At 37.4% G+C, this 66063-nt stretch overlaps 2 protein-coding genes across 3 annotated transcripts; one reads left to right on the top strand and one right to left on the bottom strand.

The window, feature by feature from the left end:
• Positions 1-16347: 16347 nt before the first annotated feature.
• LOC129277489 (2-hydroxyacylsphingosine 1-beta-galactosyltransferase-like) lies at positions 16348-27765 on the top strand. Its single transcript, XM_054913659.2, has 5 exons — positions 16348-16656; positions 18424-19458; positions 20795-21023; positions 23231-23450; positions 26349-27765. The coding sequence occupies exons 2-5, from the start codon at positions 18619-18621 to the stop codon at positions 26704-26706; spliced, it is 1647 nt and encodes a 548-aa protein (XP_054769634.2). The 5' UTR covers positions 16348-16656; positions 18424-18618; the 3' UTR covers positions 26707-27765.
• A 7582-nt stretch (positions 27766-35347) lies between these two features.
• LOC129277962 (uncharacterized) lies at positions 35348-65023 on the bottom strand. 2 transcript variants are annotated; one of them, XM_064110293.1, is made up of 18 exons: positions 64702-65023; positions 59896-60070; positions 58916-59036; positions 58062-58222; positions 57265-57394; positions 55671-55810; positions 54145-54274; positions 45675-45873; positions 44886-45031; positions 44358-44567; positions 43521-43738; positions 43076-43307; positions 42623-42896; positions 41348-41610; positions 40469-40700; positions 39903-40003; positions 39166-39342; positions 35348-38046 (listed from the first exon to the last, which is right to left on the bottom strand). In XM_064110293.1, exons 2-18 carry the CDS (start codon positions 60060-60062, stop codon positions 37405-37407), a joined length of 3543 nt encoding a protein of 1180 aa, XP_063966363.1. In that variant the 5' UTR covers positions 60063-60070; positions 64702-65023; the 3' UTR covers positions 35348-37404. The 2 variants fall into 2 exon arrangements, with proteins under 2 accessions (XP_063966363.1, XP_054770128.2); XM_054914153.2 differs by lacking the exon at positions 64702-65023 and adding an exon at positions 60681-60871.
• Between the last annotated feature and the right edge of the window lie 1040 nt (positions 65024-66063).

Here is a 66063-nt window from a genome sequence, read left to right as displayed (position 1 = left end):
GGAGCGCCGAATTGATGTTCAACCGAGGGGGGCGCCGAATCGATATTCGATTTAAGGGGGCGCCGAATTAATGTTCGACCTAGGAGCGCCTAATTAAAGTTCAATATAGGGGGCGCCGAATCTATGTTCTACCTAGGGGGCGCTGAATTGTTGTTCGAACCAGGGGCACCGAATAAATGTTCTACATAGTGGGCCCCGCCGAATTAATGTTCAACCAAGGGGCACCGAATTGATGTCTGACATAAAGGGCGCCGAGTTGATGTTCAACTGAGGGGGGCGTCGCATTGATGTTCGACCTAGGGCGCCAAATTGATGTTTGAAATAGCTAGGGCGCCGAATCGATGTTCGATATAGTGGGCGCCGAATTTATATTCGAACTATAAGGGGCGCCGAATTGTTGTTCAACCTAGGGGCGTCAAATTGATTTTCGACACAGGGGCGCCGATTTGTTGTTCAACCGAGGGGGTGCCGAATTCATGTTTGACCTAGGGGCGCCGAATCGAAGTTCGATTTAAGGGGGCGCCGAATTAATGTTCGACCTAGGAGCGCCTAATTAAAGTTCAATATAGGGGGCGCCGAATCTTTGTTCTACCTAGGGGGCGCCGAAATGTAGTTCGAACCAGGGGCACCGAATAGATTTTCTACATAGTGGGCCCCGCCTAATTAATGTTCAACCAAGGGGCGCCGAATTGATGTTCGACATTGGGGGCGCCGAGTTGATGTTAAACCGAGGGGGTGCCGAATTCATGTTTGACCTAGGGGCGCCAAATCGAAGTTCGATATCGACCTATAAGGGGCAGAGAATTGTTGTTCAACCTAGGGGCGTCAAATTCATGTTCGACCTAGGGAAGGTGCGCCAAATTTATATTCGAACATTTGGGGCTCCAATTTGATGTTTAACCGGGGGTTGCCAAATTCATGTTTCACATGGGGGGGGGTCAAACTTAATTTTGCTTGCATCAAATACTTATAGTTATATGCCAATCCTGTTCATTATTACCAAAGTGCTTAGAAATTCTAAAATTTTAGGTCAGAATATCAAAAAATTTCATCTCGCTCTTCGCGCTTGCATCAGTTGTTTAGTAAGGTGACGATCCTGTTCATGGTTAGATAAAGTGCTTAAAATGTCCATCTTTGGATCGAAAGATCAAACAATTTTAGCTCGCACTTCGCGCTCGCATAAAATGTTTTGTTAGATACTCATTCTGTTCATGATTACCAAAAATGCTTACTCAGATGTCCGAATCGATGTTCGACCTAGGGGCGCTGAATCGAAGTTCGATATACGGAGCGACAGATTTATATTCGACGTATAGGGGGCGCCGTTCAACCTAGGGGCGTCAAGTTGACTTTCGACATAGGGGCGCCGAATTGTTGTTTTACCGAGGGGTGCCGAATTCATGTTCGACGTAAAGGAGTCGCATTAAACTTCGACATAGGGGTCGCCGAGTTAATGTTCGACCTAAGAAGGCACCGAATTAATATTCGAGCTAGGAGCCCCTAATTGAAGTTCAATATAGGGGGGCGCCGAAATTATGTTCGACCGAGGGGGCACCGAATCGTTGATCGACCAAAGGGCGCCGAATTGATGTTCGAGAGAGAGGGCGCCGAATCGATGTTCAACCGAGGGGGGTGCAGAATTTATGTTCGACATAGAGGGGCGCCGAATTATGTTCGACCTAGGGGCGCCGAATTGGTGTTCGGCATAGCTAGGGCGCCGAATTGATGTTCGACCTAGGGGCGCCGAATTGAAGTTCGATATAGGGAGCGCCGAATTTATATTCGACCTATAAGGGGCGCCGAATTGTTGTTCAACCTAGGGGCGTCAAATTGGTGTTCGACATAGGGGGACACCGAATGATTGTTCAACCGAGGGGGGTGCCGAATCGATATTCGATTTAAGGGGGCGCCGAATTAATGTTCGACCTAGGAGCGCCTAATTAAAGTTCAATATAGGGGGTGCCGAATCTTTGTTCTACCTAGGGGGCGCCGAAATGTAGTTCGAACCAGGGGCACCGAATAGATTTTCTACATAGTGGGCCCCGCCGAATTAATGTTCAACCAAGGGGCGCCGAATTGATGTTCGACATGGGGGGCGCCGAGTTGATGTTAACCGAGGGGGGCGTCGAATTGATGTTCGACCTAATGGCGCCGAATCGAAGTTCGATATACGGGGCGCCAAATATATATTCGACGTATAGGGGGCGCCTAATTGTTGTTTATTCTAGGGGCGTCAAATTGATTTTCAACATAGGGGCGCCGATTTGTTGTTCAACCGAGGGGTTGCCGAATTGATGTTCGACCTAGGGGCGCCGAATTGAAGTTCGATTTAAGGGGTCCCGAATTCATGTTTGACCTAGGAGCACCTAATTGAAGTTCAATATAGGGGGCGCCGAATCTTTGTTCGACTTAAGGGGCTCCAAATTGATGCTCGACATTGGGGGCGCAGAATTGATTTTCAACAGAGGGGGGCGCCGAATAGATATTCGACCTAGGGGCGCCGAATTTATATTCGACCTATAAGGGGCGCCGAATTGTTATTTTATTTTTATTTATTTAATATTAAAATATCTTTATACAGGATAACAGGCTCAGATTGACTGTGTTTCAGCCTGGTCCTGTTAACATAAAATAACAATATATACATAATAAATAAAAGAGTAACTTGGGTTCTGTACAGTAATGAGTGAATTCAATGACAGTTAAAATCAGAATTATCACTTGTCTACAGGATATTATTCAACCTAGGGGCGTCAAATTGGTGTTCGGCATAGGGGGCGCCCAATTAATGTTCAACCGAGGGGGCGCCGAATTAATGTTCGACTTAAGGGGGCTCCGAATCAATGTTCGACCTAAGAGCGCCTAATTGAAGTTCAATATAGGGGGAGCCGATTCTATGTTCGACCTGGGGGCGCCGAATTGTTGCTCGACCTAGGGGCACCGAATTGATGTTCGACATAGGGGCGCCTATTTGTTTTTCAACCTGGGAGGGGGGGCACGCTGAATTCATCTTCGACATGGGGGCGCCAATTAGATGTTTGTCCTGGGGCGCCAAATTCATCGATGATTTGGTTCATGCCCTAAAACATTGTAGTATTACCATGTACGCAGACGACACCACATTATATGCTTACAGTACGTCTGCACAAGATATTCAACATAAGCTTCAAGATGATATGAATTCCTTAAAAGAATGGTTAAACGTAAATAAACTAAAACTTAACACGGATAAAACAAAGTGTATGTTGATAGGGACATCACAAAAGCTATCTAATTTTTCTATGGGAAATGTAATTATCAAATTTAATGGAGATGTTATAGAACGATGTACAACGATAAAATGTATTGGAGTCATAATTGATCAACACCTATCTTGGTCATACCAAGTTGATAATGTATGTAAAAAGGTGTATGACAGCCTAGGTATGCTAAGAAGGGTTAGGCCTTATGTTGACCAAAATACCCTCAAGACTCTACATCTATGTTTAGTCCAATCACACCTTGATTATTGCTGTGAAATCTGAGGGTTGCGTTTCAATATGCACACAGATCGTATAATTAAACTTCAAAAAAGAGCGGCTAGGTTAATCCTAAAATGTAATTTTTATACCCCCTCAAAAGAAATGTTTCGTGAACTCCAATGGCTCCCCTTCAACGATTGCGTTATCTAGTTTAAGTGTATTTTTATGTATAGATGTATCAATGGTCTGTCATCGGAATTCTATCGTAATGTGTTTACTTTTGCAAGTGACTCTCATTGTTTTAATACTAGATATACAGCAAAAGATAATTTGATCACCCCAAAAACTCATACCGAAATTTGTAAACACTCTTTATCTTACTCAGCGATTTTACTTTGGAACAACTTGCCATTTAATTTGAAACAGTCAAAATCTTTATCAATCTTTAAACAGAAACTTAGTTTTATTATTGCCTTTTAAATTTGAAATCAACTTTTTATGTGTAATTTTGTTAATTAGTATCATGTTTTTAACGATTCCGTATGTTTGCTACTCTGTTCTCTGTTATGATATGAGTTAAGTTATTTAGAATATTTCTGTATATATTTTGTATGTATTTAAATGTTTTTATACCTGTTTTTATCATGTATTCCAGGGCCCCACAGGAGACAAGTTTATTGCTGAGTGGGCTACCCTGGTTAAATATATTGAAATAAATAAATAAATGTTCAACCTAGGGAGGGGCGCCAAATTCATATTCGACCTTTTGGCCTCCAATTTGATGTTTGACCGGGGGCACACCAATTTCATGTTTCACATTGGGGGGGGGGGGGGGGGGGGGGGTCAAACTCAATTTTGCTCGCATCGAATGCTTATAGTTAGATGCCCATCCTGTTCATGATTACCAAAGTGCTTAGAAAATGTCTCAAATCTTAGGTCAGAATATCAAAATATTTTATCTCGCTCTTCGCGCTAGCATCAATAATTTAGTAAGGTGACGATTCTGTTCATGATTAGATAAAGTGCTTAGAATGTCCAACTTTGGGTCGAAAGATCAAGAATTTTCAGCTCGCACTTCGCGCTCGCATAAAATGTTTTGTTAGATACCCATTCTGTTCATGATTACCAAAAATGCTTACTCGGATGTCCAAATTCGTGCTCGCATCAATTGTTTAAATATAAATGTTATAATAATAATAATATTAATAATAATGATAATGATGATAATAATTGTAATAATAATAATGATAATAATAACATGCACGTATTCGGGGGCGTTCAAGGCCCTGGCCCCCAGGTAGACGAAAAATGGAAGAGGAAGAAAAGAGAGGGAAAGAAGGAAAGAAAAAGAAACAAAGGGGAAAGAAAGAGAGAAGGATGAAAAAAAGAAGAGGGAAGGGGGCGCCAAATTGATGTTTTACTTAGGGACGCCGAATTGATGCTCGACATAAGGGGGGGGGGGGGCACCGAATAAACGTTCGGCATAGGGGGCGCCAAATTGATGTCCGACCTGGTGGGGGGCACCGAATCGATGTTCTACATAATATACAGGGGGCGCCAAATTGAAGTTCGATATAGGGGCGCCGAATCTATATACAACCTATAGCGGCGCCGAATAGATGTTAAACCGAGGGGGGTGCCGAGTTGGTGTTCGACCTAGGGGCGCCAAAATGAACTTTGATATAGGGGGATCCGAATTGATGTTCGACATAGGGGGGACCGAACCGAGGGGGGTGGGGGCGCCGAATTCATGTTTGACCAAGGGGCGCCGAATAGATGTTCGACATACATGACATAGCTAGGGTGCCGAATAGATGTTCGGCCTAGGGGCGCCGAATCGAAGTTCGATATAGTGGGCGCCGAATCCATATTCGACCTAAAGGGGCGCCGAATTGTTGTTCAACCTAGGGGCGTCAAATTGTTGTACGACCTAGGGGCGCCGAATTGAACTTTGATATAGGGGGAGCCAAATTTATGTTCGACTTAGGGGGGCGCCGAATTAAAGTTTGACCTAGGGGCACCGAATAGATGTTCGACATAGGGGGCGCCGAACCGAGGGGGGGGGGGGCGCCGAATTCATGTTTAACCAAGGGGCGCCGAATAGATGTTCGACATACATGACATAGCTAGGTTGCCGAATTGATGTTCGGCCTAGGGGCGCCGAATCCAAGTTCGATATAGTGGGCGCCGAATCTATATTCGACCTATAAGGGGGCGCCGAATTGTTGTTCAACCTAGGGGCGTCAAATTGTTGTTCGACCTAGGGGCACCGAATTGATATTCGACAAAGGGAGTGGGCGGGCACCGAAATTGATGTTCAACCGAGGGGGGGGGGCGCCAAATCTATATTCGACCTAAAGGGGCGCCGAATTGAACTTTGATATAGGGGGAGCCGAATTTATGTTCGACTTAGGGGGGCGCCGAATTAAAGTTTGACCTAGGGGCACCGAATTGATGTTCGACATAGGGGGCGCCGAACCGAGGGGGGGGGGGGGCGCCGAATTCATGTTTGACCAAGGGGCGCCGAATAGATTTTCGACATACATGACATAGCTAGGGTGCCGGATTGATGTTCGACCTAGGGGCGCCGAATTGATATTCGACAAAGGGGGGGGGGGGCGCCAAAATTGATGTTCAACCGAGGGGGGGGGGGGGCACCGAGTTGATATTCGACCTAGGGGGGGGGGGCAGAATAGATGTTCGACAAATATAGGGGGCGCCAAATTGATGTTCGACCAAGGGGCGCCTAACTGAAGTTCGATATACATGTAGGGGGCGCTGATGCCCACCCAGTTCATGATTACCAAAGTGCTTAGAAATTTTTAAATTTTAGGTCAGAATATCAGAAAATTTCATCTCGCTCTTCGCGCTCGCATCGAGTGTTTAGTAAGGTGACGATCCTGTTCATGGTTAGATAAAGTGCTTAGAATGTCCAACTTTGGGTCGAAAGATAAAAAAAATTTCAGCTCACACTTCGCTCTCGAATAAAATGTTTTGTTAGATACTCATTCTGTTCATGATTACTAAAAATGCTTACTCGGATGTCCAAATTCGCGCTCGCCTTAATTGTTTAAATAAATACTTATCCTGTTCATGGTTACAAAAAATGTATAGAATGTCCAGTTTTGGCTCGGAAATTCACAAATTTTCAGTTCACGCTTCATGCTCGCATTGATTAATTAGATGCCCATCCTGTTCATAATTATAGAAAGTGCTTAAGATGTCCAGATTTTAAGGCAGAATCTCGTTTTTTTTCAGCTCGCGCTTTGCGCTCCCATTGCTAAGTTAGATGATCATCCTGTTCATGGTTACGAAAAGTGCTTAGAATGTCCAAATTTTAGGTCAGAACATCATTTTTTCAGCTCGCGTTTCGCACTCGCACAATTGTTTAAATAGATACCCATTCTGTTCATGGTTAAAAAAAAATGTATAAAATGTCCAGTTTTGGCTTGGAAATTCAAAAATTGTCAGCTCGCGCTTCGCGCTCGCATAAAATGTTGAGATAGATAAGGTTCAATCCTGTTCATGGTTAGATAAAGTGCTTAGAATGTCCAACTTTGGGTCGGAATATACACAATTTTAAGCTCGCGCTCGCATAAAACAATTTGTTAGATAATCATCCTGTTCATGATTACCAATAGTCCTTAGAATGCCCAAATTTTACTTTAGGTCAGAATTTCAAAAACTTTCAACTCGCGCTCCACGCTTGCATTAATTATTTAGATAGATACCCATCCTGTTCATAGTTACAAAAAGCGCTTAGAATGTCCAGTTTTGGGTCAGAAATACAAAAATTGTCTGCTCACACTTCGCGCTCGCATAAAATGTTGAGATAGATACCCATCCTATTCTTGATTACCAAAAGTACTTATAGATTTTCCAAAGTTAAGGTCAGAATATCAAAAATTTTCAGCTCGCGCTTCGCGCTCGCATCAATATTGTTTAGATATACGCATACCCATTATGTTCACGGTTGCAAGAAGTGCTTAGAATGTCCGATCGGGAAGTATAAATGAAAATATCCCCCCCCCCTATTGGCGAAAGCTGGATCCACCCCTGGTAAAGAAATCACAGCTCCCGCACACATAATTTTAGTAAGGCCCACCACTCTGATGAGAAGTTAAACTAAATTGAAACCCCAAAGTGCTTAAAATTCTATGCTTTCTGGTCGCATATATTTTTTTCTTCAAAAAGTGTTATTACAACATATTCCTGGATAATTTTTTTCATGAACACATTAAACAAAAATTGGTCTTTGATTGCCTTTTTTTCACGTGATTACGAAATAAGATAATTCAACATGTATTTAAGGCACTTGCCTGGCCAGGTGGGGGGGGGGGGGGGAGGGCATTTTCCGAATAGTTCACAGGGGTGCCAGAATTAGGTCGGGATCCCCGGGTGCAAAATCCTGGATACGCGCCTGTATTACGTTTATAAATGTACCATCATTATATCCGCTCACCTAAGTAACTTGATTGTTCGTTACTTTGTTTACTTTGTTCATGACTTTTGTATGTCTATTTTTTCTTGCTATATATACCAGTGGTAAACAATTTTCTTTGTAATTGTCACATTGCGAAGACAAAATAAAATATCTTGTGTGGGTGGTGGATGTTAGGCGGCTGTAACAGCTAGAGTAAGGTTCGGGTGAAGTTTAGGGAATGTGGAGAGCTACGACACGGGAAAAGATTTCTTTGGAAAATGAAAGGAATGGTGTATAAGAGTTGTGTGAGATCGGTGATGCTGTATGGAAGTGAGTCATGGTGTCTGAGCGAAAATGAGATGGGTATTTTGAGGACAGAAGGAGCAATCAGTGGTGTAATGAGCCAAACATTTTGAGGGGGACTCGATCTGGCGTATCGTATAATATTAAAAAAAAAACAGCGAGCGAAGCGAGCAAGCAAAAATTTCGACATTTTTATCCAAGTTTTTCATCCAATCCAAGTTTTTTTTTTTTTTTTTTTTTTTTTTTTTTTTGGGGGGGGGAGCCCCGCCCCAGGCCCCCTCATCTGTACGCCGGTGGGAGCAACTATGAGAGCGATGTGTGATGTGAAGTTGATGGATAGGAAGAAGACTGAGGACTTGATGCAGATGTTGGGTTTCAAAGCAGAGGACCTGTTGGCAAAGGCGAATGGAGTACGTTGTCATGGGCACGTGCCGAGGAGGGTTGACGGAGGATGTATTAAAAAGAGCCTTTTAGTTCAAGGTGGGTGGTTCGAGGGGGAGGGGTCGACCAAAGAATACATGGAAGCAGTGGCGTTGAAAACTCAATTGTAACCATGAAGAGGATGGATATATTAAACAAACAATAATTTGATGAGCGCGAATCGTGAGCTGAAAATTTTGATTTCCGACATTTAGTAAGCACTTTTTTGTATGAATAATATGCATATAGCATTTCATGCTAGCGTGAGCTGAAAGTTTTAATTTACTATTCTGAGAAAGCACGTGTTAATTATCTGTTTGCTGTGAATCATTGATAGAATACATTTCTCACGAATCAAATAGAGCAAATGCAAAGCGCGAGCTGAAAAAAATTATATTCCGATCTGAGAACTCGATTGTAACCATGAAGAGAGTGGCTATATCAACCAAACAATTGATGCAAGCGCGAAGCGCGAGCTGAATGATTTCCGACCAGAAAACTGGACATTCTAAAGCACTTTGCGCGTGAATAATATGCGTATATATAACAATTCATGAGAGCACGAGCTGATAATTAACCTTTCTTAAAAAGGACATGTTAATTAACTGTTTGCAGTGACTCATTAATAGAATACATTTGTCACTAATCAAATAGAGCGAGCGCAAAGCGCGAGCTACGTATTTTTAAGATATTGGGCCTGAATACTGGACTGGTCAAGCGCATTTTTATAATAGAACACAGTAAAAAAGCAATGTAACCATGAAAAATGTGGGCATAGAACTACGAAATTTTTGCGAGCGTGAACTGATTTTTTCACAACCTGAAAATTGGACTTCCTAACACTTTTTGCAATCATGAACATGATGGGTATCTAATCGAATGAAAAAGAAGGGTATCAATGAATGATGCCAACGAGAAGCTCAAGCTGAAAATTTTGGATATTTTGACTTGAAAACTAAATATTTTTACATGTGTTTACATTAAAACAAACTCAGTTTCTGCATCTGTAATTGAACAAGCTATGTATCTCAATAAACATAATGCGAGCGCATTTTAAACACACGTTTTTGTGTAAAGAACAAACTTAGAGTCCACATATGTAATTGAACAAGCTGTGTATCTCAATAAACATAATGCGAGCGCGAAGCGCGAGCTGAAAATTGTGCATATTTTTTACTTGAAAATTTAACACTTTTACATGTTTTTGCATTAACACAAACTCATGTTCTGCATCTGTAATTGAACAAGCTGTGTATCTCAGTCAACATAATGCGAGCGCGAAGCGCGAGCTGAAAATTTTTGATATTTTGACTTGAAAATTAAACTTTTTCACATGTTTTTACATCAAAACAAACTCAGTTTCTGCATCTATGATTGAACAAGCTATGTATCTCAATAAACATAATGCGAGCGCGAAGGGATCATTTTAAGCACTGTCCAACTTGAAGGAAAATGGTTCACTGTCGGTACAAAAGTGCGAGCTGACAACTCTAGATATTTTGAATTGAAAACTTTACATTTTCACACGTTTTTGTATAAAGAACAAACTTGTAGAGTCCACATATGTAATTGACCAAGCTGTGTATCTCAATAAACATAATTCTAGTGCAAAGCGCGAGTTGAAATTTTTGGTATAGTACTGACCCGAAAGGGAAAATTTAGAGTTAATAGTTACAGATAATATTTATCTCACTAAATATATGATGTGAGCGGGAAGCGCGAGCTGAATTAAAAAAATATAGACTTTAAACTAGGACATTCCTATCACTGTCGGTAGAAGCGCGAGCTGACAACTTTTGATGTTTTGACTTGAAAACATTGTGCGCTTTGCGCTCGCATTAAATGACTTTATAGTGAGATATATATGTTCTTCATTAATTCCTTAAAAAAAATCCTCAACTTAGTTGGGGTCAATATATACACAAATTTCAGCTCGCGATTCGCGCTCGCATTGATTGTTTGGTGAGACAGACAAGTACCACGATAAAAAAATGCTTATGATGTCCCTTTTTTAGGTAAAAAAATATCAAACATTTTTCAGCTCGCGCTTCGCATTATGTTATCAGTGAGATACATATCCGTTTAGTGGCACAGTCCTTAAAATGACTATATTAGGTCAGTATACCTGGCAATTGAGCGCGCTTCGCGCGTCCACTAAGTAACTTTATTTTTTTGCTGGTGCCCCCATGCCTTGACCCACGGTACACCACTGTATGGAAGAAAAGAAGATCCTCAAAATATCGTTAGCAGACTATTGAAACTATGAATTGTAGGCTTGTGAAAGTGAGTTTGCCAGAAGATATAAAAAGTTTGTTTGTAAATAATGTCCTTGTTCTAGGTAAATGGAAAAGTCCAGCAGATCTTGTAGGGTAGTGATGAATAATGACATTTCTTGTAAACATATAGAGTAAAATGCACGTGGTAGTTCATCTTTATTTAGGTTATACATAAATGATCCAAGATTATAATGTTAAAGATCATGTATCTTAAGAATACCGTGAGTTTTAAAAAGAACATTATTTCGTGTGTGCTCGATAACGAGAATGACAAATTGCGTATAATGCTTTCTTTCCTGTGTAGTAAAAGTCTATTCAAATGAAAGTCAGCACCCCCCATGCAATAATACCATAGTTCAAGTACTGGAGGATCAGCGTAGAGTACAAATTGAATAATATACGAGTGGGGAAGGTGAATTTGATTTTATTTATAATTCCAACATTCCGTGAAATTATTTTACATGTATTATCTTCTTTCCATAAGAGGCTGTCTTCGACAGTTATCCCTGGAAATTTCGTATCTAATACTCTTTGAATATTGATATTATCAAAAATAATGTTACCTGTGAGTTCATCAATGATATTGCTACAGAGCATGTGATTATTTTATTCTATTTTTTAATATTTAAGCGATAATTTATTGGCTTTGATCCATTCCGAGACTATTAGGGTCCTTATTGGAAAAGAATATATTTGAATCATCGGCAAAAAGAATAAATGATGAAGTATTTGAAGATTTATAATAGTCATAAATGTAAGCAAAAAAAAAGAAAAGAAGAAGCGGACCCAAAATTGAGCCTTGAGGGACTCCACATGAAATAGATTTGGTAGAAGAATTGACATTTGCTATGAAAACATTCTGCTGCCTGCTGCTGATGTAGTTCCTGAACCGCTCCAAGGCTATCCCTCTGATTCCATGATAATCAAGCTTGTACAATAGGATATCATGATTAATTGTGCCGAAAGCCTTGGAGAAGTCCAGGAACACCCCCAACATTGTGCTCATATGCGCCAATACCATGAGTAATCTTATTGATCATTGTTAACAGGGCATGAGTAGTACTATATTTTTTCGCGAAAACCAAACTGCAGGGGATAACACAATTTTATGCAAATTAAGAAACCTTGTCGTACGTATAAAAACTACTTTTTCCAAAACCTTCGAAAGACAAGTCAGTAATGATATGGGGTGATAATTAACCAACACGATGTTGTCACCATTAAAAAAAAAGGATTACTCAGGCTTGTTCTAATGATGATGATACAACTCCTGTAGAAAGAGACAAATTGAAAATGTAAGTCAAAGGTTTGACAATGTCTGTCAAAGTCCTTTTTAAGAGAATGTTAATATCATCACACCCTGAACTCATTTTATTCTTCAGTCCAGAAATTATATCAGCTAGTTCATTTTCGTCTGTTGGTGTAAAATATATCGATTTTGGTTTAGGATCAATAAGAAAAGATGTGAAGTGTTTAGATGAGACAGGGATGGTACTGGTAATAATCACATATTTACCAAATTTGAATGATTAAAAATAAGTACAAAATAAAAAAAATAGTAATGAAAAAAGGCAAAGCATATAGATTATCAATAAACAGTATTGAGGTACTGAGAATTCCGGTTCTTTCCGATTCCAACGGTACATAAGGCATAAAGAAGATTAACATTCTGAAACCAAGTTTTGACAAAGTTTATTATTTCAGAAGAATTGTGAGAAGAAACGCCGAGGCCCCCAAACATTATTATCGTTATTATCGTTTAGTCTTTAATTTTGATTGGTGGTAAGACCATGCATATATTATGTGCTTTGGATCCATATGTATATATGTGTAGTTGATATGAGGCTATATCGTGTTAATCACTTTGGGACTTTATTGATGATACATAAATGCAAGGTTTTCGTTTTTTATTTAAAGAGTGACTAAGTTCAGTGGAGACTACAAGGGATATAATTAAGAACCAGGGTGGTAAATTATATATAATTATATTATTTGTCTTAATACGAGGGCCCTTTTCCCTTCTACATCCAAATTGTTTGTTTTTTATTTGTAGTTTGGAAAGTTCCAATTCCCAGTATGGTTTAATGTCTACGTAATGGCTTGTGCCTCGCCTGCATAGATCAGAGCGAGACTATTGGCGCCGCTTTTGCGGCGGCTGCCGCGGTTGTCAACATTGAAATCTTAACCAATTAGGTTAAGCTTTTGAAATATCATCATAAAAGAAAGAAAGAAAGTATATGGACATTTTTCATGAAACTTCGACATAAGGATAATAAAGTATCACTGAACCTGAGTTTCAGATCAAATTACTTAGGTCAAATGTCATTTAGGGTAAAGGAACTTAGACCATGTTTGGGGAATCAGCATCGAAATCTTCACTAACTGTAAGTTTTCAAAGTGTCATCATAACTTTGAAAGTACTTGGAGCTATATAGTTCATGAGTCTTGGAAATAAGAGTAATCAAGTATCACTGATAGCCTTATATGATCGAGTTTCAGGTCACATGATCAAGTTCAAAGGTCATTTATTGTCAGTTAAATGAGTATTTTATTATCATACATTAAGTGTTTTTGTGAATGATATACTTGTTCAGGGCCCTGGGAACGATTTTTTGACCGTACGAGTTTTCACTACAAAATGAAAGGTGAAATTGGTTCAGAGAAATTGAAAAGCAAAAAAAAAAGGTTTCACTACAAAATGAGGGTCATTTTGGTTACATTTTTTTTAATTTTTACACATCTTCCAAAATACCTGGGGGTGCTGCCTATGGAGAATAATACACGCAGCACCCCAAAGAAAATTGTTTGGGGTGGCCCAGTGGCGTACCTAGGATTTTCCACAGGGGGGGCAAAATCGGCCGCCAAAAAATTTGACAAGCAAAAAAAAAAAAAAAAAAAAAAGGTCTTCAATAAAAAAAAAAGGTTTTCGTACCAGAAAGATTATTTCTCCTTCACGCATGAGTGAGCAAAAACAATTTGAAGAGGGGATACCAAAAACTCATTTGGCGGGTTGTATCTGGCTTTCTAAAGGAAACCCACATTTTTGAAAAGTTCAATATCTGCTCTTTAATTTGATACCTCAATTACAGAAAATGGTCAAGAAATAACAAAGTTCTGGTTATTTGAAATAAGGCTTGAATTTCAATAATTTCATAAAATGAAGAGGTTTTACAGGCTAGCGTTCAAACTCACTCGACACTCCGTTTAGTTTACGATCAGCCATGCATTAAGTCTTTTGTTAACCATGCGATAGCTTCTGTGGGAAACTGGTGAAAACAGTTTATTTAATGAAATTATGGAAATTCAAGCCTTATTTCAAATAACCAGAACTTTGTTATTTCTTGACCATTTTCTGTAATTGAGGTATCAAATTAAAGAGCAGATATTGAACTTTTAAGACATGTGATTTTCTTTTTGAAATTCAGATACCCCCCGCCAAATGAGTTTTTGGTATCCTTTCTTCAAATTGTTTTTGCTCGCTCATGCGTGAATGAGGAATAATTTAAGTAATATCAGATGAAAGAGGAGATTCTAAGCTTTACATTGGTAGGTCATTTGTCTATTGTATTTGTGATTAAGTTATGATAAATCATCGCTAAATCTCGGTTTCGTTTTTTCTGGGACGCACTGTATATCATAAGGCTTTAAAGCTATAGTCAATTAAGGATCGTATTTAGACTTTGTAGACCATTAAAAAGATTATATTTGTTTACATTTCCCATGCATGTAGTTCCTGTTAGATTGCGAATGATATTTAGTTTTCTTTTGCGTCTAGTTATCTATATGCTGCTGCTAAATAGGCTTCTGATTAAAAATCGTTCCAAAAATACCAAGAACTTAGAAGGTAATATCCTTTCCATTCAATTGCTAGGCTTGATTTATTTTGAGAAAGAGGCAAACCCCATTTTTTAAAACCAGTCACTTAAAGTGGAAGTTCACCCTGAAGAAAAGTTTGTTGTGGAAAAAAAATTATTGGTGAAGGTTTGAGGAAAATCCATTAAATGTTAAGAAAGTTATTCGAATTCAAGTTGTGGATTTGTGACGTCATAAACGAGCAGCCACCCTATACGTCATGTAATATAAAATACATTAATTTCAATTATTTGTTGGTTTTTTGTTTATGAACGGATGTGAAATGATTTGTTTGTATGATTTGTACTGAAGGTACAGTAATAACCATGTTCAATTGTCTGAGAAAATGACATGTCATTGATTTATTACCATCCGATTGTGTACACTCTAAAAGATATAGGCCCGTATTCGGAAGTCAGGTTTAACTGAGACCAAGGTCTAACTCTGCATGTGCTAAAATTATGGGGAGCCAAATGTAAATAAAAATATATATTTTATATTTCTTATGTTTAAATTTTGTTTCATGTTGCTTTTATAAGGGAGGAAAATACGTCAGTTATCATTCCCAGTCAATTATGAACAATTTGGGTGTCATATGAGTTAATAAATTGAATGTGTACTGTTAGGGAATTGTGCCCCGATTGACTCTCCATAATTAAACCACAACTTTAAACCAGGGTTTGATTTAAACCTGACTTCAGAATACGGGCCATTGGGTAAAAATGCTCCATGGTGGTATTTATGTGTCCAACCAACATTGGGCATTTCTTTTGGGCATTTTTATTTATCCAGTGTGATGAAAATTTTACCCATTCTAAAGTAATTGCTGGTTATTTTTCACTTTACTGGTCAATATGCTACACGCATTTGGTAAAATTCTGCCCCAAATTGGGTGGACACATAATTACCCTCGTGCTGGTTAAAAATTTTCCCAATATTTTTTACAGTGTAGGAAAGCTGCTCGCATATGAAGTCACAAATCATAATTAACTTTTTTATTCTTTGATGGATTTTTCTCAAACCTTCGGCAATATATTTTAGTATTTTTTCTGCTATTTTTATGATCAACTTTTTGTCGGGGTGAACTTCCCCTTTAATCTGCTTACATATTTCTGCAATTTTCTGTGATAATTAGATATAATGATCTTCCCGACCTTTCGCTGTTAGTCCTTTCTCAATTGCTATACGACACGAACGGATCCCTGTCTACACTCTAAAATATATTGGGTAAAAGTGCTCCATGAGGGTAATTATGTGTCCAACCGACATTGGGCATTTCTTTTGGGCAATTTTATTTATCCAGAGGGATGAAAATTTTGCCCATTCTAAAGTAATTACTGCTTAATTTTTTAACCTCACTGGACAATATGCTTCCCTCATTGGGTAAAATACTGCCCCAAATTGGTTGGACACAAATTACCCTCGAGCTGGTTAAAATGTTACCCCACATTTTTACAGTGTAAAGGCTAATTACCAATGCGCTGTTTAAAGTTCCATTTTAACGCATGATCGAACCTCCATTCAATTTTGCCTTTTTCTGTGACCTAGATGCTATTTTACCGCTGAAATATTCCAATTCAATACTACAGTCATTTCATACAGCGCTTTTTCATTTCGGTTACAAAGCGCTGCACGCACACTATACTCCAAGTAGTAAAGTACAGAATTAATTTCGATACGATCATCCGTAAATTTCCATACAATTAATTTCCATATATGGATGAGTGATCACGTGCAATTAGTATAGTTAGACGACACACGCGTCATTCTATCATGTATGCCTACTAACTAAGAAGTGGTGCCACTAAAGTAGTATAACCTGAAATATAACTTTTATCTACCAAGGTACCAGTCATATTTTGACACGAAGATTATCATGATGGAGCCTATCCCATCTGGTCGAGAGCCACTACAGTGAACGGTGAGTATAAAGGCCTCTATGACTGCATTTGAGAATACGCTAGGAATATTTTGGTTCAAGTTCATCAAAAAGAACAAAAAATGGCTGCAATGTAAACCCTTATGAATCCAAAATTTTTGCTAGAATTCTAATTTCAAATGAATAGATCGAAATTCAGTACAACAATACCGCTTATCACGATGGCTAGATAGGGAAAAAATAAGATTTCGATGTTTTAATTTGTTTTGAGTAGGTATCCATTTATAGTAGCCCATTGGTAAAATACAAAATAATGGCCGCATAAAATCCTGTCAAGAACAGGAACAATTCATCCTGTTGATAAGATGGTTAAAAGCAGAAAAAATTGAGAAATATATCATATTGAAGGTTGATATCTGTCAAAATGTAAGGGAGACTTTTAAGGTTTGATTTTGTTACGTCATATATATATGAGTAGTAGTAGTAGAAGTAGTAGTAATATCAGTAGCAGTATTAGGAGGAGGAGTAGCAGCATGCTGCAGCAGCAGTGTAGTAGAAGTAGTAGTCACTGGTATCGATCCGTGACGTCATTCTATTCAATGTGGGGGGGGGGTGAAACAATAGATCACCCCCTTGAACAATAGATTCTAAATACAAATCGACACCCGTGGTGGTGGTAGTAGTAGTAGTAGCAGTAGAAGTAGTAGTAGAAGGAGGAGGAGGAGGAAAAGTAGTAGCATTATACTACTACTAGTAGTTGTAGTAATAGTAGATAGTAGTAGTAGTAGAAGTAGTAGTGGTAATTGTAGTAGTAGTTGTTGTTGTAGTAGTAGTAATAGTAGTAGTAGTAACAGTAGTAGCAGCAGCAGCAGTAGCAGCAGCAGCATCAGTAGTAGTAGTAGTAGTAGTAGTAGTAGCAGCAGTAGTAGCAGTAGAAGTAGTAGTAGTGGTGGTGGTGGTGGTATAGTAGTAGAAGTAGTCGTAGTAGCAGCAGCAGCAGCAGCAGCAGTAGTAGTAGTAATTATTGTCGTCGTCGTCGTCGTAGTAGTAGTAGTAGTAGCAATAGTAGGAGTATAAGTAGAAGTAGTGATGGTGGTAGAATTAGAAGTAGTAGTAGTAGTAGCAGTAGTAGTAGGAGTGGAAGTAGTAGTAGTAGTGGTAGTAGTAGTAGTAGTGGTAGTAGTGGAAGTAGTAGTAGTAGTAGTAGTAGTAGTAGTAGTAGTAGTAGTAGTAGTAGTAGTAGTAGAAGTAATAGTAATAGTAGTAGTAATAGTAGCAGCCGTAGTAGTAGTAGTGGTAGTAGTGGTAGTAGTAGTAGTAGTAGTAGTAGAAGTAATAGTAGTAATAGTAGTAATAGTAGCAGCAGTAGTAGTAGTAGTGGTAGTAGTAGTGGTGGTGGTAGTAGTAGTAGTAGTAGTAGTAGTAGTAGTAGTAGTAGTAGTAGTAGTAGTGGTATGTTAGTAGTAGTAGTAGTCGTGGTCATAGTAGTATAGTAGTACGGTAGTAAATCTAATAGATTGTGGTCAGGGACCAATCCAAAATTGGATCGAATAAAATTGAATTTCAAATCTATTAGATTGAAAATTTAAATCTTTTCCCCGTGATTTTTCCCTGATGGCAGTCTATCTCAATCTAAGGAATTATAGGAGTCGGAGTCGTACACGTAATAGTAATAGTAGTAATACGTTGTAGGAATAGCAACAACATTAGCACGTGCGATACCCGAGCCCGAGGGTTAAGGACCCTCAAACCACTATACCAGGGGTTGCTACAAAAATTATATGATTAATATTACTTTTACTTTTTCAGATTGGCCGCAGGCCTAACTGCTAGAAGAAGACTTTGAAAAACGAACGTAGAGGGGGCGTAGAGGACGTCAACAAACATTCGACTTGCAGTAAAGGAACTCTGATTATCTGTATTGTTGCCGATGTTTGAGGTTTGGAAACAGTTCGGTGGCTTATCTAGGAAACCGATAGTAATTCGTTCATTGGTACCAGGAGTATGTCTCGCATAGATTACCGTGTATTCATTTTGATATGCTTGGTCGTTTGGATCATCAGGTCCAGTGATGGTGCCCGTATTCTCCTCAGCTCTGAGGAAGGATCTGGAAGTCACTTCTCAGTTTTGTCTACCATCGGTCACGCTCTAATTGACAAGGGACATCACGTCACAGCCCTCATCAGCGAAGCCAACAAGGATATGGCTACGGATGATAAATTCCGTCATCTAAAATTCGATATCTTTCCCGACTCCACGATGGCCTATACGAAAGATTGGATGGCATTTGTAGTAAGTAATGAAATGAAAAAAACCATCCCTTTGCCATCACCCCGAGCCATTTATGGCATCTTCAAACGTTGTCAAGAGCAGGTTGACCACGCAATCGAGAACAAACGAAAAGGAATTAAATACGACTTACTCATCCTCGATTTTCACAAACCATGTTCTGTAGTTCTTGCAGGAGCCTTAGACACACCCTATGTCTTTGTGGTCCCAAGTGGGATCAAGCCATCACAAGCCCGTCGGTATGGTACGTCAAGTACAACCGCTTATTATCCGGAAATGTCTTCAGGCTTGCAATCTGAAATGGGGTTCTTTAACCGTTTCTCAAATACGTTAACAAGCATCCGAGAAGACCTGAGTATCTTCTTTATGTACGATGTCTACTTCTTCTTGCTCTCTTTCCATTTCTCGCTCTCACCTCGTGTATCGCACATTATGTCTGGTTCAGAGTTGATCTTAATCAATTCTGACTTTGCAGTGGATTTTCCATTCCCTCTCCATCCCAATGTCATTACTATTGGAGGATTATCAGCCAGAACTCCAAACGCCCTTAACGAGGTATGTGCAATAATTTTCTCCCATAGAGGTGTTGTTGCTCAGTGTATTAGTCTCCGGTCCATGAACCGCAAGGTCCGGGATTCGAATCACACCACAGCACTCGCGTCCTTTGGCCAGAAGGCATTTATCTACATTTTTCACTCTCTACTAGGTGTAGTACAATCCTTGAATGATTGAGCGTTCGGTCAGGGTAGCCGTACTATATAGATATTGTTATATATTGTTATTATTATTCATCATCATGGATATTCTTTCCGCCGCTGTTTCGTCGTCAAATCATCTAACCTTACATTAATATTGGTTGGGTAAGGATATTGATTTTGAACTGGTTTACATAAAAGTAGAAATACTTATATGCATGATGAAAAATATAAGTTCTAGGCCTAATTCGGGGTCCCTTTACGTGCTCAATAACCTCTAATGGTTTTTTTAAAGAACCTAAAAAAATGCCCGGTAAAAGGATTCCAAAGTGACTAATTAAAGGGGTACTCTAGGCTGAAGAAAATATGACTTGAACAGATGAAGAAAAATCAGACAAACAAATCACTGAAAATTTGATCAAAATTGGACAAGGAATAATGAAGTTATGACATTTTAAAGTTTTAAAGTTTCTAGGCATGTCTTCATGAATATTCAATGAGCAAAGTGATGATGTCACATCCCACTTGTTCTTATGTATTTTATTATATGAAATTAGGTTTATTCAAAAAATTTCTTCAAGAACAAAAAAAATGGATTGACAACTGATTTTGTGCATTAGATATTCATTAGTGCAACTTATTTCATTATAAGGGAGACAGATCATTCACACATGTATGAATTAATGAAACCACTTTGATTTCATGTAATAACATAAGAAAAATGAAAGTGGGGATGTGACATCATCAGCCCACCTAATGAATATTCATGACGATGTACATATAACTGCTTTCACAAAATATTGCTAAATTTTAAAATTCAATAAATTTGTTACTTGTTATCCGATTTTGATGAAATTTTCGGCACTTTGCTCTGTGAATTTTCTCTATTTATTCAGATATAAATATTTTCAGCCCGGAGCATCCCTTTAAGGTAAATTATAACCTTTTAGGAAACTTTTAAAGGTTCTATGGGACAAGCATAAAACCTTCTAAGAACCATTTTTATAGTGTATTGGAATAGTGGTGGAAGCATTAGGGCATTACCAAAGCTAAAAACAGGATATGATATGTTGATATAATAATAAATCATCACTAGATTTTATCTCGTGGAAGAATATACATGTATTCAAAGATTATCGTTACATATGACCTATGATCATGACGATAACATTGTTATACTTTCATGTCATGTCAAGGAATGGATGAAGTTAATGTCTGCATCTCAAGAGCACGGGGTGGTCATCTTTTCCTTGGGCACCTACGCCGATGGTACCTTGACGATGGATGATATCAAGACGATTGCTCGTGTCTTTTCTTTACTCAAACAGACGGTCGTTTGGCAATCCAAACAAGACATACATTCAGATGTTTCACTTAGTCCTAATATAAAGGTCTTCCCGTGGATTCCGCAAAATGACTTACTCGGTAACTCTTAGGCTTAATTCGCACATGTTAATAAATGCATTTTTTGTTGAAAGTTGTACATTGTAGTTGAGGGTGTGTATATTAAGAATCTGATAGGTGCCGGTACTTTGGCACGTGGCACCTTATGACAACTTTATTAGTATTATTACATCATAAGCCACGCCCACCTTTTAGCTAATGAAAAAGCTAACAAAAAATCTAATTCAAATATGGATCACAAGGCATTTAAGACATGTACAGGTTAATGAAAGGTCGTGTAAGGTCATATAAGATCGAATAATGCAGAAAATATACCGTCTTTTAAAATGCAAAAAGACGAGTATTATCATGTTGAAAGTTGTAGTCGAGGGTGTTTAACAATCCGATGGGTGCTACCTTAGCACCCTTGGGCATCTTTTTTTTTCTTACGTCATGAACCACGCCCACTTTTCACATATATAGGCATATACTGTATATTAAAGGTCCCCTGACATGCAAATGTATATTATTTTCTGTTAATGTGTATGAGTCTGAACTTCACCAAATCATTTATTGTTAGGCTTTTGTACATCATACAATTTCAATATTTTGCATTTCATTTTTCTTGTATTTGTCTGCAGTGTTTTAAGCCCTGCCTCCTTAAAATCCGTTAAATCACCTTTTGCCTCTCTGTGATGTCACAGGAGGCAGAAATAACAATGACACTACACAATGCCATGCAACTTGCTGTAACCATTGTCATCACATTTCTTCATACCCTATCGCCTCTCATACAACCTTTTCTTCTAAAAACATGATTTGACAAATCAGTAACTATGACAGTTTGAATGGTTGTGATGGGAGATAGTTATGGCAAGTTGCATATAGCATTGCGTATTGTAATGCTCATTATGTCTGCCTCCTGTGACAAGAGACAAAACTGATATAATGGATTTTAAAGAGACGGGGCTTAGCATAATGCAGGTATCATGCTAGAAAAATGAGATAAAATATTGAAATTATATGATACATATTTAATAGTGGGCATGGCTTATGACGTAAAAAAAATGCCCAAAGATGCCCAGGTGGCACCTGTCGGATCCTCGGATCATTGAAGTAGACATCTTATACTTGCCACTTTCAGATAAAAAAAATGCTTGTGTACCCGATTTGAGGGTTATGCCATAATTTTGATATTTACCCGAAGAACTCTTTTTCCAGTTCACTGCATATATCAAAACAATTTTCAGCTCGCGCTTCGCGCTGGACGACTTATTGTTTACTGCGATACTTATTTTGTTCATAATTTCTAAAAGTGTTTAAAATCTTCCGTTTCAGATAAATATATGAAATATCCGTACAATATCAGTTCGCGTTTCGCGCTGTTTAGGTCTCATAAGATAATTCATATTGTTTAAAAAATATATACTTCAGTCTTTCAGACTACCCCCCTCCCCCGGTCCCCGGTTAGAGCTTTTTCTAGCTGTCGAATGTTGATCAGTATGAATGCTGAATTAATTTTGCCCTTTGTGTGAAAGAAAATTCTTCCTTTTTTATTTTCATTTTTTTTTTACTTCGAGTGGCTCCTCGTTATTAAAAGTCAAGTCCTCCCCAGCAAAATGTTGATTTTAATCAATAGAGAAAAATCAAACAAGCATAACTCTGAAAACTTTATCAAAATCGGATGTAAAATAAGAAAGTTACGACAATTTAAAGTTTCGCTTATTTTTCACAAAACAGTTATATGTATACCTCAGTAACATGCAAATGAGAAAGTCGATGACGTCCCTCGCTATTTGTTTTGTTTTTCATTGTTTGAATTATACACTATTTCAATTTTTACAGATTTGACAAGAAGAACCAACTTGACTGAACCATAAGATGTTAAAACAATGATAATACTAATACCATACGTAATATCACATGTCATGTCCAGGGAGGAATAAAACTTTGTTCACAGAACAAGGGGGAGAAAATGAGAATACTTCATATTTCATATATCATGAAACACAAAAGAAATAGTGAGTGAGTGATGTCACCAGCCCCCTCATTTGTACACCGACCAGGATGTGAATATAACTGTTTTGTGAAATTAAGCAAATCTTAAAATGTCATAACCTTCTTTTTTTTTACATCCGATTTTGATGACATTTTCAGTGTCATGCTTGTTAGATTCTTCTCTTTTTATTCAAATCAACTTTTTGTTGGGGTGGGCTTAATTTGACATTAATTGTTTAATTTACTTTCAGGTCATCCGTCCGTTCGTCTTCTTATCTTCCATGGAGGTAACAATGGAATGCATGAAGCTGTTTATCACGGTACACCTATGGTTGTCATCCCATTAGGTTTAGATCATTTTGATGTTGCTGCTAGAGTAGTTCAACGTGGTATTGGGTTGCCTCTTGACTTCTCGAGACTGACGCAAGAACACATGCTAAAAGCCATCAACACCGTTTTACATGACTCGAGGTTAGTATTAGACCTGGGTCCCGTCTTACAAAGAGTTACAATTGATCCGATCAATCGCAATTCTATATGGAAATCCATCATTGTCATAATATTTTCTACAAGAAATTTAAACAATGTCGTATGTAAACAAAGAGAAGCACGCTGAATTTTCTAGAAAACAATGAATGTATGAATATACATCATAGTTAAAAAAATATTTAGAACAAACATGCATTTCAGATGTTGACGTTGCTGGCTTTCCATAGTTTGGATCAATCGTAACTCTTTGTAAGACGGGACCCAGGACACCATTACATGGTGTGGAGGTGCCATGGCTGATTGGTCTAATGGGGTATTGCAAGAAACTTGCCATCAATTACAAATCTTATTTGTGGGTCCCTAAATTAATCATATGTCTTGCAAATCATTTGCAAATTCGCTATTGATTGCTAATATGCTCCTTGAAACAAGGAGCGTAATCTGATTTGCTAAAGCTGAAATTGATCTCTAAAAATTACAACAAAATGTTTGCAATTGATTGCAAATATTTTCTTGCAACGCCCCTTTAGGTGCCTTACTAGACACCTGAAAGTCAGGGGCTCGATCCCCGGCCCTCGACACTCATGCCCTTGAGCAGTTATCAACAGTGCTTTTTTCAGTCAAATACATGGAAATGCGAATATATTCTTGGCAGCTATGTGTGCACTTTTTCTTCTTCTTTTTTAATTCATGTAAATAGCCCATTTACAAAACTAGCAATCGATTGTGAGGTTTCATTGACTACAGTGGCCTAACTGCGTATAACTATATATACACACTATTTCATCAGCCTAGTAGTAGCGCAACGAGTTAAGAAATTTGAGGAGCCAGATATAGAGTATGGGGCATTTTCTTAAAAAAGCTGCGAGCGAGCGAATATTTCAATGTTATGTTTTCAATAGAAAAATCTAATCTTGAATAGATTTTGACATAATGTTTAGAAAATGGCATTATATTACCCTTTTCCGTAATAGTTTGCTTTTGGGTCTACCGTTTCGTCTAACTCAAGGACACTAGCGTACCTACGGGGGGGGGGGGCAGGGGGAGGGGGGAGCAGTCTGCCCCCTGACGAGCCACAACCCATGCAAAGGACGTATCCTTACCCCCCCCCTGACTAGCTTGAAAGACCATTTTTGCCCCCCCTGACGAGCTTGAAGACCTTTATTGCACCCCCCCTGACGATGTGGAAGACCTTTTTTTTTTCTTTTTTTTTTTTTTTTTTTTTTTTGCTTGTCAATTTTTTTTCTAGTACGAAACCCTTTATTTGTGATTGAAAACCTTTTTTTTTTTTTTTTTTTTTTTTTTTTTGCTTGTCAAATTTTTGGGCCGACGGTTTTGCCCCCCCTGTGAAAAATCCTAGGTACGCCACTGCTCAAGGATTACAGCTAGTTCAAATTTCAGCAGCACAGCTCCTAACAATAACAAAGATACATGAACATATCCCACCAGTCTCAAAAAATTACATTGGTTCCCCATCCATTCCCGCATACTTTACAAAGAGGTACTTTTATTAGCCTACCAATGGATTTTAATAATATTGGATTTTAGCCTACCAATTTATAGTTTGCTCCATTGTATCTCACTTAATTGTTAATACCGCATAAACCAGAAAGAATGCTTCGTTCAAGTAAAATTCACTAGTACAAGTCACACATACACACATACGTGGAGCGTTGTGGCCCAGTGGATTAGTCTTCGGACTTTGAAACAGAGGGTCGTGGGTTCGAATCCCAGCCATGGCGTAATTTCCTTCAGCAAGAAACTGATCCACAGTGTGCTGCACTCAACCCAGGTGAGGTAAATGGGTACCGGTAGGAAGTAATTCCTTAAAAAGCTGTGTGCGCTATGAACGCCTAGCTTAGCCGGGTAATATAGGAGCGCCTTGAGCACCTAACAAGGTGGATATGTGCGCAATATAAATACCCTATATTATATTATTATTATACAGTGACAAAGTCATATGGGGAAAGATCATTTTCGTTTATGAGCAGCTGTTTCATGGAATAATCGGCTGGAATATCTTTATAATATACCAACATATGAAAAGTTTAGAAAAGGTTTGAAAACACATTTATTTAGCATTCTGTAAACAATTAAGAACCCAGTGCTCTCCACTCCATCTCCACTTGTAAAAAGCGCTTATTAGAGATATGTAAGTTCGTCTATGAATATTTTGCGCTATATACATTTTATTTCATTATTATTATTCATTTCTTTTCCTCCCCTTTTTCTTAGTCGTGAAAATTTTGAGAGGGTCTATCATGACCCCCCAGGACCCCAGTCCTTACTCCATGTTTTATGCAAACACGTTCAAATGCGGGCTTGTGACTAGAGAAGATAAAACGTCTTCTTTCTCTAACATCTTCATATTCGGAGACAGATAAAGAACGAAATGACAAAAACTTAAGGAAAAAAATGGATCATAATGATAGCAAAAATTTACCGAATAAAAAATTAAACCTGCGCTTCGCATTCGCGTTACCCATAAAATGAGATACATTTCTCTTGTTCACAGGTAAGCTTAAAATTTACGGTTTTCAAATCATTCACAATATTTTAGCTCGCTATAAGGAAATACACATTCTTTTTCATGATTACAAAGAAATTATGATGTGATACATTTCTTCATAATACAAATCTTTCTTCTCCAGACCTGTGTACCAAAAGAGATCAATTTCTTTGGAGGACCACTAATGTCCCCATCAGTCAACATACAGACTTGCTAGTCGTTGGTGCCAATCTACCAAATTGCAAGTAATTCTTTTATCTGTATTTTTCTTCACAGTATTGTCAAACCAAATAAAAGTGTTTGATATTCTTATTCAGGTAAGCTATATTAATAAGTTATTTACATCTTGTCTTTTCATTTTTTTTTTTCAGTTTTAAAGCCAGTGCCCAGAGGGCTTCAGAAATAATGAGGGGAAGACTGGACCACCCGCTTAACCGCTCTGTTCACTGGATCGAACACGTCCTGAAATACAAAGGAAGCTACTTACGACCTTCTAGCTCGAAAATGTACTTCTGGCAATTATACCTTCTTGACATCTACATCGCGATGGCAATTATGTCCTTTATTGCTTATAAGTTACTTAAGTTAGTTTTAAGGCTATCCATACGACTTTGGAATGATCCTTATATGCGAGACCGTACAAGGCGCTGTAAACTAATCAGTATCAAACACATGATGGTGATCTGTGTTTTATTCGTACTCCTTTTTATTTTTCTAGCACGTGTATAACTAATGTATTAGATGATAAAAACAAGGAAATTAGATTTGTCCAAAGTACATATACATGCTCTTTCTGTCCAAACACCAAGGGAATAATCCATCATATTCTGACTTATTATGTAACTCTGTTAGAAAGATACACATGGCGTCGAAATGGAATCCTTAACTCAATATATAGTGAATCTTCCAAACCGTGAAGAAAGGGTCAGGGGTATTAGCAGTATATAGAGGGCCAGTTGATATAGCGAGAAGTCGAGGAGGAACAATCCCCCGCCGAATATCCTGGTTACAAACCAACGTCCAGATCTCGTTATAGTTTGGGAACATACAGAGTAAATCATGCTAATATACAGTATATCCAGCTTATCGTACTTTTTCAAAGGAACATTGACGCCGCGCAAAGACATATATGAAAAACTCATTGCAGACCTAAATCATGAATAATCTATCCCCAAAATATTTAAGAAACGAATTCGAGTTAGTATCACATACGTATCAGTCCCGGAACAAAATTTTAATCACCCAAACCAAGAACAAATTACCTCAAAAGATCCTTCAAATATAAAAGCGCCATGGCTTATAATTCCCTTCCTCCTCGCATTAAATCATCTCATAGTATTGAAATCAAAGATTGTTGATCTGTAGCACATGGACTCCGGTAGCCCCTCCCGCTCCCCCTTAATTCCCTGTTAGGTTTATACACCCCTTCATTTTTTTTCTGCTTGCTGTTTTTTTTTACATCTACATATGTTTTCTGTTGATTACTTGTATTTTTTATGTTCGTTACAGTTTCCATTTATCTTCTGTACATGTTTGTTTAGAATCTGTTATTTCAATCTGGTTTGATTGTGTCCAACTTAAACATGTATATGTCAATGTTTAAATGTTTTTGGACCCCACGGAAGACCAGCATGACTGTGCTACTCAAGCTGAGTGTGGAGAATCCTCCTTAATTTATTGTGTGCTTTTTAATTTAATAAATTTATCTTTAGGGACCCCGGGGAAAAACAGCTTGGCTATTAATAGCCAATCTGAAACGGGCCTATCCCTGCGATACAAAATTTTGTATTACTTGCATTGTTAAGTTTCATTATTGCTACATTGTTATATGGTTACACTTCGTAATTCCGAAGGTTCGTAATTCCGAAACACGTAAATTGCCTATACCTCGATGTTCGTTAATCCGAAAACGTAAAAGGGCTCGTTAATCCGAACATTTGTGGCGTTATTCCGAAGGTTCGTTTTTCCGAAGGTTCGATAATCCGAAAACGAAATAAGGTTCGTTGTTCCGAAGGTTCGTTAATCCGAAAACGAAATAAGGTTCGTTAGTCCGAAAACGAAATAAGGTTCGTTAATCATTTCGTTTTCGGACTAATGAACCTTCGGAATTACGAACCTCATTTCGTTTTCGGATTAACGAACCTTCGGAATTACGAACCTCATTTCGTTTTCGGACTAACGAACCTTCGGAATTACGAACCTAATTTCGTTTTCGGATTAACGAACCTTCGGAATTACGAACCTTCGGAATTACGAACCTTCGGAAATACGAACCTTCGGAATAACCGAACCTTCGGAATAACGAAGCTTCTGAATTACGGTTGTATGCGTTGTTATGGTTTATAATTATTTGATCATGTAATGTTAATTGTGTTTATATTTATGTATTTTCAAGTCGTGAATAAAACCAATCAAACCTCCTCCTCCTCCTTCTCCTACTACTACTACTACTAAACCTACTACTACTACTACTACTACTACTACTACTACTTCTACTACTATTACTTCTGCTGCTACTACTACTACTACTACTACTACTACTACTACTACTACTACTACTACTACTACTACTACTATTGCTACTACTACTACTACTACTACTACTACTACTACTATTGCTACTACTACTACTGCTGCTACTACTACTACTACTACTACTACTACAACTACTACTACTACTACTACTACTACTACTACTACTACTACTACTACTACTACTACTACTGCTGCTGCTACTACTAAGGTTTCAGTGTAGTATTTCAAGCAGTGGAGGTAGGGCAGACGAGTGTTGCTACACTTCGAGTCTCGAGTTTCCAAAATTAAATTGGAATTAGTCATTAAAAGACCCTTTCTAAATTGCTTTTCAACCGCTCTTATCTGACGTATTATCGAAATCTTTCTGTCACGTACTTAAAACTCTAGTACTCTGATGCCGCTAAAATCATCCAATGAAATAAAAGGAAATGAAGTGCCAATTTAGCACTTACAGTACTTGTATAGTGACTGCACTACGAGTACTGATTTTCTAGTTTAAATTTGAACTAAAAAATCAGCACTCGTAGTGCAGTCACTATACAAGCACTGTAAGTGCTAAATTAGCACTTCATTTTTTACAGTGTATGTTGCGAGCTTGTTATTCCTTTGTAAGAAATTGATGAGGGCAAATATGCTTACCCTTTTCTCAGATAATCGAAGCCAGCTTTGCAGTATAAAAAAATATCAAACTTCTCGATTGGACGATTATACAAAAAGATATGCAGTTAAAGGCTGGAGAGTAGGAATAAAAAATATCTTGCCTCCCGCGATTAAAGGGATAGTCCATGCTGGATATTTTTATATCCCAATAAATTATGTAAAATAAAGAAAGCAAAATGGTGAAAGTTTGATCAGAATTGGATAACAAATAACGAAGTTATTGAATTTCAAAGATTTTGCATCATTTCGGTGAAACAGTCTTTATGAATATTCATTAGCTGGGCTGATGATGCCATATCCCCCTTGTTCCTTTGTATTTCATTATAGGAAATTAGGTTCATTCAAAAATTTTCTACCAAGAACTAAAACAATAGGATTGACGATTATCTGAGAAAAGGGTAGGCATATTTGCCCCCATCAATTTCTTACAAAGGAATAACAAGCTCGCAACATATCAATTTCAACTGCATTAGTTATTTATTGCCACAACTTATTTCATCATAATGAAGACATCATTTACACATGTATGAAATAATGAAACACTTATTATTTCATGTAATAACATAAGAAAAAGAAAAGTGGGGATGTGACATCATCAGCCCACCTGATGAATATTCATGACGATGTGCATGTAACTGTTTTCACAAAATATTGATAATATCTTTGTTATTTGTTATCTGATTTTGATGAAATTTTCAGCATTTCGCTCTGTGAATTTTACAATATTTATTTAGATATAAATATTTTCAGCCCGGACCACCCCTTTAATATAGAAATTATGACTAAAGCATTATGAATGAATTGAATAAAAAATATAAAGCTCTATAATAACATTTTAAAAATCGTTAAATACACGTTTCCGCCGATAGTAGGAGAAATAATTTTGATTGATTTGTAAATAGGATGTCAAGGTCTATCTACTGCTCTAAACAAAGTATCAGAAATTGGACGAGAAAGTATCAAAGAACAGCACTTTTAACTCGAATTATGTAAAAATTCTAGTCTCGTCTTTCTCATCCGGTTTCTGATACTTTAGACATTCACGTTCTATATCACAAATTGATCAAATTTATTGCTCCTATTAGTATCAAAGGACGACGCTTTTCGTCTTTCTTATCCGATTTCTGATACTTTTACCCTTTTTACACACGCTAAAATTTCCTTAACCCCGTACTATAGGTGGAGCCCCACCTATAGTACGGGGTTAAGCTTAGCCCACTTTCTTTTTACACAGCATTTTTGCAAAGTGGGCTAACCCCACCTTTAGTACGGGATTATTTGGCCCTGCAAAAAAGCAGGGTTATCCCAGCAATTGCGGTGCTAAGAGCGATAGTACGGGGTTAAGATCGCTAGTGTAAAACGAAAGTGGGCTAAGCTTAACCCCGTACTATAGGTGGGGCTAAATGGCAATTTGACCCCACCTATAGTACGGGGTTAAGGAAATTGTAGCGTGCATGGTAAAATACCCTTTTTACACAGGATTTTCTTAACCCCGGACTATCGCTAACCCCGTACTATCCTTAACCCCGTACTATTTTTTTTTCATTTTTACACATGCCAAATTGTTATTGCTAACCCCGGATAAGGAATGCTTGCTTTTTACACACGAAACTCGCTAACCCCGGACTAGTGGTTTTTGTCGATCATTCGTAGTACAAGTACTTCACTCGTACCATTTTACACACGCTACAATTTCCTTAACCCCGTACTATAGGTGGGGCCAAATTGCCATTTAGCCCCACCTATAGTACGGGGTTAAGCTTAGCCCACTTTCGTTTTACACTAGCGATCTTAACCCCGTACTATCGCTCTTAGCACCGCAATTGCTGGGATAACCCTGCTTTTTTGCAGGGCCAAATAATCCCGTACTAAAGGTGGGGTTAGCCCACTTTGCAAAAATGCTGTGTAAAAAGCAAGTGGGCTAAGCTTAACCCCGTACTATAGGTGGGGCTAAATGGCAATTTAGCCCCACCTATAGTACGGGGTTAAGGAAATTTTAGCGTGTGTAAAATGGTACGAGTGAAGTACTTGTACTACGAATGATCGACAAAACCACTAGTCCGGGGTTAGCGAGTTTCGTGTGTGAAAAGCAAGCATTCCTTATCCGGGGTTAGCAATAACAATTTGGCATGTGTAAAAAGGAAAAAAAATAGTACGGGGTTAAGGATAGTACGGGGTTAGCGATAGTCCGGGGTTAAGAAAATCCTGTGTAAAAAGGGTATTTGTTTATAAAAAATAGGTATAGTTACGTATTGTATTACCGGACATTATCATGTTTCCGGACGCACATATTACTGCGTACGAAAACAATTTCTTACCGCAATTCAATTTTACAGAGCATTACAAAGAACAAAATTGCAAAAACAAGGCGAAACAATCCAACTTTTAACTTATTTATCTCTAAAATGTCAGAGAATGCTTAAAATGTCATATAACGTGGTTTTGAATTAACAATTGATATATTTTCTGATGGAAATATGGGTCTGATATGCGCCTGGAATCATGATGTAATTTGTCACGCACGAAAATAATTTTTTTTTTGTGGAGGGGTATGCGGCAAGTGCGATGCAAAGAAAACGGTTGGTAAATATGAAATGATGTTATCATATTCATAATTTTCATAATATTTGGAATAGCAAGTGCAATTTTTCTTGATTGTATTTCCTCTAGTTGTCATTTTTAAAGCACTGAAATAAAGGTGTCTGGTAATAGGATACACTGCCATACTAAAGATAGACCTTACATGATATTCTATTTACAAATTAACCATATCTATTGCTCTTACAGTATTAAAGGACAACGCTTGTAACTCGAATTATGTGAAAATTCGAGTATCGTCTATCTTCCGATTTCTGATCCTTTGTTTATAGTAGATAGATCTTGACATTCTATGTACAAATCAACGAAATTTATTGCTCCTACAGTAATAAAGGACAACGCTTTTAACTCGAATTATGTAGAAATTCGAGTCTTGTCTTTCTCATCCGATTTCTGATAATTTGTTTAGAGTAGTAGATAGACTTTGACATTCTATTTACAAAGCAGGCAAAATTATTTCTCCTACTATTGGCGGAAACGTGTATTTAACGATTTTTTTAAATGTCATTATAGGCTTTATTTTTTTAAATTGGAAGAACAGTACTGTCTATGGGCAGAGCTGAACTGGGTGTCCTTCCGATTTCACTATTTCTCATGTCTATCTCATATTGTTTTTTTTTGTGTGTATATATCTGTCCTAATTTGTTATTCTTTTATACTTTGCTTTTATATGTTCATTTGTACATTCATGTTTTTTTATTGTGAATTTCGGAAAATAAATAAATACAAATACAAAAATACAAATTCAATTTATTCATAATGGTTTTAGTCATAATTTCTGTATTATTCACTGGAGGCAAGATATTTCTCATGCTTACTCTCCAGCCTTTAACTGCGTATCATTTTATAATCGTCCAATCGAGAAGTTTAATCATTGTTTTTACTGCAAAGCTGGCTTCGATTATCTGAGAAAAGGGTAAGCAAATTTTGCCCAAATCAATTTCTTTCAAAGGAATTACAAGCTTGCAACATTTCAATATAATTTCCCTTTATTTCGTTAGATGATTTTAGCGGCATCCGGAGTAAAAGTGTTTTACGTGCGTGACAGAACGATTTCGAAAAAACGTGAGATAAGATCAGCTGAAAAGCAATTAAAAGCGAGAGTCTTTAATAACTAATTCCAATGTAATTTTGGAAACTCGAGACTCGAAGCTCGAGGCTCAAAACTCGAAACTCGAGACTAAGAGTTCAGCAACATCTAGGGCAGATAGGGGGCAGATTGATAAAGTTAGTGTTGCAATTACTTTTGATCAATTGCAAATCTATTTCCGGTCCCTAAATCAATCATATGTTTTTTAATTAATTGTAAATTTTTTAGATTAATTGCTAACCTGATGCTTCTTGCAAGAAGTGATTTGCTGCAGCTAATATTGATCTATTGAATTGGATTGAATTGAATTACTGTATTGTCCATAAAGGAAATTCTTTTTTTCACTGGTTTACACACATGTAGATACAATGTATATACACAGAACAAAACAAAAGATGATGAAAACATGTCAACATGGGGGGGGGGGGTATTTTAACTCAGGTATACATGGTTCACGCAAACTTTACAATACACAAGTATTTGAATTAGTACAAGTCAAAGTTAAAAAAGTCTGGTTTAAGAATAGTTCATATTCTAAAATAATTATAAATGGTTAGAGTTATCGGCAAAAGATTAGTAATGGATCGAAAGCTGATGCAAGTACAGTTGTAATTGTAGTTTTTGATTGATTGATTGACAACGAATTTATTCATTCCAAAATTTCAACAAAGTTACAAAGCAAAATATAATATAACATTTTGAAATGAAATAGGAACCTTCTGGAAAGCAAAGCTTATTATTGAAGGTTTCCTTCAATAAATAAGTTGAGAGTATTAAGTGCAAGTACGGTGTTTCCAAAAGAGAAATTCTAATCAATATATATTTATAGTCAGAATTATCTATTGTAAGCTTGAAAAAAAAATATTTGCAATTGACTGCAAATAATAATTTGCATCACCCCCACGAGATGAATGCAACTCCACAATCAAAATCAGAGAACTTGTACACCAGCTCACTAAACAACAAATTCTCGCATCATTAAGGAAAGGATAAGGTAAGGGAATGTCATCAATATGTTACTCTGTAAATATTAAGACAATTTTGAATAATATGCATGTATAATGAATGCAATAATGATGACTTTTCCACTCTTGAAACCACACCACCCTCTTATATCGTGTATATAATTGTGTTAAAACAAAGTTTATCTATCCCTACATTTTTCCTCGTCTCTTCCTTTCTCTCTCCCACCCTTCCTCCCCTCCCACTTCCTCCCTTCTTTACCCCCCTCTCTTTCTCAGCCAATCAGATAACATAATGTCGATGTATTTTATTCTCTTTCTCTCTCCCTCTCTTTCAAGTGTAATATTGTATTGTATTTGTCTATGTTAAATACTCATATCATGCAAAACCTGCCATTTGCCCTTGAAATGGACCTGGTATATACAATTGCCAGTTTCCGTACTACGTTATTTACTTTGTGAAGTGTTGGATATATTGAAAATTGTATCATATTTTGTATCTTATTTGCTACTGTTCTTGAATAAAGAAATGATATCATCGGCGTTTGTACAATAATTTTAGAAAATGGTTTCATATTTACCACTTTTCTTTCACTTGTCTTTCTTTCTCTCATTATTTTATTCTTTTTTTTTATGATGTAACATCAGTCTATACGCCAGAGTCATTTACTGTGTCATGTTGAGATCAGATAATGTTGACTGAGGATCAATTGAAGAAAATGAGATGACGGATCGGGAGGCGTGGCAGCTCAGTCGGTAGAGCGGGGGATTCGTATTGCGGTGACCCTGGTTCGATTCCACTTGGTGCGCTAGTGCCCTTTGGTAAAACATTAATCATCAGTACCAGGTCCTTCGGAGAGGACCTTAAGCCGTCGGTCCTCTGGTTGCTTGCTTACAAGCATTCATGCTTTCTTAGCAATCAGGTAAAAAATCACCACCACCACTTGGATCCAGAAACTTTATTTTCTGCGATTTCTTGACACCTGTCCATAATTACAAATTTGTGTAATGATAGGCGACAGTGCTCTTTTTAGACTAATGAAAGATTGTCCCTCATCTTGACTGCACATTGTATAGCAATGGTATAAAGAAAAGAGAACTTTGTTATTCTTATGTCATTTCATTTGCCATTGATTGGGAAAACATTAAAATGCAGACTGTATGGAACTTTCGAGATGTGATTTTTCTCGTTGAATTTAAGGTACAGTTCTCTAAATTGCCTTTTTGAAAAAAATATTTTCTTCAAAAAAGTTTACATGCATATGCGTGAATTATACATGAGATGAAAGAAGATACACTAAGCTTATTAAGTACGTTTCATTCAATATTCATATTCGTGACTGATTTATGATTAAGCATTGACGATTCTCTTTTTTGTTGGGGGGGGGGGGCGATAGTTTGTTTCTTCGTTGCGAGTCATCATTAAATGCGAGCTAATGATGTTTATTAACTCTCAATGCAAGTAATAAATTATTGTGTATACAAATGTCCTAAAAAGAAACAAACAAACGGATGCGGTGAAACACTTTGTGTAACTACGTAAATAAAAGGCTTTATTTCATTTCAATTCATCGTGTCGACAACATATCTTAACAGAGTTTGGTAAATCCACTTTGATTTAGGCCTATACAATGATGATAACCATGCCAAGCCTATTGTTTATAAATTGTTTAGATCAAAATAAATTTACGCCAGAAAGCTAATCTTTCTAAACATTGTCATATACACTGATTTTATTATTGGAGCATTATTTTCATCTTCTTACCATAGAGCTTTCTACACTATAATACACTTTTCTACGTTCCATATGTCTATGAAGATTGCACAAAATTCCTCAAAAATGTCAAAATTAATCTGCAACAAACAATAATATACACGTTAAAATTCGTGTTTGATGACCTAAAATTAATGGCAAAAAGAAGCTGCTGAAAACTGCTTATCTAATAAAACAGAGCCAATGGAGTAAATTAGAAAGTAAAAAAGGGGCCTAAGCTGTCGATCCTAGCAGAATCTTCGTCGGAGGCAAAATGGCTTAGGCCCCTTTTTGACTTTCTGACCTAAAATTAAATTACAATCACAGATAATTTTGTTTTCATTTCTTGTTAAAGTTGTATTTCATATCATTTTACCATTAATATTGATATTATTCTTATCATTGGTAATTATATTCATCTTGTCACACATTAAATTTGATCACGATTAATTCACATGAGTTAGAAATATTTCTGCAATGAAATGCTACTTTACAATTTACAAATAACGCAATAACTGTAACCAAGGAAAATCCCCCGTTATTATAACAAACATTTTAAACTGCTTTAAGAACACTTTGACCCAGAAATATTCAAAAGAAAGACTTTGGTATACATATATGATGAGGTCAATTCATAATCAATTAAACTCTTTCAATTAGAATTAAGTGATATAACAAATTACGATTAACGATCTAACTACTGTCTTGTGCAGTCATGATCCGGGGTCATGATCTATCATTAAGCTGGAATTATGGAAAGCTAAAAATGTCATGATTTAGTTAAAATTGTATGTCTCTTATGTTTATTGTGTTTTGTGTCCCCATTTTTTAATGATGAGAAATTATATTTCAGTTATCATTTCCAGACAGTAAAGTACTATGATTTCTCGTGTAAAATGGGCTGATAAGTTCAGCCTGAAATATTAAGAATTTGTCATATTTGCCTTTCCATATTTAAACCACAACTTTCAACCATAATTCAGGATAAAGTCCTATGACACTTTCATCCCCATGGTAACACACCAAATCTACATTGATGTATATCATAAATAATAAATATGGAATGTATTACGAAATCCTAATCATAATTAATTGATGAAATGTGCACATTTGATTTCTAATAAACGTTAAATATATCAAGTAGAGACATAATTAACAATGGTATTATGACAATCTATAAGATGTCAGTAATTTAGCCTAATTTTTGCGCTTTTCTCACCACATGAGGTTGAGTATATCACGTAAGACAGTGCCAAATGACTATCGAAAAGGAAATCTGTTGTATTAAAATGAGGAGAGCTGAAATAGTTCTGTCATCATGGGATCCATGTTCTACAAACAAAATATAACTAGAGCCTAACAAAAAGTCCTGTCGATAATAAATATTAACGAGATTATTTTTCAAAGACAATGATGGAAACCGTTTCAAGGGACAGGGCATGCTATAAATTGGCAGTTATTCCATGACTCTCCAATTACATCGGGTAAATTGTAGTTATTCGACACTGCTTATTGCATAGGATTAGAAATCGATTGCGTCTTGCTAGCATTTTTCTAAATATCTGAAGAAAAAAATCTTCACAATTATTTCGAAAAACCTCTTCACATACTTTAATTAAAAGTACTCAGACTTTGTAAGAATTGTTGGAAAATTACCGGCAAGGACCGGACCAATGGAGGAAGGATAACATTATTTTCAAAATCTATCAAAAATAAAATGTTGTGTTTCTTGCGATAGCTTAAAAAGCTAAACCAGTTGTAATAAAATACAAGTATTAAATCACATTTGGGTTGACACAAAACCAGCCCCAGAGGTTGTGAAAGCGACATCAAAGAAGTAAACAAGTCGAGGATTTCTTGTTTTTCTTTCCAGATGAAGGGCGCGAAGATGGTTTTTCCGGTGACTTATCGTTCTGCCTTTGGATCGGTTGTTCTGTGGGTGGTGTTTCAGTAGGACTGTTCTGCTGGGGAGGAACCGCTTCTGCCGCTGGTGAAACTTGAGGAGTGGCACTTCTCTCAACTGCCTCAACAGGCTTGGTTTCAACTGGACTGTTCTGCTGCCGAGGAACTGCATCCGTTGTTGGGACTTCCTTGAGAGTGGCACTTCTCTCATCATTTTCCTCTACAGTCCCTTCTTCCAGTGCAGCAGGTGTTGACGGTTGTTCTTGCGTCGACGCTGTTTCAGTCTGTTCCTCTGTAGCCAATAGCTGAAGCGTCGGCTCGGCATGTTCCTTAATCTTCTCGATGAGTTCCTCGAACTTTTCATCATCAAAAGTAGCCTGAGTTGTTTCCTTGGTGAAGTCAATGTAGAGCAGCTGAGTAAAGGTCATGCTCATCGGTCCTTCTGGTGGCCACGTCATCTCTTCAAGCAGGAGAGGAATGATGGGTTTACGGAGTGCATCGGAGAGACTGACCTCTCTTCTGCAGTTGGCAGAGAGGGAGTATTTGGGTGTGACACAGGAAACAACAACCTATCAAAAGAAAAAGTATCGCCATGTTATGATTGAGATGTTAAGGAATATAGGCCTTGTTTTCCCATCTGGAAATCGGAATTAGTGAGAATTTTCTATAAACCCGTATTTAATTCATATATAATGCACTGAAGTATATATGTTTCAATTTTGTCACCATGATAGTTCAGAAACAGGCCGACGCCCGTCTACATGCTTATAATATTTTAGAATGTTTGGTCTCAATTTCTAATTAATTACCAAACAAATTTCCTTCTTCATATATGAAGTTCCGTCATTCCACGGGATGAAAGACCAACGAAAGTCTACAAATTTGGAAGGTCATTCAAAAGTATTCCAAGTTAACTGAAATTTGTGGTCTTTGTGGAATGACTCTAAAAGAACTCTGAAAGACTGACTGATACTGCTTGGCTTGCTGAACTTAGACGAGTCATACACTCTAAATGCAAGAGCTAACTTTGTCCCTGATCACACTCCTCTCGGAGTGTGATTAGGGCCCAGATTAGCTCTTTTGCATTTAGAGAGTACAGTCATATAATGTTCTTTCGGAAATCTGTCAATGAACTTTCACAATTTTTTTAATCATCTTCAAGGATCCCTCAAGAGTCTCAGTGATCTCCACAAAAAATGAAATACTGTTGAATGATCATGGAATGACTAAACAAGACCATTGAAAGTTCAATGAGAGACCTGTGAAAGATCACCGAAAGACATTTTTCATGAAAGTCCGCTGAAATAGTTTTTTAAACCTTTGAAAAAACTTCGAAGCCCACGGAATCCACAAGGACCATTGGCAGATCGATTCGGATTCGTGTAAGACCTTGGAGACCATCGAAAGTTCATTGAAAGACAGTTGAAAGATCAAGCAAGTTTAGTGGTCTTTCAGGGGTCTCTGTGGACTGGTGCATAAGATGTATCATGCTTTAACAAAACAATGATGATTTTATTTAGAACACTCCCTCCCGATTTTATTCCCAACACGTTTAACACATCCACTCCTTTCGTTACAAAAAAAACCCCACCGAGATCAATCTTAGTGAATGAGTGCCGATAAATGTACATCCATCCATGGACCTATCCACCAGAGAAAGCATGCATTATCCCGGTTGGGTATCATACCTTGGCATTTCTCACTCCTTTATCAATCTTGGAGTAGAGTGGATCCCCACCACCCATTTGATTGATGTCAAGCCAACAATGGTATCCCAAGCTAGTGAGACGCGAGAACAATCTTTTAATCTCAGGTTGCTTGCCCCATTGGTAGGAGATAAATACAGACGGAGCTTCGGTGGATTCCTGAAAGAAAGTATGAATGGAATGGGTAAGTCGAGTAACAACTGAATAAAATGTAATCGATGAAACATTCAAACAAAGATTAAGAACAAGTAGATCAATGCAATTCATATCTATAGCCAGGAGCTATGTAGGTTTAAATATTTCTGATTTCATTAAATCAACACTCCCCCAGCAAAATTACACGAATTTCAAAGTGACAACAACAAATTGCAATTATTTTTCAAACAATATACAATTAACACTTTTGTAATGGAGGATCGAAAGTGGGAAAACTTATATAAACCTTGTGATTAACTACAATATCCATATTTGGAGTAAAGTCCACGTCAACTCCAAGATATAGCCGATTCCGAGTCTGGTATGATGTCACTAAACTTCGGAACTGACATCGCTTTTTTATTTTCGCAAAAGCACAAACTTATACATTGTATGTTTGTTCGAACACTCATAACTTATTTGATAAATGTTTAGATGCTCATATTTGATAATGTGTTTTTGTGTGCCCCCCGAAATCCTACTTTCGTATCTGGCTATCACTTCACTGAATTTGAAATTCTTACCACAGGTTGGTTCTGCTGGGCAGGTGCACCCTTGGACTCTTCAGATACCTTTTTAACAGTGACGGGTTTGTCTTCAACTTGTGGAATCCAGTCGCGGTATTCTGTGTGAATTAAGAAAATTGTTTGTTAAGATGTGAATAGATGACTGTTAATGACTAATGCAGTAACTTGGTTATAATATCTTAATTTAGTCATCTTAATAATAGTAATAGGTAGCAAAAATTTACATTTGTTTGAAGATATGGACCTTAACCACGTCTATATTTTACATACTGAATGTTTGCATTACTTTATTGCATATGACATTATTACTAAACTGTTTGGTCTTTTTCAATTCATAGCATCATCTTTAATTCCGTAGTAAGTGACTTTCAAATATATACCGATAAAATAACCTGGTAAAGAATACAAAATGCAATGGATATTCCTCATAAGACGGGACCATCGTCATTGCAAAATAATTTGATTTAAATTTCAGAATTTGATAAAAATTACAAAGAAGATTATAGTAAATATAATAAAAGAAAAATCTTTATGCCACATTTCTTAAAATCATGCTCTCGTACCATCAGATATCATGCTTTCATCAGGATTCGCATGATAAGATATCTGTCCCAAAAGTTCCGAGAACTTGGCGTCCTCCCAGAATTTCTCTCCTCTCACGTATTCCTTGTTGTTGTAAAACTGGATGTATAAAAGCTGCGCAAATAACATACTCATGGCACCTTGAGGCGGCCACTGGGTCTGGTCGATGAGAATAGGGATGATTGGTTTGTTCAACAGGTTGGCAAGGTTCACCTTGATAAAAGAAAAAAGGAAATGACTTTAAAGTCAAAATTTATTGATCATAATATCAGTAAAATAATTGAATTGCCAAAATATATTTCAGTCTGTTCAGGCACAAAACTTGCCAGAGGGATTCTCAACATGAACTGACAGTTCCTTAGCAGATAAAGGTGTGCACCTTTGGACAAAATAATCACTTGTTTCGTAGCTACTGTAAATGAGAATCAAATTAAGGTTTCAATCAAAGTTCTAACAAACATTAAAAAAAAAGTTTTCAGCCTTTGTGGGAAAACCATGAGAACTACGTGGCTTCAACAAGTGGACTTACATTACCTATGTTGTAATATTGTGATCATAACATAATGTGAGGGTCTTTTGTGACTTTTTGTGGCAGCGGTGGGATAAAAACCAAAAACGTGATAATATAGAATCACCAAAAACATATCAAGAATGCAAAATAATTATATTATTGGATTATAGACTCTGTATAGCCTAAACCCAAAGTCATATTTACATTGTCTTCACTGATTTTTTTCCTAATCTTTTGATGGATGTGTATTTCATGTGGTCTTGATAACCTTGCAAAACCCAACGCAGGCAAGTTTGGTTGCATAACTAATTTTCTACATAATAAATCATGTACCATAGAAGTACCTCACCTCTTTATTGCAATTCTCTGAGTTAGAGTATTTCTCAGTCACCATACACAGTACCACCTTGGATGTCCGCATCCCCTGGCTGATCTTGGCGAATAACTGATCTCCTCCACCCATCTGACCGATGTCCATCCAGCAGGGAAAGCCGGCCATCTCAAGGTGCTTTCTGATGGCTTTCACCTCTGGCTGATGATCCCATTGATAGCTGAGGAATACTGTCGGGGGTTTCTCCGACTCATCCGGTGGCGCCTGAGGCACGAGCAGTTCTGATCAGTAAAAAGCGGAATCTGCTTTTAGTATAATACTAGATTCTACTCATCGTACTTAGATCCTTCTTAGACCGTTGTCGGTGTAGATTTCAATGGTGATGTTTTCTCTTTCGATATCAAGACGGCAAAACTCTCAAATCTTTGAACCTGTGATTGGTTTTTATCAATTGGCAAGTAACATGCATTCTATTCACATTCATTCTGTTAGCAAATCATCATTCAACACTTTACAATCTCCATGAATTAAAGCACTTATGTGTTGTATAAAATTCATTGTAGGATATTCGAGTGAGAACATGCTGGGCATCTAAACATCTCCGGCTTTCGACGAAGATCCTTGTTCTGAAATGTAACATTGGACTTTGTCAAGTTTCTCTACGATTTTATCTAATCTACAATTGAGTCTTTCGTCTGTTTCCCTCAGCTGTTGTTCCAGTTGACAGGTCCTCTGACGTATCAATCTTTGATCATTTAGGATCCCCTCCAGTGCTTCACGCACAAACGTTTCAAATTCGGATTCTTTCTTACGACAAGAATGAGATTGCAACCTCGAAGCCCGACCATTGTCTGAAATTAATATGGAATTAATCAGTCAGCGGTTTGGCGTTATAATAAACGAATATCTCCGCATATTGAATAAAAGCAATTGAAATATCAAACTCTCATCCAATTCTTTTGATGTTACAAGTGGCAGACTGAGTGAAATGATCAACGTTTTCAGGGACTACATAAATAATTTTAGTAATATCTTGAAATATTCTGTTTGTTTATTTATGTCAGCACATTTGGAAAAAAAATGGAAAGTGTGACTGAGCATAAGTATTTTTCATACAGACAAATAATTTTTACAAGGGGAGTCAGGACATGAATTTTAATCTTCCAGTTGACGAACATGATCAAGGAAAGATGCGGATTAGAAAAAAAAGCATTAGAGACATAATCCTCATACTTTTTACCGAGGCTATTAAAAAAATGGTCATGACTGAAATTAAAGAAAGTTCCTCCAAACCTGCTTCTTCTAATGACTGCGTGATGATTTCTGCAGCATCAGTCCTGCCCATGTCTTCAAGGGCACTGAGTATGGCGTAGGTAGCATCGCTGCTCTTGTGAGTTGTGTACCATTCAGCCAGGATAGCCATGGTAGGGTCTGGTGATAAGGCCCAGTTACGGATATCTTCACCCGAGTAGCCGAGACGAACTGCCAAGAATCTCCAGTCATGTTCGTGCTCTGGATTCAACAGCTTTGATACGTCACGTGACCATTTCGGGGCATTAGTTATAGTCTGAATTTTAAAGAGAGTTCAAACATGAGCTATTTGACATGAATATCATACATATTGATGACTGTGTCTTGAGAAACATCACAGTCAACTTGGCATACCTGTTTTAGAGCCAAAGATCTTTTCTTTAAGGGATGATCATGAATTGTTTACAATCACTATAGCTAGGAACGCTTTCTTACCTTGTGGTCAATCTCTTCAACCTTCTCAACAGTCTCATCCACAACTTCTTTCAGCTCACCAAGCCTCTCGCCCTGCTCGTTAACTTCGTTCTTCACGTTCTGGATCTCGTCACCCTGTTGGGCCACCGTCTCGTCGATTCTCGTAATTTCGTTTTCGTTGTTCGTCACTCGAGAATCCAAGTTGTCGATGTCTTCTCGTTGCTCTGCAACTTCCTCACTGAGGCCCTGAAGACTAATTACGCAAGAGATGGGATTCTTAATTAGACCTACATACAACGTCAATCCGAGTGTTTCCTACATATATGCATTTTATTAGAAACTATTCAGACCACTTGCGTCGCCTGATCTCTCTGGATTCAAAATAATTATTTCAGGATTACTCTTTATCAAGACACATCATTAATGTTTTAAAATGAACTCATCATCTACGACCGTTTTGTCTCACCTTCTGTCATCAAGGAAATCTATCATCGACTGGACCATGTCTGGCACACCCATCTGTTGACATGTCTTGAGTTTCTCAATCTGTGGTCGATACACGGCAAGACATTCTTTGTATGCCTGCCCTATCCTTTTCATCTCCATTAAGATGACGCTGATCCACATGGGATCAATTGTCTCCAATCTCTCAAAGAAGATCTTCAAACATCTCTCTGCTAGTTCCTGAACAAAAATAACCATAAGTTGCCAATGCAAGAACGTTGATTTTCTTGGAGTTCGGCAGCGGGGAATTCTTCTAATGCTTTGAAATGAAATTTGTGGTCAAAGCCTCTTCCTAACTTGCATTCTCATTACCCCTTCTGTTATTCTTAATTCTTAAAGGTGGACTTGGAAAATCTGTACTGACAGGACTTCCATTCAGTTCAATCCTATATCGTTGTGTCAAGAACTTTTCCCAAAACATTCATGGTTCTTTATACGTAGGGATTCATAGTTTCTTCTTGGTGAAAGAATTTAGGAGGGTTATCAATAATTGGGCTATACCACGTATCTTTTCAGAATAAAATACATCCGATCGAAATCCAGGAATTTCTAGAGCACTCATATAAATATAGCAAACTAATCGCTGATGAGACAAAAATCAAAAGAACTATTTTATAAGCACGATTAATAATGAAAAATACCTATAAATCCTTTCAAAGTATGTGTAGAGGAAAAGCCTTATGACTTTCTAGATAGACTTCATTCACTACTTTAGCGGTCAGGTGTAAATTGTTGACTACATGCGCTACATGCGTTAAGCGCTATATAAATGCGGAATATTATTATTATTATTACATACCTTATTAACTCGTCCAATGCTGGCAATGGTCTTGCAGGCAGAGGATACAGTATATGGGATCAGATCCCATGCTTTCAGACACCTATCTATGTGCTTGACGAAATGTTTGCCATGATCAAGGGATAACTGTGCGAGAGTCATGAAAGACATACTTGCCAGAGAGGTGTTACAGACGTCTTCAAACATCATGTCAATATGAGGCACTAACACCTAAAGAGAAAAGACAGGAATAATTTCAAAGACGTCATTTTGTTCTTCTGATCGGATTCCTGTCATCACAAGATATTTCACTCAGAAATTAGTTCTAGTTAAGCGATGATCAGGAATGGCACTTTCTGACTAAATTCTGAATTCAGTGTTTTTCAACATATTTTCAGCCACATAAAACACCTTCTTCATGTAGGAAAGATGTAATTCTAGATGATTTTCAGAGTTTTTGATCAAGCCTTAGTGGCATCACTGGATGATGCAAGTAATAAATTGAAGCTTTCCTCGAGTTACTTTGATGAAATTATATGATTGTCTTACTTCTGAGTTTTTCTTGGCAACGTCATCGAGCAGCATGTAGAGATAGGTCTTGTCATTGCTTCCCATGTCTTCCATCTTCTCGAAAATCCGGTCTATTCTGGTTAGGACCACTTCCGGTTTGTACTGGAATATACTTTTCAGTGACACTGTCCATAGATATAAAACACATTCGGTTTTAATGTCCCATTGGTTTTCTGTGAAACTACCCGAGAATGATCCTTTAATGTTGAGTTCATTGGTACCTAGATTGACAACAGTCGATACTAAGACTAATTAAATGCTTGGTGTTCTTCATCAGTGTTGTCAACATTTGCATGATATAATCTTTTACTTAAGTTCGATTGTTGGTATAATGATTTTGATTTATTTTTATTCCTTTTTTGTAACAATTTTTTTTAAATGATACCAGACTTGAGAACCGAAATGGCTTTCGTACATGAAAAAAAATATATTTCGTATCTGCTGAATTATTTTAGTTTAGTAATTTCGCTGATCTGTGGCTATAACTTCACACCATCCTCCACTGTAACCCAAAGATCGACCCTTTATGCTCCGGATCATTTCAAAAGTATTTACAGTGGTGCTTGAAATTAAAGTTAGTGAACCCCACTAGAAAATGAACATCAAAAGTGTTCAAGTTCTTCCATGCTTAAGGTGATAAAATGTAACATTCAATAAAGTTTGTTTCTCCGGTCGAACAATAGCCTATAGAGTTATACTCCACATGAAGGAGTGCCTCTTGTGGTGGGGTTGACTAACTTTTGAAAACAACTCATAATAAGAACTAACTTCCAACTGTTGTTCCTTCGCATTTATCATCCAGATAAGCATCTGCTATTCCATCACCATAAGGAGCCAACAGTTCCCCATTCTGGTAGACAGACCCTATGGCGTACCCAGCCATGTTCTCTAATTCACTGACGTCACAGGAGAGCAGCTTCACTACGTATGGCAAGAGATCTTTGAAGACTTTGACCTTGTCAGTGTTCTAAATAGGATCGAAGTATAACAGTGGCATTACGCGAAGCTACTCAGGAGAAATGGGATGGAGGATCGACTTACCGGTGAAGGGGTAGGAGAGGGGGGGGGGGGGGGGAGGTAAACTATAAAATGTATGCCAGTAATTCTCTTGGACCTAGCTGGAGCAGAGTTATTAAAGGGGAATCCAGCCTTGGCCATAAAATGCTGTGTGGGGAAGGAGAAAATAAATGAAACAGAATGGTGAAACTTTGAAAGAAATCGGACAAGCAATACAAAAGTTATAGCTGCTTTAAAATTGAGATCACTAATACTATGTAGATTTCAAATTGGCAACTGGGTAAGTAAATTATGACAAGGGGCAAGGACAACTTTCCCACAGGCCATGTACTTTATTATCAGGGATTTGTGGTTTTCTCCTAAGTACCCATTCCCCTGGGGCAGTAATCCAAATATAACCCATGTAGTATATTGTTTTATGTCCTCATGAAAGAAAAATATAATTTGAAATAAAACTTTTGGGAAAAATGACATTTTAGCCATAATATGTATTGGAGTACATGGAAGAGTAGTCCTTGCCTTACATCACTATGACATCCCATATGCGGCCAATTTGAAGTCTCCATGGGTATAGTGATTACCAATATTTAAAACTTTTAAAAATTCATGACTTTCTTGTTGTTTGTCCAATATTGTTCAAACTTTCACCTATCAACTTGTCTGATTTTTCTTTTCCTTATAAAAATAAGTTTTTATTTGGGTTGGATTCCCCTTTAATATACGTGGAACGATGTGTAAATAGAATCTCTTGCGGGAAAGAGTTGGGGGGAGTTAGAATAAATGAGTTTTCATAGCAAAATAATGTCCTCATGGGGAATGATCTATCCTGCCGCCGCACCCCCCCAAAAAATGTCATTGGGGCTATAGTTCTGGATGCGTCAAAGGACAATTGGGACCTTTCGCAATCATCACGGACGCTAATATTAGGGTCCCCTAACACAAAAGTTAACGCTTAATCATACACCCGGATCATACACTTGATTTGTAAGATTGATTGTGCATTATAGTCAATATAATAAAACGTAGAAAACTGCTCTACAATCAATGCTAAGCTTTGTGTTACAGGGGGGTTACAGGCCCTACAGATCTGCTTTTCGTGTGCAAAATCCTTTTCCGCGACACCCGCACCATACATGCATGTATATTGCGAATGATGGCTGGAGATATTCGAAATGCAGGACCTAAAATAGATTATGACATGGATAAGAAAGTGGTTTTTCAAACAAATCGAGTACATATTGAGTGAGGAAAAACTTACTGAATGAAGGCTTAGATATAGATCATTATAGTCCATCGAATCGATATTACATTTAATGTGGATTATTGGTGGATCACTGGAAATTGATTTCATGGGTCAGATCAACCTCTCCAGCCGAACATTTCGCGTGCGTTGATATGTGCACATCATATGCAATACGTTTGAACTCGTTTCTTTTGTTTCTATTGTTTACTCCTTCTGCACAAACGATATGCCTCTCGTACACGATATAATGGGCATTATGTTTTACTTTCTCCAGAAATGGGGATTAGATTCAAATTCCGGGGGGACCACTTCCATTGATGAGTGGATACCAGGCACGAACATGGGGTTTCGAAAATTACCCTAAACAACCCAGGTAACAAGCCAACGTTGGCTCCACGTTGGAAACTTGAAAGTCGTTGGACGTTGGGAAAACTTGATGGATTAACGTTGAATCGACGTTGGAAACTAGTTTGATGGAAAGATGATGGACAATCAACAATGACACGACGTTGGCAACGTTGGAAACTTGTTAGTCGGAGAGTTGTTGGACAGTCGACAATGTCACAACGTTGGAAACACGTTTGATTGGATAGTTGTTGAACAGCCAGCAAAGGCACAACGTTGGCAACGTTGGAAACTAGTTCGCTGGAAAGTTGTTGAACAACCGACAATGGCACAACGTTGACAAAGTTGGAAACTAGTTTGTTGGAGATTTGTTGGACGGTCGACAATGGCACAACGTTGGAGACTAGTAAGTTGGAGAGTTGTTGGACAGTCGACAATGTCACAACGTTGGAGACACGTTTGATTGGATAGTTGTTGACAGCCAGCAAAGACACAACGTTGGCAACGTTGGAAACTAGTTCGCTGGAAAGTTGTTGAACAACCGACAATGGCACAACGTTGACAAAGTTGGAAACTAGTTTGTTGGAGATTTGTTGGACGGTCGACAATGGCACAACGTTGGAGACTAGTAAGTTGGAGAGTTGTTGGACAGTCGACAATGTCACAACGTTGGAGACACGTTTGATTGGATAGTTGTTGACAGCCAGCAAAGACACAACGTTGGCAACGTTGGAAACTAGTTCGCTGGAAAGTTGTTGAACAATCAACAATGACACGACGTTGGCAACGTTGGAAACTTGTTAGTTGGAGAGTTGTTGGACAGTCGACAATGGCACAACGATGGAAATTAGTAGGTTGGAGATTAGTTGGATAGTCAACGATGACACAAGGTTGGCAACGTTGGAAACTAGTTCGATGGAAAGTTGTTGAACAACCAACTATGGCACAACGTTGTCAAAGCTAGAAACTAGTTCGATGGAGATTTGTTGGATAGTCGACGATGGCACAACGTTGGAAACTGGTAGATTGGAGATTAGTTAGATAGTATACAATGACACAACGTTGATAAAGCTGGAAACTAGTTAGATGGAAAGTTGTTGAACAACTGACACTGGCACAACGTTGGAAACTGGTAGATTGGAGATCAGTAGGATAGTCGACGATGACACAACGTTGGCAACGTTGGAAAGTTGTTGAACAACAGACAATGGCACAACATTGGAAACTAGTGTGTTGGAGATTTGTTGGACAGCCAACAACGTCACAACGTTGGAAACGCGTGTTTGATTGGATAGGTGTTGAACAGCCAACAAAGGCACATCGTTGACTACGTCGGAAACTAGTTCGATGGAGAGTTGCTGAACAACCGACAAAGGAACAACGTTGGAAACTATTTTCTTGGAGATTTGTTGGACAGTCGACAATGGCACAACGTTGACAAAGTTGGAAACTAGTTTGATGGAGAGTTGTTGAACAACGGACAATGGCACAACGTGGACAGCGTAATTGGAATAGTTTATTGGACAGTTAACATTGACACAATGTTGGAAACTATAGTTTGTTGGATATTTGTTTGACAGTCAACATAATATCCTGGCATAATATACACAGTGTTGAGAACGTTAGAAACTGGTTCATTGGAGAATTGATAATTGATAAAGTTGGCGGAGTACAGCAAGTCTGCATATGCCGACTTAACCCAAGACAAGACAAGACTACTGGCATAATTTCCAATGGGGCCAAGGGGGGGGGGTCGATCAAGTAAGTTTGCTTGTCTATCCATGTCACCCTTGGTATCCCCCAGCAATAAGGGGAAAAGAAATCGAGAGAGAAGGAAAATAATGGGAAGGGAAAGAGGAACTAAAACTAAGTCTAAGGGGAAAACAAAAATAAAGATGGGGTAGAATAGAGAGGCTGCATGCACCTGGGGATGCAAATGTGTCGATTAATATAGAAAATAAAGAAGAAAAACAAGAAAAAAAATGTAGTTCAAGACCAGAATTTCCAGAAACGCCCTCGTCGATCCTTTGCAGCTGGCAAGGCCTTTCACAGTAAGTACGAGATATGTCATAGGCCTACCGTCACATAACTAGAAGAAATTGAAGAAGGAAATACAAGCATCAAATGTGCCTATTTAAAAATACCATACTATTCTGATGCGCAGAATTAGTCGCGACGTCGGACTCCTTCTGTCATGTCTGTGTAGTCTGCTTCCTTCAATTTTGAACTTGAAGAATCTGGCAGAATTTGGACTGGATAGTGGATATAGATAAGTAAATTCCAGAATATCTAGTGATCTGGAACAGTACTTATAAGCTGTATATTTAGGACCTACAATCTACAGTTGAATTTTCTTTGCACTTGCAGATAATCGGTAACTGCAACCATTGATCCCCTCCGAAAGATCCCGGAGTCAGCTTCTGTGTGCGTACAGTCCGACGCTAGTATATTCGTGTACTGTAAGTAGTAGTAAAGTAGTACTTAACAGTTTAATAACACCAGTCACTGCACAGTATAACATACTAACTAACCTCGTAATTAGCTTGTGTGAGTGACTAATACTAACCTCGCAATACGTGTGAGTGGGAACGAGTATGCGATACCAATGGCAAGGCAACAGTCATTGGATGATTTTCAAAATTCAAGTACGTACAGTGTTGAAATCTGGTGTTGGTGTAACCCAGTATACTAATACTAACCTGGCATTACGTGTGAGTGTAACCCAGGGAGCTCCGGCCCGCTGCGCGGGCCGGAGCCCAGGGGCTTACCGTGTAATTCACCATACCCACGGTAGTAGCGTGAAGTATGGTCTAAATATTAAATAATTATCCGAATAAATAGTTAAAACAGAAATTAAGCACTTACCACGATTATATGGATGAAGGTCTAACGAGTGGCAGCTTCCTGACATCGAGGCACAGACTGGAACCTAAAAAAACGAAAAGTTCTGTCGCGGTAGCTCTCCTCTTTCAGAATTCAAAACAAAATGGCCGATTGAGACCTCGATGTCAGGAAGCTGCCAATCGTTAGACCTTCATCCATATAATTATAATCGTGGTAAGTGCTTAATTTCTGTTTTAACTATTTATCCGGATAATTATTTAGACCATACTTCACGCTACTACCGTGGGTATGGTGAATTACACGGTAAGCCCCTGGGCTCCGGCCCGCTGAGCGGGCCGGAGCTCCCTGGGTTAGTGTTGGTGTTGTGACAACACCGTACTTGAATCAGGCTGGTGTTAAGATTGACCTCGGAAAATATGGTGTATTTCCGGCAGTTTGTGTTGAAGGCTGGTGTTGATTGTCATCTGCTGAACCCAACACTGCACTGTGGCTGCATGGTGTTGATGATCTACAAGCAATTTCCCCATTCAGCAACACCGACGTACCCCAGGGATTGGGAGAATCGTGATTTAAAGTTCAGTGTTGGTGTTGATGAACTGTAGCTATTACGAACAGGGGGCGAACACGACGAACCATCTCCGTAAAATTATCTTTTACATTTAAGATGAGAGCAAATCATTAGAGTTTTAATACATTTCAATGAAAAATAATATTACGCTTGGTGTTGTAGCTCAGTTCAGCAGCCCTTTCACGCACTCAACACCGTACACCGTACTTGAAATCACCCAAATGACTTGCTACCTGGCATTCCTGCCTTATTTATTATACGCTGCCTTGAATTGACTTGGTCGGTCCTGCCTGGCCTAGCCTGGACCGAGTGTTTTCCAACTGCAGTCAAACCTGTAGTTGCTATGTGAGGCATGCTACACTTGACGCTGAAATATCATTTAATAGTTATGGCACGAGCGAGACTAGGCCATGGCCATGCATATTGAGATATCAGTTGACTTCTATCTTAATCAAAAAGAGGCACTCTTTAGTTACAGTAGGCAGTAGCTACGTTACTCTGAGTGAGGCCAAGTTACGCGACCTCCTTTTTTGATTTTGTAAATACTGAGAGACTGCAATTACACATGTGAGTTTTTGTGATGATTACTGACGTTGCAATTGGCATTGCATACCGAGTCATTAAACAATTGTAGACAGAAACAGAGATTGCAACTCGCAAGAAAATGTAATACATCTTAATTTTTATTACATATGCATATGTTTTTTTGGTATTAGTCTTGTTTGAGAAAAAGAGGATGTCAAAAAAGTTTGAATGCTACAAAGGCCTCAATAAATATCACACGTAATTATCCTGATTTCTCTTAATTATGTGAAGAGACTTGTAACAGAAAGAATGAAAAGAAATGAATAGCTGTAATAATAGTTGTAATGTTTTTTGATAGAATCATGAACAGATTACAGATGATGATGGCACAGTGTTGAAAACTGTTTGATGGAGATGGCGCATCGTTGGATTTGTTTAGAATTAGACCAACAAAGAATCAACGTTACAACAACATTTAACCGATATTAGACAAACATTGAATCAACGTTTACGCCAACGTTGGACTAACATTGGACTAAAGTTTAATCAACTTTCCATCAACATTGGACCAACATTATACCAACGTTGGATCAACGTCACCCAACGTTGGACCAACATTGGACCAACGCTGCCATACCTGCCTCATCTGGACAATGATTATGCACTCATGAATATGCATTACATCAGTAAATGACCAAAATTTTAGGTAATATTGCTATAATAATTAGAGTATTTATGTTTATTCAATATTTCCACCATGAAAAGTTTCAGAAAAGTATGTGGCTCCATTACCATATCATATATAATCAAAACATATTATTCTAAGTGAAATATTCAAGGTTAAGTGTGGAAAATGATATTAACTGTATTCTGCCAAGTATAGCAAAGTTGCTCTATATATAGGAGTCAATGACAGGTTACAGTGGATAGGTGTAGGATGATAGGAATAGGATATAGGATTAGGATGTAGGATTTTAGGATAGGATAAGACATATGATGATAAAGATTTGAGTGTAGAGTTGTAATGGTGGACTTCACCTTGAAACCAATTAATGTTTTGTTAATTACTGCCATACGTTGGAATAACGTTGGAGCAATGTTGGAGCAACGTTGTGACAACGTTGTAACAATGTTGGAGCAATGTTGCCAGACAACGTTGGAGCATTGTTGCTGGACAGCGTTGAACCAACGTTGTAAACATAGTTGGACTGACGATGTATGCAAGTGCACGTCCATCGCTGCTTCAACGTTGCCCATCAACGTTGCAGCAACGCTGTTATTGATGACTCAGCCGACATTATACCAACGTTGGAGCATTGATGGTGGACAACGTTGAACTGACGTTGGAAATGTTGTTGGTCTGACGATGTATGGACGTGCACTTCTATCGATGATACAACGTTGCTTACCAACGTTGTAGCAATGTTGTATTTGTCTATTTAGCCAACATTGGATCAACGTTGCCAGACAACGTTGAAACATTGTTGCTGGACAACGTTGAACTAACGTTGGAAATGTTGTTGGTCTGACGATGTATGCGCGTGCACTTCTATCGATGATGCAACGTTGGCCTGCCAACGTTGAGGCAACGTTGGGAAAAAAATTCCCAACGTTGATCCAACGTTGGTCCAACGCTGTATTGTTACCTGGGAAGGGAAGCAACTTTTCCAAATTATGAAAATGCATCTCTTAACAAGTATTTGGCTTGTGAAACCCTACAAGTATTGGATATATATCCCTTTTTTCAGCATTTTAAACATCTTTTTGACACCCTTATAACGTTACATAGTCCTATACGTAACGTACCTGCCCACTCTGTCCCCTTTTACGCGTGGTCGCTCCTGGTATCCACTAATCAATGGAAGTGGGCCCCCCGGGCGGCCTCTCGAGCTCGAGGAGGAGTCAAATGTGGCTTTGGAAAGTCGTCCTCAATCGGATATATCGCTGTTACCATAGTAGCAACCAGAATTTTGCACACGAAACGCATATTGAATGTTTCCGTCGCAGATGCGAAACGAAAAAAAAATCTTATGTCACACAATTTGCATTACAGGACAGAGTTTTACGACCATGATGACGGGCCCAAAAAGTCTCTTCCAAAATCAACTACCGTCGTAAATAAGCGTGCGCGTCCTCAAACGAAAGGTCGGGAATGACAAAACACACCGCACCGAGTGTGTAGCGAGAGCACGTCTGCGTGATCTTTTGATACCTTTTGTCCGCAACGTTGACTTTTATACAAATTCCACATCAAGGGAACACCATTTGAACAGTACGTACTAATGACGTAATGTTGACAGTCTCAGAGCCTAATTACAGCTCGGACGGCGTAGCAAAGAAGACGTAGTGGACACGGAAAATCGTAGCATCAACCCTCTCCATTTCTTATACGGGGCTACTACGCATATATTTAGCCATCTCTATATCGAATTAGACATTTTGACAACGCATCGCAATCTGATGGAACGTAGCTTGGACGTAGCGGGAACATTCGACACCACATTGACCGTCACCGTGTCTGCGCAAAGAATGCTTTGATTTGAATGCTTTGTTTTAAAGGGCTTTTGACAATGCTCACAGGCATTCGTGCTTTCTTAGCAGTCAGGTAAAACAACCTCGGTATAACAAAAAAAAAAAATAGACCTTCTTTGTTGTACAATCCGTCCCCGTTGCGATTTCGAAAACTCCCTACTTACCCTCATGATGAAATTAGTGATGATGTTACGGAGAATAGATCCATGCACCGAGAGAGGCTGTTGTTCGCCTTCAAGCTCTTGACCCAGGCAATATTCCATGAGACTGTTCAGCTGAGGGACGCTCGCTTTCCTGTGAAATTTACAAGACGGAATGTGGTAATTATTTTTTTTTTTTTAGATATTCAATATAGTCCTACTAGGCCTACTCCACTGCGCTTAAAGGGATGGTCCGGGCTGAAAATATTTATATCTAAATTAATAGAATAAATTCACTGAGCAAAATGCTTAAAATTTCATCAAAATCGCTTAACACATAACAAAGTTATTGAATTTTAAAGTTTATCAATATTTTGTGAAAACAGTTACATGTACAACGTCATGAATATTCATTCGGTGGGCTGATGATGTCACATCCCCATTTTCCTTTTTCTTATGTTATTACATAAAATCATAAATGTTTCATTTGTTCATACATGTGTAAATGATGTGTCTCCATTATGATGAAATAAGTTGCGGCAATAAATAACTAATGCACTTACTCAGTTTTCAATCCAATTGATTTAGTTCTAAGTTGGTAAGAAAATTTTGAATAAACCTAATTTCATGAAATAAAATACTAAAGAACAAGTGGGGATATTACATCATAAGCCCACCTAATGAATATTCATAAAGATATGACTTGAACTGTTTCACTGGAATAATGCAAATCTTTAAAATTTAATAACTTCGTTATTTTGTTATCCGATTTTGATCAAATTTTAAGCATTTTGCTCTGTGAATTTAACTCTATTTAATGAGATAGAAATATCTTGAGCCTGGACCATCCATTTAACATTTGGTATCATACCCCGGCCTGTAGCCGAGCCGCCATATAGGCGCTCTTAAGCATTCGAGGAATTTCTTCTTACCAGGTACCCATTCACCTCACCTGGGTTGAGTGCAGCCCATGATTGGGAATCGAACCTATACGTCCCTCAGATTAAAAGACGAGAGTCGTAACCACTAGACCACGACGCCCTCAACCGTTAACATGGATAATGTCACAGTCTCATCGAAACCGACCCAATACTGACCAAATTTACGTCATAATTACAATGACAAACTATTGGTCGATTTTGGCGTTGGTTTCGTTTATTTCCATTAAAAAAAAAAGTTTTCATTAAGTTTAAACGCAAATCGCAATATCGAATGCATTAATTTTTAATCAACAGGCTTGTGCTTGATTTTGAATCGATTTGAATTGTTTTGGGGTTGAACATGTGGATGGTCCACGAGGCCGATTTTCTCATAATGATCAAAATGATTGTCTACGTAAATTGAAGAATTCCGACTTAGCCTATTCGTCAAGGTAAACTGGAAAATACCCCAGCCGATTTGACAATAAGTTGCAGCCAATAACAATTTAATAACTAGTACGCGAAGTCGGCCTCGTGGGAATACCTTATTGAATATAGATTTCTTGCAACTTCCCATTCGAGTAATTGTAACACTGAAGACCTATGACGTCCTTCCCCCGGCGGTCTTACCCTGCATTTTCAATGATGCCATAACCGGTGACAGACCCTGCGAAATCTCTGTGATCACGGTTTGTTTCAAAATCGATGTCATCTCCTCTAAGCCACTTGTCAAAGACATCTAGAACGTCTGGAATCAACTTTTCTTGGCCCTAGATCATGAGGAGGAAGATGAGACGGAGGAGGAGGAGGATGAGGGAAGGAAGAAAGGAGGAGGAGAGAGTAGTTTCAGACAATATTAATGATATATTCATCCCAATTTTACACGAATTGTGACTATTTTTATCTAATTTACGGACTTGAATCATTTCTGCTTTCTAATGAAGATTTTTAGGATTTAAAGTCTTCTTTTAATGTTTGTAACATTTTCTTTTATTTTTTGTGTTGTTGTAAGCGCTTTGAGTCACTCTGGGAAAAGTGCAGTATAACAAAAGTAAAAATAATGATAATACTAACGATAACAATAACGATAATCATAATGATAATAACAGTAATAATAATGATAATAATAATATAATAATGATTATAATAAATAATAATAATTATATGATAATAATGATGCTGATGATGGTGAATAACAATATAACACTCCTTTAGTTTTGTTGAGTTATAATAATGCGGTGACAAAGTATTCAATTTATCTTTAATGCATAAAGATTTTAAAATGTTTCTTCTTCCAACATGCCCGTCGTTTCTATAGTGCCCGCATATAAAGAGGATCAAATTAAACAATGACCATATGTATCATCCATAAATACGTGTATATATTTTTTCTCTCGAAAAGTCGCAGTAACTTCAGCTTTGCCGGGGAATATAAACCCCTTAAAAAAGTTTGGAAATCTGAGTTTGGCCATTAATTTCTCCCAACTCCCAATTTTACACAATGCATATTTGGTATCATTCAAAAGATCAACTAATTCTCTTTAAAATGATACCATGCTTGTTATGATCATGCCATAACGAAATTCATCACCAAGGAAAAAAACAGTGACTTTCAATATTGTGTTATTTTGCAACTTTTGAATTTTGACCTTGCCCCACATTTTAAGGCACTGTACCTCCATGTACAGTAGGTATATAATTTTAAAGAAAATTAAATGATTTATTCATTGATATCAATCACGCATCAATATTCACTAAATCCGAGGAGGAATTATCGATCAAAGTCAGATTTCCAAACTTTCTTGAGGAGTTTAATTATTGACACCGACCATCACTAAGCATGCTAAGAGATTTTGCATATCTCTACACAAATGTCATTTAAAGCAGGTGGTATATATGGAAATAGGCCTATCCCTTTTCTAATATATATGTAATTATTACGAGTAATCACGAACCTTTCACAATGTTTACAATAGATTGAAGTGATAACAATATAAAAGCATAACAAAGAATGAATATTAAGGATAAAAAGTAAAAGAAAACGGGCAGAGCATTATGTAAAACAGGATAATATTATTGATTGAGACTAAACACCGAGACTGACGAAAGATGGACCAACATGACCAAACTCCTGTATAACATCTGTTAACGATTATGCCTATATCTCTTCTCATGTTTTTCACTCAGCATTTCTGAAAATGAAATCTAATTCTGATTTACGTACCTCCCAGGTCATCTCGCTTGTTTCTATTATGGCGATAGCCACCACAATGTGCATATCTGAACCACTCTTGATTGCTGATTGTACAAGCCGAATGAAAGATGGCGCTACTTTCTTAATGATCTTGTCACGGCTGGACTCATCGAGATAGAAAAAATGAGGAAAAAGCAGGGGAAATAAACGGAAAAGTAGATAAATATCAAAGAATCCTACAATGAGATAATAGTGTACCGAAGTGTAAGGTTATCAGTTTTCATTTTTTTTCTTGCATTTTAGAATTTTCAATACCATATTTCGGTAATTAAGCATGCTGAAATGCCTTCACAACTCAAATTTGGTGGGAATCGCTCCATAGGGCCGAGGACAATTATGACCTCATGTGAATACCTAATAGGCCCCATTTTTTAAATCACATATTGGCCTGGCTCGAAACTCTTGCAAGTGGTGACGTCACATTCTTCGTGATTGAATTATGGGTACTAGTTTAGAGTTATACAACCCAGAGCTCCCCTTTTTATACTCTTCTTCTTTCTTTCTTCAGGGGCGGTCGCCTTGCCCCAATGGCGTCGTCCCCCGGAAGTGACTATCAATCGGACATGGTGGCTCAGTGGTAGAGCAACCGCCTCATGAACCGAATGTTGTCGGTTCGATCCTCGGCCTATATACCGATTTAAACAATCGGGCGCTCATGCTAATGGAGAATGTGAAAGGGTAATTATAACATTATAATGCAGGGCCCGCAATGACAGCAGTTCATAATCATGTGTTTATGTGGCGTTCCTGGGTAAGACGTATCTCACCTGCAAGCTTTGATCATTTCCTCAACTACATCTTTCAGGGCGCGTCCTGAGTTGGCCCAAGAAACATGCTTCTCTTCGTCCTTCTTCTCCCTGTCAGTAGGTTCCCATTCTATAGGTTCTGCTAGAATTTTAGTCATCTGCTCTATAGCATCCTCGTGACCCTATAAGAAAGGTCATTTATTTATTCATTTATTCATTCTTTCTTCAATCATTTATTCATTTATTTATTTATACATACACTGTTTAAAAAAACTGATTTTACAGAAAAAAAATATTTTGCAGAAAGCAATAACAGAATCATTCTGTAAATTCATAAAACAGGAATTTTTCTGCAATTTAACAGAACAGGGGCCTGTTGCAGAAAGAGTTGCAATCAATCGCAACTCTAAAAATCATGCGCAACTTGATTTTCAACCAATCAACAGCGCGCATTTGGGACTTGCGATTGATTTTTTGACTTGCGTTTAAACGCAACTCTTTCTGCAACAGACCCCATCTGTTTAAAAAGGGGAAAAGTGTGTTTTATTTAAGGAAATTTGTAAGGTTCCATACACCAAATACCAATTTCCTGGAATTTTACATGATATAATGTAAGATTACACAATCTGGTAAGATTACAGGTGTTCTCGAGACTCTGCTGCAGGAACTTCTTTTATTTGAAGGATAAATTTTTTAACAGTGTTCATTGTGATCATTCATTGATTTATTCATTCATTCAATTATTTGTCTATTCATTTATCCATGCATTTATTCATTCATTTGTTTTTTTTTCTTTATTTTTTTCTTTATATATATATATATATATATATATATAATTATTTTATACATTCATGTATCGGTTTACTTTTACTTACCTTCCACTTGACTACATTTTTCTCATCAAATATATTCTTGGCAAGTTGGTAATATTTCTGTTTCTTTTTCTTCATGTATTCGATGCATAGTTCAATCATCATTTTCTCATGCTTGTTTTTCCTGTGGGGCAAAAATCAAATTGCATTTCTCAATTATTATTTCTTTCTGTTTGCATTGGGCCTATATATCATTGACTGTAATTCATATTTCAGAAATAAAATGTACATTATTTCCACTTTCATAGTGCTCATCATAAATACAAAACATAATTACAAAGGCCTGTACATCATCCAGGTGGGTGTCTCATAAAGCTGTTCGTATGGTGTCCGTGTACTATGTTGATTTTAAATGGTCAAATAAATGAAATGACAAATTGAAAATGAAAAGTTACCCATCACTTGACTAAAATATGTTTTGCGGTACTAGTAATATTTCATTTAGCACAAGAAAGTGATCATCGGTTGTGCTTTATTGTAACTTACGAATAGCTTTATAAAACACCCACCAAGACCCCGTTGCATAAAAGTTACTATTATGGTTACCATGGTGACTACTAAATGGGGACGTGTCTCAACATTCTTTCAAAATCATAATTATGCTAAATTAAGGGACGTTTAGGGGATTGTTACCAGTAGCGCAATTATATAAAATATTAAGGGTGCCAGACATACCGTACTGAGCAAATTTCCTTTAAAGCTGCGAGAAAGCGAAGTGAGCGATCAAAAATTTAACCTTTTAAGTTCAAAATCAAATTTTATGACAAATTTGACATACTATTAGAAAAATTATTTTATATCTAACACACTTTCCTTTCATTTTCTTTCCCTTTCTCCTTATACGGTCGTGAAATACTTTTTGATGGGGTCCATAGCCCCATGCCCCCCCCCACTGTACCCCAGTGACGTGACAAAATATAATAACCGACGTCAGATAAATCTCTTCAATGAACCTGGCAAGATCAATTTTACTATTGACTTACGCTGCCTTGACTCGGTCGATCACGTCGTCCCTGAGTTCATACTTGCATTCGTTGGCGATTTCACTGTCATCTTTTTTAATTTCTTCAATTATCTGAGGAAGGTACTTCGCTGGATCCACTGATTTGTCCTTGATCTGTTCCCTCAGTTCTTCAAATTCTTTACCCATGGTTCATTCTACCAAGAAAATATGAAATTATACGACCTCGTTTCTATGATTAAGTTGCTTTATCAAAGCTATTTTTCTGTAGTTATATGGTAATATTATTGACCTACATGTATTATTCTCACCAGTTTATTTCCAATTCGTCCAATTGCCAACTCGTCTATCATTTGGTCTACCATCAGTTCGTCCACTCAACTTTCACTTAGTCTAATGTCATTCCGTCTAATAACCAATTGGTCCAATAGCCATTATTTAGTCCATATACCATTTGGTCTAATTAAACAAAAGTGTTAATTGTGCAAAATGAATGACAGGAAAGTGGGTATTAGACCAACTGGTTATTAGACGAAATGGTAATAGACGAACTGGTGATTAGACGAAAAGATGATTGGACCAAATGTTTATTGGACCAAATGGTTGTTAGATGAATGTTGGTGGACGGAATGGCATTAGACTAAATGAAGTTAGACCATGTGGTGAGTGGACGAGTTGGCAGTCGACGAATCGACAATTTACCTTCGAACCATGCTTCTATATAATTATCAAGGTGGAAAATGTAAAACAAAATGCTTATTTACGCATGCATTAATTGCCCGAGAAGAAGTAAAGAAATTCACTTACCAATGAAATCTATATCAGGCAGCAAGAAATAACACTATTATTTCACCTACAACTCAGTGGATAATTGAAATTTACTTGAATTTACGACTTTCCGCGTGTGACCAAAATCAGAGAAAATTAATGATAGGTATTCAGAAATTGAAAGGTAAAACAACCAGTTGGGATTTCCACAATGTGGTTCAAAGTGGACTAACCCGGATTTTAATTTGACCATGGAACCTATGTTTTTATAACCTGCAAAAAACACAAAAGCAAAAACAGTGTTCGCACTCTCCCTCTCTAGTAATACAGAGTGTAATAGATAAAGGGCCGTTTCACACGTGAATCTTGAATCATCATTGTAAATAATGATGATTGCGATTATTACAGTGATTGTGAATAGCGTTCGTGATTCTAATCATGTTCTAGTTTTCTAGCCTTATTTTTTTTTACTGGAATCATCATTCAAATAACGATTTTTTTTTACCTTGTGAATGGGCCGCGGTAAGAGGGATGGAAAGAGGGAGTGCGAGAGAGAGAAATGATATCAGTAGCAAGGTCACGTTTCGTTAATGAAAAATATATCGACACTAAACTATGATTAAGTGCTTTGAACTTACGCGTTTGAGCGCTCAAAGGCGGGAGTGAGTTTCGTTTTCGTCAAATTCTGTTCCAAGTACTATATGCATACTTTTGTAACAAATTATGTTCTCCATTGTCATGATTATAATATACAATGTATACAATTACTGATTGTATGCCTGCCTCCAACTCCCGTCTCTTTTTCTCTTTCTTTCTGATTCTTTTTGAATGAAACTTATGACAAACCTCGGTATAACAATTAACAGCAAGAGGATGAATGATCAAAATAATTTTACTTTGAATAAACAAACCGTCTTTAAGCATTAGTTCGGTATGAAACTCAATACTTTAGTTATCATGATTGGAGCTACAATGGGAGATTCAAATCATAAAAGCGATGCTTTTCAGAGGATCCCCCCCCCCATCGCCACTGTCCATACATTTATATTAATTGATATTCTCTATTTCACAATGTGTATTACAAATAATTTCTCGATAAAACAAAATAATGTTTAATGTTTGTACACTTTGTTTATTCTTAGTTTTGATATCGAATGTAAGCCGTATTTATTTCATATTATTTTCTGTGGATATGAATCACTTCTCGAAATATGACAGGACATCCTATTGCTATACCAGCCTGTTTTGTTTGATGGCCGTTTCCTGTATAAGGTATCTCGTGAAATTGTTGTCGTCAAATCCAACACCATCACTATACCAACTTTCACTATTCAGGAACCTCAAAATATTTTTTTTTCGCAGTGTTTAATCATTATGCAGTAATTATAGTTAGAATTAACAGACAAAACTAACTCCGGTCCTGTAATCATTGTCAACGAGGAAATGGTTGCCAAAATTCCAAATAAAAAGACCCCCGGCCCCCTGAAAACAGAAAATAAAGATCAACCTTTTGTAATTTTTTAGCAACAAGGAAACAATTACATGTTTGCCATTCATCAGCTCATCTCGTGTGACCCACCATAGTATGCTTTAATAAGGAAAGAGAAGGGAGGGGCATGGCACTAAATCGGTTTACAGGAGGATAGCCTAGATCAGTGGAAAGACAGATAGAAATGGGGGGGGGGGGGGGGGGGAGAGAATCGAGGGGATGGGGGAGAGAGAAAATGGGGGCACGTGCTGATGAAATATGATAACAATAATTATTGATAAATCGATAAGATGGTTAAACATCACCCGAGTCATAATAATGATAATAATAATTTTTAAAATACAGTTTTCCTCCTATATCCCTTTCTTTTTCTATCTTTCCTTTTCCGTTTGCTGTCCATTGTCTACCGACCTACAAACAGTATATATTATGATATCGTAGCAACACATAAATATTAGCCTACTCCCAAGTATAAAATAATTGATTGTATGATAGCCGTGATCAATAGTGACAATGGTGACGTGAGTATAGGCTACACTATTCCACATACAGCCTGTTTGAAGTCGTGATAGTTATACTTCAACATAATGAATGGCCTTGTTTTGACAAAATTTCCACCAGAAAGATAAATTTAACACTGTGCTTGTAGTATAATGGACATGAAAGTGATCTTTTATAGACATTATCTCAGGTTATATTGACCATCTCACCCTATGTTCATTTGAAAATTTGTTTTAAAACATATTCAACGTAGAAAAGTATTTACTATCATACACTTTTTTTTAGCAAATCGTTTGCAATATAATATACCTACCCCTTTTAATTTCCTGAACTATCGAATCAAAAACCCGATGATGTATTTCCTGCTGCATGGATTAAACAACTGTTTGAAGGAAAAGATCCTTCCTGATATAGTATCAATTTTCTTAATGACATCCGTAATGCCAGGAAAGAAGGACAACATTGCTCATCGATATTAAAGTGGAAAAGAAAATTTAGCCATACTGTTACAGTCACTCTGACAGAGAGAGAAAGGGAGATTTTTAATATTTAGATAAATTATAGCGATCGATTGATTGATTGATTGATTAATTGATTGTTGATTCATTTATTCATTGAATGACTAATTAGTATAGATCATATAAATAAATAGATGGATGGATGGATGGATAGATAGATAGATAAATAAATAAATATAGTAGATAGATGAATAGATAGATAGACAAAGAGATAGATAGATAGATAAACATATTAGATGAATATATAGATAGATAGATAAATATATAAGATGAATAGATGAATAGATAGATAGATAGATCGATAAATAAATATAGTAGATAGATGAATAGATAGATAGACAAAGAGATAGATATATAGATAAACATATTAGATGAATATATATATATATAGATAGATAGATAGATTGATAAATATATAAGATGAATAGATGAATAGATAGATAGATATATAGATAGATAGATATATAGATAGGTAGATTTTTTTTAAAGGATGTTTTATTATATTCTCTCAAATCAAAATACACATTCACATTCCATAAGCAAGTTGTACAAACCATGGACCTATTACGATTATTTGTGATAGGTCCATGTACAAACTATTTGAAACATGATTATAAATTATATAATAAATCCATAACAAGTATAATTATATAAATTATACATCAAACTTCAAAGATACTGGAAATTAATACCAATGCGTTTCAGCAATTACAAAATGAAATATTAACAAGATGTATGAAATGATAAGAGAGAAAAATAAATAAAAAGTGATGTTCTACCTCGAGACCCCTCCCCCCCCCCCCCGGTCCCCAGGTTAGGAGCACCCTCCCCTTTATGCCTATAGATAGATAGATTGATCGATCGATAGATAGATAGATAGATAGATTCTGTCCATCAATATTTCGTCTAACATTCATTTGGTCCATTAATCATTTGGTCCAATCATCACTTCGTCTAATCAGTCTATGACCATTTCGTCTCATAACCAGTTGGTCTAATATCCAATTCATTTTCATTCATTTTGCACAATTTAACACTTAGTCCAATTAGACCAAAATGGTATATGACTTAATGGCTATTGGAGCAACTGATTATTAGACAGAATGGCATTAGAATAAATGAAAGTAGACCAAGTGGTGATGTGGACGAACTGATGGTAGACCAAATGCCGGACCAAATGATAGTAGACGAGTTGGCAAAATAAACAGATTTATCATTTACATTTAGTAAACATGATAATGGCTATAAGGCAAAGAGCGACCTGCGTGAGTGTTTCGTTTGTTTACAGAGTCATCTTTTGGCCAATATTGTAATAGATCAGAGTTTGAATGCATGTAATACCCAACGTCCAATACTTAGTGTATGTATATATCACACTCTGTATCAAGGCTATTTTACATATTCACTGACTATATATTGAAAGCAAATGTAATGCAAGCCAATATATTACTGTACATGGATATAATAAATCAAAACTATAGCACATTTAAAATATCTATGGCTATGACATATAGGCCCATATTATTATATCCATATGATAATCAATACTCACTGCATATATAAATATCTTTCAGATGTAATCAGACAATGTCATAATCCAAGAAATTAATGCTGAATGTATATTGTAGACTCCTTGTCGTGTTACTCCATGATATCCTGCATGCAGTTCACAAGAATTGACCGTGCAAGCTCGAGTGGTATTGAAAAGTTAATCCCTTCTGTATGTTGAGTTGCAGGCGTGATCAATACGATCTTGATCAGCATTCAGTCGGTTGTGCGAGTATGTTTGCTGTGTCCAAGGCATACGTCAGTCCCCACAATACAACGAACTGATCAAACTGATCCACCCCGCCGTAGTATTTCCTCGCTCTCTCTTTCTCTCCATCCACCTCTTTGACCACCCCTCTTTCTGCCTTTCTCTCCATAATGACATTAGTATAAATAGGCCTAATATTATTTTAATAATAATGATGATGATGTTTTTTTTGCAGGAGTTTCTGCATTTTATTCATAAATCAATAACAAATGAAAAAACTTGATACAATAACAATGACATTAAATGAGTACATTTTTGCGTGACAAAAAATAAGAAAGATAAATAATGCATAAGACTGAAAACTGCATAAATAAAGCATGTAAAATAGTAAGTTGGGTAAAAAATGCAGGGGCCAGCTATAATGACGATGATGTTCATAATGATGATGATGATGATATACTAGGCTAATTGCTACACTACTACTACTACTACTACTACTATTACTAAGAATAACAACAGCACAACAGCAACAATTATAATAATAACAATAATAATTATAAAAATGATAATAATAATGGTAGTAATAACAATAGCAATATTTATACTACTACTAATAACACTAATAAAAATATTGACTAATTATTATTATCATTACTGTAATAGAATATGACTTATGAAGGACTGCGTGCTATAGGTTGTAGCAATTCATGACGATTAAAATCAATTCAATGACGATTGTGAAATCCCTAAAGTGTACCTCGGCCTCTTATAATACTGATTATCAATTAGGTCTTCAACTTTAACCTAGACTTTGAGCATAGCTCTATGCTTTGAGCATCCGAAAAGCTAGCGGTATAGGGCCTATAACAAATGACATTCTTTCAACGGAGCGAGAATGCACGTTACGAGGCTCCCAGGTACCATGGTAACGAATAAATATTACCGTCGAAAGCCTCGAGTACTCGTACATTTTCCTCCCAATTAAGAGGGTGCATTGGTTTGTGCTTCGATTGATGCGTGCTAATGACTTTTTTTTGTAGGGAGATGAGAGGGGATGAGAGAGAAACAGACCCGGAGAGGGGTAAGAGTATAATAAGAGAGGGGGAGAGAGAGAGAGAGAGAGAGAGAGAGGGGGGGGGAGTCGAGAGACTGGGCAGA

This window comes from Lytechinus pictus, chromosome 15 (assembly GCF_037042905.1).
Source record: "Lytechinus pictus isolate F3 Inbred chromosome 15, Lp3.0, whole genome shotgun sequence".
In the NCBI taxonomy this organism is placed as follows: Eukaryota; Metazoa; Echinodermata; class Echinoidea; order Temnopleuroida; family Toxopneustidae; genus Lytechinus; species Lytechinus pictus.
Note: the sequence above shows the minus strand (reverse complement) of the source record. Positions and strands in the feature narration are given on the sequence as shown.

Bases quoted from the DNA above. Each gene is read 5' to 3' on its own strand.
- LOC129277489 (XM_054913659.2), top strand. From the start codon at position 18,619: ATGTCTCGCATAGATTACCGTGTATTCATTTTGATATGCTTGGTCGTT. The intron at 19,459-20,794 runs GTATGTGCAATA...TGTCATGTCAAG, and splicing joins CTCCAAACGCCCTTAACGAG to GAATGGATGAAGTTAATGTC. The intron at 21,024-23,230 runs GTAACTCTTAGG...ATTTACTTTCAG, and splicing joins TCCGCAAAATGACTTACTCG to GTCATCCGTCCGTTCGTCTT.
- LOC129277962 (XM_064110293.1), bottom strand. From the start codon at position 60,062: ATGGGTAAAGAATTTGAAGAACTGAGGGAACAGATCAAGGACAAATCA. The intron at 45,874-54,144 runs GTAAGTAGGGAG...GATCCTATTTAG, and splicing joins TCACTAATTTCATCATGAGG to AACACTGACAAGGTCAAAGT. The intron at 43,739-44,357 runs GTATGTAATAAT...ATTTTTGTTCAG, and splicing joins GCATTGGACGAGTTAATAAG to GAACTAGCAGAGAGATGTTT.